We start from the raw sequence: 72,089 nt of genomic DNA on the forward strand, positions 1-72,089 counted from the left end.
GTTGATCAACTCAGACTTTATTATTCTCCAAAAATTCTTCATCTTTATTCCTTTCACAGGTGCATATCAATCGGATGACATGAGCTAAAGGCAATGGACACATGGTTTGTGCTCGCCTTTTCGTCTTCGAGATCGATCATCTTTTGACGAGCCAAATCCATAACTTTGTGCTTGAAGACAAAGCACTTCTCAAGAGGGTGACCTACAAGCCGATGGTATTTGCAGTAATTCGGGTCATTGCTTTTTCCACCTTCATCTGGCCACTTCATCTTTGGCAGCTCAATAAGCTTTAACTCGAGGAGTTCTTCAAATATTACAGGCACATCGGAGTCTAGAAATGGGTACTCCTTTTCTTGCATCTCTTTGAGAGTCAACTTCCGATTTGTATTGTCTCGAGAGAAAGTTGTTTTCATACTCTGTTTCTTGCTCACCTTGGTAGTAAACTTCAAAGGAGAGGCATTGACATTCATGGATTCTTTGCTTTCATTCTTGGGTACAAACTTGCTCCATTTCTTGACTTCTTGCTTATCTCTTCCCTTGCGAGGTTCGTAGATGGGCAACCCTTCATTTCCCACAGAAGCCATGCTCAACTCCATATCATGAGCACTGGTGGAAAGTTCTTCAAATATCCTGGGCTTAATTCCTTGCAAGATGTAACGAAGTCCCCAGTGCATTCCTTGGATGCACATCTCTATGCCAAAAGCTTCGCTTAGTCTATCTTTGCAGTTAAGGCTTGCATTCCTCCATCGGTTGATAAAGTCAATAACTGGTTCATCTTTTCATTGGCGAGTGTTCGTAAGTTCCACCATGCTCACAGTATGCCTCATGCTATAAAAGCGGTTGAGAAACTACTGCTCCAATTGGTCCCAACTATCAATTGATCCAGCCTCGAGGTCGGTGTATCAATCAAAAGCATTCCCCCTTAGTGAGCGGACAAACTGCTTGACAAGGTAATCTCCATAAGTCCCTGCATTGTTACATGTCTCAACAAAGTGCGCGACATGTTGCTTTGGATTTCCCTTGCAGTCGAATTGCTAAAATTTGGGAGGTTAATAGCCGGTAGGCATCTTCAAGCTATTGATTCTTGCAGTATACGACTTTGCGTACGTGAGAGAAGACTTTGAAGCGACCTCATACTTATCTTTGATAGTTCCTACAATGGATTCCTTCAATTATTCGATGGGAATTGATCCTTCGGAGGAGACATGAAGTTCTTTGGCGGATGACACTTGTTTTGTTGGAGGATCAACCTTCTCGTGGACTTCAGGGAGCTTTCCAGGTGCACGACTTGATTCTCCATACATCATGCTTTCAACTATGCCTGTCAATTTTGTGATACGGACATCTTGATCTTGAGCATACTTTGTTAAGCCATCAATCGCCTTTGTCAGATTTGCGAGTTATTCCTCCATTGTCGAAGTGTTAGTCATCATTGCTTCCATGATTATTGTAGATAATGAAGAATAACCGAGACCTTCCCATGGATTGAACACAGTTTGGAACATGTCATGTGGCGAGATTGGCGTAGATCCAACACTTAAAACTTCATCATCAGGTTGGGTAAGCTGACTCTTGGTATTATATAAAGTAAGTTGAGCAAGAGCTTTCTCCACAACTTCTGCAATATTATTTCCTCTCTCTGATTTGCTAGCAGAGAATCTTTCTCCTTCGGATGATGAGAATCTCAAAGCAAGCATTGGTGCAGACGATACTTGGAGTGCTTGTTTTTCCAAGTCGTTCGCCTTGCTTCGGGTGATTGGCCCAAGACTCCCCATAGTAGCATTTAGGATACTTTCAACATCAGAAGAAAACTTGGAGTCAGCAGCTTTTGAGTCGATCTTCTTTGAAGCCATCTTAGTTATCTTGAATGTTGAGAGTTGAGAAGAGATAAGAGGTAGAGATGGTCCCACTAAGCATGCCAAAATTTGTAATAACTAAATTTTGTTCTTGAAAAATAATAATCAAGACAAGAAATATAGCGACAAATATTATATTCAATTTCAAGTGATGGGTTATAATCTCTAGAATATCTCGAATCTAAATAGATATAGTCCTCTGATTCTTCTCCTCATAAACGATGGTTCAAGAGCTTGATCTTGAACTTGACGGATTTCGAATTTTTGGTGTGTCACGAACAATTTGAAGGTCGTCACGAATCAGGATTTGTTGTTGGGTTATTACGAACGGAAGATTTGATGTCGCCCGCTTATGATTTGCGTTCGCCTTTGGGATTTGACCACAGACGAGATTGCAGATGGGGATGGAGACCTTGATGCTATTCTTCAGGGCTTCTTTAGCCTTTCCTTCTGCTTACTTGCTTGTGTCTTAGCCTTCTCCTTTGATCCCTTTATATAGGTGTGGGGTGGAGTAGTCTCCGAGAAAACCCTAGTGGGTCATTGGGCTCGAGGCTTATGGGCTGACCCATTTGATAGAAGACCAATTGACGGGCTAGCCCAATAATACATTGGACTTTTACTTAAATCAATTCATTTTAGATTTAAATAATCGACCCGATTATACTAGACCATAATATCATTGGACTAATATGTATTTAATATATGATAAAATCCAAATTACTTGTGGATTCAAATTTAATATAATTTTAATTATCTACAATATGCACAGGAAATTATTAGAGGAATATGGAGATTTTCGCGAGAAAATTACAAATGAGATACAACACTTTATAGAAGAAAGAGCTGAACTGGGACAAGAGATCGACTAATTTGGCAGTACTATTCGAGACTTGGAGGCTCAATTGAGTGCAAAAGTTGATGCGTATAAATTTAGGTAAGTTCAGAAGCTAGGGAAGAATGCAACTGAACAAGAAAGTTCCCCAGTTAATTTTGACACTGATAACAAATTAAATTTAAAATATGGCACATGTAACACATTAGTGATCATGTACTTCCCTAGTATCTCTGTGCTCCCTGTATTAGCTATGTGTGATCTCCCTCCAGTTGGTACTTGCACTTTACTGTTCTGTAGCTTATCTATGTGTCTAAGTTCTTGTAACAACTCTATGCAAGGTGTAATATGGTGTGAGGAACCTGAATCTACTATCCATTCACAAGTATATGTATTGGATAGCAATGAAACAGTACCTGCCATGTTGCTACTGCATCCATCTTATGGGGATTTATTCAGCAATCCCATCAATTATGAATATTCTTCTTTTGTAAAGAAGTGTTCTTGGACTTGTCTTTACCCTGTTGTGTTGTTGGCATAGGAACTGAACCCACTGTTGCTCTGATTTGCTTCTTTGAGCTGTCCTTGTTTGAAGTTGTTGTTATTTTGCCACACACTACTCTGTTGCCCCAACTTTTTCTTGCTTTTAAAATCTGCTAGATAACCAATAATTTTGTAGCAATTTTTCTTTAGATGCCCTTTATATCCACAATGTTCACACACTAGTCCTGGAGTTTTAGGTCTAACCATTTTTGCCTTTCTTGCCAATAGGTTCAAGGGCTCATTGTTCACGTCAACTACACCCAAATTGCTTTGGCTTTCCTCCTGTGTAACAATAGCACATACCTCATTCACTCTAAAAACAGGTCTCCCTGACAATATATTGCTCCTAATACTGCTATAACTCTCATTCAGTCCCATCAAAAATTGCAGCAACCGTTGAGATTTTAAGTGTTCAATGGAAGGTCTTGCCTCCTCACAGTCACAGCTAGACAGTGGGGCTAATATGTCCAGCTCATCCCAAAAATCTTTTATTTTCGAGAAGTAAGTAGTGACTGTGTCTGTACCCTACCTCATTATTGCAATCTCCATCAACAAATGGTAGATTCTTGTTAGATTCAATCTATCGAACCTCTCCTGGAAATCATTCCATACTTTCTTCGCATCCGAAACAAATACTCTGCTAGGCATCAATTCACTCGATATTGTACCTATCCATGAAAGCACAATAGCGTTACATTTGTTCCACTGTTCAGCTAACTCTCCTCTATATTTACTCTTCACATAATTTCCGTCCACAAATCCTAGTTTTTCTTTACCTCGTATGGCTAATTTCATAGTTCTACTCCATAGGGCATAATTCTCAGGTCCGGTGAGTTTAATTGGAATTAGAACCAAACCTGGTGCATCTCTAGCTTGGAGGAATAGTGGATGGTTGTGATCGAGCATCGTTACCTCATTTCCTGCCATCGTATTTCACGAATTGAGTCAATTGAGATTCTGCACTCGTCGATTTCTCTGATTCTCTTAATCGAATTTTTCCAGCGATAATTACTTAGATCCTTACGTCGGAGCTCCGGTCCTCACGAATGCCGCTCTGATACCATGTCAAATTGACTTGAGATCAACTACGAGAAGAGGCCATTGTAGGCAATGCAACAGTAAAATATTCTAGAGAGAATTTTTGTGTAATGTTTCTGTTATACAAAGACGGAAGAAGACCTTCCTTTTATACAGAGTAGTTAGCGCTTCTTAGCTGGACACCTGTTAGTCATGTGTCCTTGCATTGTATTTTAACTCCACTTGTGACTCACTAACTAACTCTAGTTGTAATACATTTCCAATAGACTGACTGCTCTTTTATTTAACGCATTTATTTTTCCCGTTACGGGAACATTGTAAAGCCGAAAAGGTAATCTAATATCTGGTTTGGCCAAGTTTATAAAATTAACTTATTTTGAAAAGTATTTTTCACTAAAGTTCCTTTAAAAAATATATATATATAGTGAGAAATAATTTATATTTGACTACTTATTTGAAAATTGTTGGCTAACTGTGTTCAAAATCAGAAAATCGGATAAACAAAGAAACGTTAGTTCAATAAACAAAACAAAAAATAATTCCGAGCTCACAAGTTGCTTGTGTGTCATTAAAGAATTTAATACTCTCATTGTTGCTCAAGGTTTTGGATTAATTCCTTACAGAATAGAATGAAATAATTATTTTATGATTGTGGCATTATAAATCACAAAACAACAACGAAGTCAACAAACGGAGCAAATTACACTTTACACTTATGTTTATATGGAAAAATAATGCAACAAAGCAATGTAGAAAGAGGGGAGAAGTTTTCATATTTTTCATGTATGAAAAATGAGGCTAAGTCTCTAAATTTATAAACAATGAAAATGCGAGAAGAAGAGATGCAATCCAAGGGGTGTCTCATCTATTTCACATTCACACCCCTTAAAAACCTAACAAATAGTACTTTTGACCAGCAATTCGTGTTTGACCAAGCTTACTAAAAAAAATACTTTTAAGTGTATTTTTCTCAAAAGTACTTTTAAAAAGTGCTTTCACGGAGAAGCTACTTTTTTGCTTCTCAAAAAGTACTTCTTATTCTACTCAAAAGTATTTTTTTTCCTTTTAAAAACTTAGAGCCTGTTTGGCCAAGCTTCTAGGAAGCCAAAAGTATTTTTTTTTATCAAAAAGTACTTTTTAAAAAATTTAAGGTGTTTGACCAAATTGAAAAAGTGCTTCTGAGCAGCAGCAAAAGCAATTTTTCTACTTTTGGAGAAAAGTTATAAATTTTATTTTCTTCAAAAATGCAGAAGGAGCAAAAATTAAAGTAGAACTTGATTGAGTGGAAATGAGTATGAGGCCACGGAAATTGATTGTGTATCATTTCTTGTGGGACAAACAATTGTCGGCATAGAAATTAACCATGTGAACTAATTGAAATTCAATGGAAGGTCTTGCCTCCTCACAGTCACAGCTAGACAGTGGGGCTAATATGTCCAGCTCATCCCAAAAATCTTTCATTTTCGAGAAGTAAGTAGTGACTGTGTCTGTACCCTGCCTCATTATTGCAATCTCCATCAACAAATGGTAGATTCTTGTTAGATTCAATCTATCGAACCTCTCCTGGAAATCATTCCATACTTTCTTCGCATCCGAAGCAAATACTATGCTAGGCATCAATTCACTCGATATTGTACCTATCCATGAAAGCACAATAGCGTTACATTTGTTCCACTGTTCAGCTAACTTTCCTCTATATTTACTCTTCACACAATTTCTGTCCACAAATCCTAGTTTTTCTTTACCTTGTATGGCTAATTTCATAGTTCTACTCCATAGGGCATAATTCTCAGGTCCGGTGAGTTTAATTGGAATTAGAACCAAACCTGGTGCATCTCTAGCTTGGAGGAATAGTGGATGGTTGTGATCGAGCATCGTTACCTCATTTCCTACCATCGTATTTCACGAATTGAGTCAATTGAGATTCTGCACTCGTCGATTTCTCTGATTCTCTTAATCGAATTTTTCCAGCGATAATTACTTAGATCCTTACGTCGGAGCTCCGGTCCTCACGAATGCCGCTCTGATACCATGTCAAATTGACTTGAGATCAACTACGAGAAGAGGCCATTGTAGGCAATGCAACAGTAAAATATTCTAGAGAGAATTTTTGTGTAATATTTCTGTTATACAAAGACGGAAGAAGACCTTCCTTTTATACAGAGTAGTTAGCACTTCTTAGCTGGACACTTGTTAGTCATGTGTCCTTGCATTGTATTTTAACTCCACTTGTGACTCACTAACTAACTCTAGTTGTAATACATTTCCAATAGACTGACTGCTCTTTTATTTAACGCATTTATTTTTCCCGTTACAGGAACATTGTAAAGCCGAAAAGGTAATCTAATATCTGGTTTGGCCAAGTTTATAAAATTAACTTATTTTGAAAAGTATTTTTCACTAAAGTTCCTTTAAAAAATATATATATAGTGAGAAATAATTTATATTTGACTACTTATTTGAAAATTGTTGGCTAACTGTGTTCAAAATCAGAAAATCGGATAAACAAAGAAACGTTAGTTCAATAAACAAAACAAAAAATAATTCCGAGCTCACAAGTTGCTTGTGTGTCATTAAAGAATTTAATACTCTCATTGTTGCTCAAGGTTTTGGATTAATTCCTTACAAAATAGAATGAAATAATTATTTTATGATTGTGGCATAAACAAATCACAGAACAACAACGAAGTCAACAAACGGAGCAAATTACACTTCACACTTATGTTTATATGGAAAAATAATGCAACAAAGCAATGTAGAAAGAGGGGAGAAGTTTTCATATTTTTCATGTATGAAAAATGAGGCTAAGCCTCTAAATTTATAAACAATGAAAATGCGAGAAGAAGAGGTGCAATCCAAGGGGTGTCTCATCTATTTCACATTCACACCCCTTAAAAACCTAACAAATAGTACTTTTGACCAGCAATTCGTGTTTGACCAAGCTTACTAAAAAAAATACTTCTAAGTGCATTTTTCTCAAAAGTACTTTTAAAAAGTGCTTTCACGGAGAAGCTACTTTTTTGCTTCTCAAAAAGTACTTCTTATTCTACTCAAAAGTATTTTTTTTCCTTTTAAAAACTTAGAGCCTCTTTGGCCAAGCTTCTAGGAAGCCAAAAATATTTTTTTTTTATCAAAAAGTACTTTTTAAAAAATTTAAGGTGTTTGACCAAATTGAAAAAGTGCTTCTGAACAGCAGCATAAGTAATTTTTCTGTTTTTGGAGAAAAGTTACAAATTTTATTTTCTTCAAAAAAGCAGAAGGAGCAAAAATTAAAGTAGAACTTGATTGAGTGGAAATGAGTATGAGGCCACGGAAATTGATTGTGTATCATTTCTTGTGGGACAAACAATTGTCGGCATAGAAATTAACCATGTGAACTAATTGAAATTAATACTTGATTATTCCATCAACAACACTATGTTTTTTTTTTTTTTTATTTCGTAATCCGCGGAAATTGGTGACAATCTCTCTGCAGGAAACTTCTTAAGATATACAATACACCCCACCTAACCCTTTGTCTCCACAATCTTGTTCTATTAGTAACATATATTAAATTATTAAATGGTCGATTGGAGATCAGAGTCTCCATTCACTCGTCACGTCTCTTCTGAACTTTCACTATCGTACTTTTTGAAACTAAATAATTAAACAGCCACTATGCTAAAAAATTTGTCTTGACATGATTTCCCACCTTCCTTCACTATATTAGACAGGAATCTCATCAAATTGATAATGCATATTCCGTTGTTCATTTATCAAGGCCAAACTTGAAAATTAATTTATTTTTTTAATTTTGGTCCAAAATAAGTTTTGATTTATATAATCAAAAAAAAATTCAATTTATTTTTTTAAAATTATCATTGTATACGTATTCCTAAAAAGTCTTTTACTCCTCACATTAACTATACTGCAATATTTAATTAAGTGAACCGAAGTATATTTTAAAAATTTAAGAATTAAAACTATTGGTCTTTGGCAATGGATTTCCCGTGTCTTCCTGGTAATGCGAAAAACAAGAACTAGAGATTAGGGAAAGAATTGCAAACTTAGAGATTAATGTTGAAAAATAGTGTCGATGAGTGGATTTAGTCTTCGAAGTTAACGAAAATTGGACGTGAATTAAAAGAGAGGTATTCAAACACTTAGTTCAAAAGCGCAACATATTAAATTCTTTGGCCTCATTATGCACGTTGAGTAACATATTACGGTTTCGAAATTTAGCAAGGGTAATTAAAATATCCAATCTACTTTCGAAAATGATCCAAGAATACCACTCGTTATACTATTGGGTTATCTATACCCATTCAGTCATACTTTGGGTTCAAATATACCCCTCATTTAAACGGAAGGACACGTGTCATCGTCATATTGGTTAATTCTAAATATCTCCTAATTAATTAAAAAGACTCATTATCCATACTCGAAAAATAATTTTTTCTTTGTAAAAACTGAAAAAAACTAAAAAAAATATTTTTACTAAAAACTGGAAAAAAAATATTTTTTTTTCAGTTTTTACAAAAAACTGCTTTAAAGCAATTTTCTAAAGCAATTAAAAATTGAAAAAACTGAAATATTTTTAGCTAAAAACTGAAGGAAAAAAAATATTTATTTTTTCAGTTTTTACAAAAATACTGCTTTAGAAATTTGCTTTTTAGTTTTTTTTCAAACTTTTACAAAAATATTATTTTAGAAAATATTTTTCAGCTTTTTTAAAGCAGTTTTTTATAAAAACTGGAAAAAAAATATTTTCGTTTTTTTCAGTTTTTAGTAAAAAAAAAATCAGTTTTTACAAAAAAAATTGCTTCAGAAAATTAATTTTCAGCACTTTTTTTTCCAGTTTTTTCAAAAATATTGTTTTAGAAAATATTTTTCAGTTTTTTCTAAAGCAGTTTTTTTTGTAAAAACTGGGAAAAAAATATTTTCGCTTTTTTCAGTTTTTAGTAAAAATAATTTCAGTTTTTTTCAGTTTTTACAAAAAAAAAATTGCTTAAAAAAATTATTTTTCGGGTATGATTAATGAGTCTTTTTAATTAATTAAAAAATATTTAGAACCAACAAGACGATGACACGTGTCCCTCCGTTTAAATGAAGGGTATATTTGAACCCAAAGTATGACTGCAGGGGTATAGATAACCCAATAGTATAACGAGGAGTATTCTTAGACCATTTTCGAAAGTAGAAGGGTGAATATATTTGGCCCTTTGCCGATTAAAGTATGACAAAAAAAAAGAAGACAAAGAGATAGATGTATGACTGGTACATCTATAAATTATATACATGTATAGATTAAAGGTGTGTGCATATGTTTAAGGAGTTGAGATACGATCTTTTGTTCAACTCATTTTAAACCACGGCGTATATGTTATGTCATTGGTAAGATGATATCATGAGTATTTTCTACGTGTTACAAAGTTTATGGGGTTCAAAAATCATATAATTTGGAGCCTATATATGTAGCAAAACCCCATTTTGTCATGTAATTTTTTCCCCCGAAAAAACTTAGCAGATACAGTTGACCTTTTCAAGTATTTTCCTTAATTAGCAAATATAAGTGCATATAAGTACTATATCATTAATACAAAAACAAAAGGAAATAATACATACCGTTTCATTTTAGCTTTTACTCGTGTTATTTCTCATTTTGCAGTTCGTCAAAGTTGACTCAAGCCATATGTTGATTAATTCAGTACTACAATTTACTCTTCTTCTTTTCTTTGGTGTGTCTGGTTCACTTTCTTAATTGTACACCAGAGTAAATACATTTTACTGAGCAGCCTTGATTAGACTAATGTATTCATGTTTTCTTTAGTATGTTTGCATATGGAGTATATGATAATTCTGCTTTATGCATTTCGATCGAATTGTCATTTTTATTTGTCCATCAGTTCAACTACATATTCCGAATTAATATGAGAATATTTTGAACAATGCAATTCTTTTAATCAACCCCCTCCCCCCCCCCCCCCCCAAAAAAAAAAAAAATCAAAATACACACTTTAATTATTTATTTAAGGATTAACTGGGAAAGGGAGTTTGCGTGCTTTGCAGGATTTAAACCCGCATACTCTATAGATTAAGCATAAATATGTTACCCTAATGTTTCAAACTGACGAAAGCAGTAAATAAATTGGAAGATTATGACTAACATCACATTATTCATCATTTCTATTCGCCTTCACTTTGATTTTCTCCTAAATGAATAAGATACTATTTCCATTGAATTAAATGCGTCTAGTGTTAAACGATTCCCTTGCACAGTCATGGTTTAACTTCAAAATTCTTTTTGAATTAGAAATAGATACCTGGAAATGAATAAAATAATATTATTATGAAACCAAATTAAAATGAAGGTGAAAGAAATTTAAAAAATGGAGAAAATGAACTTTCCAAGTGAATCCCCTAGTATAGAGAGTAAAAAGTATTTTTCTTGTCAAACTTTAACTTGAGAATGTTATAACGCTATGAAATAAGAACATTCTGATCGACTCGATTGACTTATTCTAATTTGGCGAAAAGATGAAAAACACATGAGTTCATTGTTAATCTTCTAGTTCTCCTTTAAAAGGGATTGTGGCGGAAAAGCCCTAACCCCTCTACATGCATTGAGCGATAACGGCTCAAACGAAATAAATCATTTCTCATAAGAGCATAGAAAATTGATGGAAAAATTTGATCATAACAACAACAACAACCCAGTATAATCCCATTAGTGGGGTCTGGGGAGGATAGTATGTACGCAGACCTTACCCCTACCCTGGGTAGAGAGGCTGTTTCCGATAGACCCTCTCCCTCCCTCCAAGAACTCCTCACCTTGCTCTTGGGGTGACTCGAACTCACAACCTCTTGGTTGGAAGTGGGGGGTGCTCACCATTAGAGCAGCCCACTCTTGTCAAATTTGATCATAAGTGACTAGAAAAGAGGCAGAAGAAATGTTTGCGAGGTCCTTGAGTCCAATGTCTGCTAGTGCCATGGCCCAAAATCTGGTAAGTCCACTTATAAAAGACCAACGACCTTTTGGAGTAAAAATAGCACGGACTAGCCAGTTTTTGGGTTGGTAATTGAAAACTAGTCAGCATTTGCAAAGTTATTGAAAAATAATCATTATTTTGCTACAACACGGAAAGTTCCAGCATAATATATTGGAGATTGGAGCACCTGTGTATGAACTTCCAGCATATTATATTGGACCAGTATATTATGCTGGAACTCCAGTATATTATGATGGAGTTCCAGTATAAATTATGGAGTTCCAGTATATTATGCTGGAAGTTCACATGTAAAAAATTTGAACTCCAGTATATTATGCTGGAATATTTTCCGAATTTTGAATACTGTTTTCGTTCAGATTTATCTTTACATAAAAATGGCTAAATTTCGATTACTTTTAAAACTGTGTCTATTTTTCAATTACCACTTATAAATCTGGTTATTTTTGAATTTAACCCCCTTTTGGATTTTGTTTGGCCCAGGTTGAGGGCAGCGGATTAGGGGAAAAGTGCACGGTTAGCCATTAATTAGAGATGTTTTTACTCTTTAGCCACCGTTTAAAATGTATTTACTTTTTAGCCAGTGCTTAATAATTTTTTACCCGTCCGGACAAAAATACCCCTGTGCTAATATTAAGGACATCATGTCCTTAACTTCATATGTTCAGTGTAAATGTTAAGGACACGATGTCCTTAACTTCATGTGTGTAATATAAATGTTAAGGACATGATGTCCTTAACTTGTATTTGCACTTTCTGTTGTTAAACTTTAGGACCTCATGTCCTTAATTTCATATGTGTAGTGTAAATATTAAGGACATGGTGTCCTTAACTTCATGTGTGCTGTGCAAATATTAAGGATATAGTGTCCTTAACTTTATGAGTATTGTGTAAATATTAAGGACATGAGATCCTTAACTTCATAAATACTATGTAAATATTAAGGACAAAGTGTCTTGTATTTGCACATTCCGTTGTTAAATTTTAGGACATCATATCCTTAACTTCATATGTTCAGTGTAAATGTTAAGGACACGGCGTCCTTAACTTCATGTGTGTAGTGTAAATATTAAGGACATAATGTCCTTAACTTTTATTTGCACCTTCTGTTGTTAAACTTTAGGATCTCATGTCCTTAACCTCATATGTATAGTATAAATGTTAAGGACATAGTGTCCTTAACTTTATGAGTGCAGTGTAAATATTAAGGACATAGTGTCCTTAACTTCATAAATACTGTATAAATATTAAGGACAAAGTGTCTTGTATTTTCACCTTCCATTGTTAAACTTTAGGACATCATGTCCTTAACTTCATATGTTCAGTGTAAATGTTAAGGACACGATGTCTTTAACTTCATGTGTGTAGTATAAATGTTAAGGACATGATGTCCTTAACTTGTATTTGCACTTTCTGTTGTTAAACTTTAGGACCTCATGTCCTTAATTTCATATGTGTAGTGTAAATATTAAGGACATGGTGTCCTTAACTTCATGTGTGCTGTGTAAATATTAAGGATATAGTGTCCTTAACTTTATGAGTGTTGTGTAAATATTAAGGACATGAGATCCTTAACTTCATAAATACTATGTAAATATTAAGGACAAAGTGTCTTGTATTTGCACATTCCGTTGTTAAATTTTAGGACATCATATCCTTAACTTCATATGTTCAGTGTAAATGTTAAGGACACGGCGTCCTTAACTTCATGTGTGTAGTGTAAATATTAAGGACATAATGTCCTTAACTTTTATTTGCACCTTCTGTTGTTAAACTTTAGGATCTCATGTCCTTAACCTCATATGTATAGTATAAATGTTAAGGACATAGTGTCCTTAACTTTATGAGTGCAGTGTAAATATTAAGGACATAGTGTCCTTAACTTCATAAATACTGTATAAATATTAAGGACAAAGTGTCTTGTATTTTCACCTTCCATTGTTAAACTTTAGGACATCATGTCCTTAACTTCATATGTTCAGTGTAAATGTTAAGGACACGACGTCCTTAACTTCATGTGTGTAGTATAAATGTTAAGGACATAATGTCCTTAACTTGTATTTGCACCTTCTGTTGTAAAACTTTAGGACCTCATGTCCTTAACTTCATATGTGTAGTGTAAATGTTAAGGACATAATGTCCTTAACTTCATGTGTGCAGTGTAAATGTTAAGGACATAATGTCCTTAACTTTATGAGTGCTGTGTAAATATTAAGGACATGATGTCCTTAACTTCATAAATACTATGTAAATATTAAGGACAAAGTATCTTGTATTTGCACATTCCGTTGTTAAACTTTAGGACATCATGTCCTTAACTTCAAATGTTCAGTGTAAATGTTAAGGACACGACGTCCTTAACTTCATGTGTGCAGTGTAAATGTTAAGGACATAATGTCTTTAACTTGTATTTGCACATTCTGTTGTTAAACTTTAGGACCTCATGTCCTTAACTTCATATGTGTAGTGTAAATGTTAAGGATATGGTGTCCTTAACTTTATGTGTGCAGTATAAATGTTAAGGACATAGTGTCCTTAACTTTATGAGTGTTGTGTAAATATTAAGAACATGATGTCCTTAACTTCATAAATACTGTGTAAATATTAAGGGCAAAGTGTCTTGTATTTGCACATTCCGTTGTTAAACTTTAGGACATCATGTCCTTAACTTCATATGTTCAGTGTAAATGTTAAGGACACGACGTCCTTAACTTCATGTGTGCAGTGTAAATATTAGGGAAATAATGTCCTTAACTTGTATTTGCATCTTCTGTTGTTAAATTTTAGGATCTCATATCCTTAACTTTATGAGTGTTGCCTTAACTTGTATTTGCACCTTCTGTTGTTAAATTTTAGGATCTCATGTCCTTAACTTCATATGTATAGTGTAAATGTTAAGGACATAATGTCCTTAACTTTATGAGTGTTGTGTAAATATTAAGGGCATGATGTCCTTAACTTCATATGTGTAGTGTAAATGTTAAGGACACGACGTCCTTAACTTCACGTGTGCAGTGTAAATGTTAAGGACACAATGTCCTTAATATTTACACAACACTCATGAAGAAAGGGTAACAATGTATTTTCGTATTAATTTTAATAGAATAGTAATTATTTGTGCTCAGCATTAAAAATACTGGATAAAAATTAAATATCATATTAAAAAATGGTTATCGCACGCCATATCTTCGCGGATTAGAGCATGTTAGTAAAAAGTTGGTTCAAAGAACCAGAAACTCCATTTGCTTAGGAAAACAAATGGATTATGCTCATCAAGACAACAAATATAAGCAACTTAATACTCTTATCCTGTTAAATATAGATTAAACTGTTTTAAGAACAATATATTAAACTGTTACGTTCCCAAGAAAAATCTTATCCTATAGAAGAACCACACTGAAAACAATTCTTTTTTAGGTTTATAAATTGCAATAAACACGTAATTTGCAAAGTGATGTTCCAGAAAGACCATTGGTCTGTACTCTGTATTAGTTTACCGATTTTATTTAAATACATAAGTACTCTATTTTATACCGTTATAGCAAGTTAATTATTTTTGTTAGGTATAAATTAATATTTTAATAGAAATTTTTACCTATCTATACTACATTATAAACTTATTTACCCCTCGTAGAACGGTTATTACATAATTACATTAGCATATACAATTTACCATTTATATACAAAGTAATATATTAGACTCCAATCTTATCCATTTTGGACTTCATTCTTCTCTATTTTTCTTTTTCGTGTAAATATTTCTCTCTCCATTCCTCTTTGTTTCGGTTTTTGCAAATGAACATGTTTGAAGCTTTGAAGAATAATGAAGAAAAATGATTCAATTGGTTAAAAGCCATAGAATACATACATGAAGCACCGATACATATGGATTACCATAACTTTTTTAGATGAATGACACAAGAAATTATCAACAAGAGTGGTGTTTGGAACTAAACTGAAACTAATTGACAATGTAATTGAAACTAAACTGAAGTTAGTCGTGTATACTTTAGCTTAAACTCCATTGATAGCCATTAGAAAGCTTAGAAGGTTTGAATTCGAAAATCGAAATTTACAATATTATTTTTTGTTTGGAATGGATATTATTGCAAATAATTGGGAATATCTTTTAGAGTTTATATCTCAATTTTGAGAGAATTTGGTAAAGATTGAGGTAGTTTTGGTTGGAATTTCAAATTGAAACTCAAAAAATAAGACATAAACAAATTGTATATACTTTGTATATTGAGTGTAGAAACGGTATACACAATATCTACAACTTACATAATTGTATACAAGTTGTATATAAATTATATGTAAATTGTAGTTTTTGACCAGATTTTGTACAAAATATTTGTATGTAAGTTTTTGATAAATTGTAGATTTTGACCGGATGGTATATATTTTGTATAAAACTTTAGTTACTTTCTGTAAATATGAAAACTTAGACAAACCGGGTAAATAAGTTTAAAATCTAGTATATATCTATACTATATTAAAAGCACGAAGCCCCTTAGCGAAATATCGTTCGCCTTATTTACTTTTCGTAAGTGTATTCTACTTTGGAAAAAATTATAATTATAAACTCTAATAAATTTTTCCTCTGGAATAAAAATAAAAATTACCGTTTGTTCCCGTATGTAACATTTGTTACATACGGCTTTTTCTTTATTTAGGTTTAGGTCTCACTTTAAGTTTAGAATTCTTTTACCAAATATTTACTTAGTTATGTCTTTTAGTTGCTTAGGTTTAGGATACACTTTAGGATCCTTTATCAATATTTTCTTATGCTACAGATCTTTTGTAACAGCTTTGTTTTGGTCTTAATTATTGTATGTAGCTTTATTTTGTTAACAACTTTTATTTTCGTTATAATTATTGTACATATTGTACAATTGATCATTGGATGAAGTTCTCAAAATTGTGGGTTTAGATACGGCGGTAACGACATCTCTAGAGGTAAAATTTGTTTGTATTTGAGGTAAACGTATTAATCTTCAGTGTGTTTTTGAAGTTAAGTAATAATAATGGTTCATGTATTCTTGAAAGACTATTACAAATTGAAGATTTGTGTTTTTTGTTTATAATTTTTCATATATTATCATCATTTTAGTGACTTATTTACATATTTTGTACAAGTTGTTTAGACTTTAGATCATTGCATTCCGTAACAAAAAAAAGGGTTAGGCATTCTAACTCATGATATAAATTCAAATTTTATTAATTCAAGATTATTTTGCCTTATGTTTTATAATTAAAATTACTAATTGTTGTGCTAGCTCAAGTTGCTCATATTTTCTAACTATTTTGATTGATTTTATTATAGACATTACATGATCTAAAAATTATGTTACTTAGAGAATAAATATTAACAATTGGCGCCCCAAGATTTTCGGTTCAAGTAAATAACTCTACTAATTAAGAAAAGCTGAAAATAAACTATACAGAGATAATGGACACTTGCAGTATGATCACAAACTCCTTAAGGTAAAAATAAATAAATGATTTTCTTTACTTTTTGTTCAAGAACTTAAACACATTATTTAATAATACACATAATTATTAAAATAAATATATACTTATTGATATAGGATACACGCGCCAAACATGAAAAAGTCCCAAAAATTTCATGCAAATTTGGGAGCCACAGTTAGGCTTGAAGCCCAAGTTAATTGGGTTTCATACTTCATTAACAGTGTTTAGAGCATAGATTAGGCTGCAAGCTTGCATTTGCTGAAGGCGAATGGGAAGCCGAGAATATGTTAAGATACTTCGATGACATTGTTCTTGTAAAAGACGGAAACCCCAAAGCCAATAATCATTTGAGATGCGTGCAAATCAATCAACCACCCAACAACCTTAAAAAAGTGGGGAAAAAACTTGAGCTTCTGTGTTACGCATCTTGCAGTTTGAACGTTGATATAATCGGCAACAACAAAAGATGATGCTGAGATTCCGATGTTGTCGCTTTTTTATAGTGTCACCTTTTGATACCCCTTTAATTCACTCCTTCAAAGCCAAACCCCATTGGGCTTCTTCTCTCATTCGCGCTCAAATGGGTTCATATTCAACGACGTCGTCTTGTCCTAAACTGGTGTTCCGTCAGCTCTTTGAGAAAGAATCATCTACATATACTTACCTTCTTGCTGATGCTTTGCACCCCCAAAAACCCGCTCTGGTAATCTTTTTTGCTCAATCAATTGCAATTATACTGTTTCTCTCTAATTAGCTAACGAATTTTATGCCATGCTTAAATGTTGTACTATTTATATTTCATGCCTTGTTAAGTTTAGTTTAGTCATACTAACATTTGAAGCTGCTTTTCTGGTCAATATCTGGAATAGACCCAAACTCTGACGAAAAGATTGTACCCTTTTTGTCCTCCTCTGAAATGCAAGGCCACTGGGGTCGTGCAGTATTGAATTGATAAGTTAAACAAGAAAATAGTGAAGGTAGTGCAGCTTATTTATAAACATTTTAAATGTTTTGCTAGGGTGAAATAAAGTCAATTATAGCATAAAATCCACTATGCTGCATCCTTTCCTTTTGTTTCTGTCTACAATTATATAACTCATGATTTTTCGAAGTTGAACTTTTAATTAACACTGCCTCGTCTTGTAAGTTAAATGAACTACCATTGTGTTTAAAAATTTGACTGATATAAGTAATCCAACTGCAGCTGATTGACCCAGTGGACAAAACAGCGGATCGTGATCTTGCACTTATTAAAGAACTGGGTTTGACGCTTATATATGCTATAAACACACATGTGCATGCCGATCATGTCACTGGCTCTGGCTTGATCAAGGTTGGGCTTCATCTTCTTGAATTTGGTAACTGATTAGTTTATTTGTAAATGATTATTTGCTTGGTACTTTTTTTCATTCCCCTGTCGAGTTATGAAGCTTCATTATGATATTCAATCTCGCAGACGAAGCTCCCTGGTGTGAAGTCAATCATTTCCAAAGCAAGCAATGCAAAAGCTGATCTCTTTGTTGAATCTGGTGACAAAATCCACTTCGGTGATATTTTTCTGGAGGTATGTAAACATCAAAAGTCATTTAACTTTTGATTTTTCCAAATGGTTTAGAGGTAGAAAAGTTATAATGGTATGGTTCTAATACATATCCTTTTGCAAGGAAAAGTTAGCTCATCGCTAGGAAAATCACCATGTTCCAAATGTCTGAACACTCGTGCTATCTTTGGGGCTGCGCCTAGAAGGTTTTTAAACAACTCGCAAATTCATGACTATTGCTAACCTTTGCTGATTATGCTCTAGTCATCTGTAATCCTGGAGAAAAGTGATTTTATTTTGAGATAAGATGAATTGTTTTAATATTCCTCCTTATTGTGGGCCTAGTCGCCATCACAATTTTGAATATAGAATGAACTTGAACTTTTTTAATGTAGTTACTTCATAGGCACTTGGTTTGTTAGTAAGTTTTATTTGAAAAGCATCAGTGCTTTAAATGCTAATTCTGTGAAAATTAAGTGTCTGAATTGTGGTTCCCCTTCATTCCAATGATATATGTACCAACTGTATGACTGCTGCGTTTGGAAATCTTTCTGAGAAGGGAAATTGGAATTTTGGTGGGTAATTATTTCAATTCATTGATGAAGATGTTGGGATGTCTATGTTTAACATCGTGAGTGCAACATGGAATTCGAGCATCTTGGCAGATACAATTGCTTTAACATTCATTTGCATTTCACAGTAGATAATTAGGATGCCCAGTTTCAACTCTTGGTACAAATCTGTTTGCAAGAAATGTTCATAATCTTATCAGTTGACTCCTGTTTGGTCTTTAATCACTGATATGCTTCGCTTAGTGAAATGTCATCTTAGTAAGATGTCAATAATACAATTAATACACCCCCTTAGAACTTTCTTCAACTGCATTCTTTTCTAGCTCATCTCAGCGTGTAACTGTCGGATCTCCCTCTTTAAGTATGAACTATCACTATCTCCTTTTCCCCATCTCTGTGCTAGTCATCTCCGACCAAGTAAAAGTGTATAAAGGGAATAAACGCCAAGTAATCAACTAAGCTAGGCTGTGGTGCAAGCATTGTAGCTGGAAGTTACCTGTAGCGTTTGAGATGTATTCTAATGCAATAGTGCTGTCATTGCAGGTTCGTGCAACTCCTGGTCATACACTAGGCTGTGTAACCTATGTTACGGGAAATGGACCCAATCAACCTCATCCAAGGGTGGCCTTTACTGGTGATGCCCTTTTGATACGTGGATGTGGAAGGACAGACTTTCAGGTACACCCTCTCTATGCAGTATGCCATGCTTTTTTCTGACTTTTACTGGACCTTTGAGTAAAGGGAAAAGCTTGATGGTGTGTACAGCTCATTTTATTTCTCTGATAAATGCTAAGATTTAACAATGCAGTTAGATAGATCAAGAATATTCTTTAGCAACAGGGATTGGCCAGAAAAGAAAGGAGAAGAAAATTATAGGAAAATGTCAAATGTCTGTTGATAACGTCATATTTGGTCTTGATAATATCCTTACATGAGCTTTTGGGACAGAGAAAGGTACAATCCAAGATATTATTATTCTTATCTTGGATGCCTTCAGTTCATGATACTGAATTGGAGCAAATTATTTCAGATGCAAATTCGCTCGCTCTATAATTGACTATGGTCCACATAAACTTTTCTCTTTTTTCTTCTAAATAATTTTTCTTGTATATTGCCAAAGTAATATGGGACTAAGATGATCCTAAATGGAGGATCATATAGCTGAATTTAACTTGCTTGGGATTGAGTATTTGTGTTTTTTACTTATTGTATATTGCCAAAGTACAATTTAATTGACCAAACAGTTTTAAGTCTTCTACAGATTGCAATGTAGTGGTTGTTACTGTTGTTGTTAACAGTATTAAGTCTTAATGCATCTAGTTTTACCTTACTTTACTTCTCATCTTGTTTATGTTTAAGGAATATTATTGTGTTGCAGACCTAGAGGTCTTTAATTGCTTGGGTTAGAGGTGACATTGGAAAATGAAGTTTTCTGGCTTTTTAATATTGGTACTTTCTTCTTACTTTATGACAGGGTGGAAGTTCAGACAAATTGTATGATTCAGTTCATTCACAGGCAAGGACATGAAAACTATTCTGTTTTTGTAACTTGAAAAAAGAAATAAAAGTATTATGATGCTTAATGTTCTCTTCTTTTTATTTTTGTACCTTTTCTTTCTGATTTATCATCGGTTTCTGAGAACAGATTTTCACATTGCCCAAAGACACGTTGGTATATCCTGCTCATGACTACAAAGGGTTCACCGTAAGGATACATCATTTACTTTTCACTATTTTTTATTTGCATATTTCTGGTGCTTGTTTACAAGTGTATATTTCATTTTCAGGTCAGTACAGTGGGAGAGGAGATGCAATACAATCCACGTCTATCAAAAGATAAGGTACTTCCTATCCTTTATCAAAGAAAGAAAAGAAAAGAAGAAGATAAGGTACTTCCAAGCAAGAAATTTTTACCCTAGTTTCAAGATTGGGTTAAGTTGAGCTCTTTATAGTTAAGAAGTGGAAATAGTTGCTGAATCTACATCCATCTGTAGTTGAAAACTCTAGAAAGGAAAAGTTTCGTGGGGGGATTTTAATTTTTAAGACACTTCAAAACTTATATCAATTTTTAAGATAAAAGTGTTAAGAATGGGGTAGAAGGGACACTTTTGTGATTAGTGTCAATGACATAATTTTTAAAAACCCCAAAGTTTTCTTATTTACAAAAATGTCCCTCTCCTCCTCTATCCCTATTCCTCCTCCTACTCCTCCCCTCCCCCTCCTCCTCCACCTCCTCCCGCCACTCCTCCTCCTCCCTTTGTTCCTCCATCTCGCAACGCTCCTCTCTATCCTCCCCTTACTCCTCCATCTCGCAACGCTCCTCTCTATCCCCGCCACTCCTAATCCCCAAACATTTAGGAAGATGTTTCAAATATCTAGAGAAATGTTTCAAACATCTACTGAAATGTTTCAAAACATCTGCACATATGTTTCAAACATCTGTGGAGATGTTTGAAATATATGTAGAAAAAAGATCAAACATCAAAAAGAAAGAAGTAGAAGAAACATCCCTGGGGTGTTTCAAACATTTAGGGAGATGTTTGAAACATCCCGGGGGTGTTTTGCATAATACTCATTTATGGGAATGTCTCAAAATATCTCGAGGGTATTTTGCAGAATAATCACTTTGTAAAATTTCATATTTTTCTCTTTCTCTCGTATATTTTAAACCACTAGAAGAAAAAGAAAAAATGAAAAAAGAAAAAGAAGATGAAAATGAGATGAAGAGGGAAAGAAGAAAAAGATGAAAATGAGATGAAGAGGGAAAGAAGAAAAAGACAAGCAAGAAATGAAGAAGAAGAAGATGACATAGACGAACCAGAAGCAACAATGAAAGGTGAAGAGAAAGAAGAAAGTAAGGAAGAAGAATGAGAGAATGAGGAAGTGAAAGAAGAAAGAAAGAGAAGAAGTAAAGAGGAGAAAGAAGAGGGAAATGAAAATTTGAAATAATTTGAATGGGTATGGTTTTTTAAAAATTTTAAAAATTTTAATATTTACCCACAACTTTTGTTATTTTTAATCTGACCCCCGAACCCCTTTAATTACACATTACACAAGACTTCAAAAGTCTTTTTTTACCTCATTCTTCTAGTTTCGTGTGTTTGGCTAATAGTAATCCCAGGGAATACACTTGACCATAGTGTTATTTGTTTCCCCTTATTTGGTGGACGGATCGAGTTTACTTCATTTGTGTAATTGCAAAACTCTGGTCCACCAAGTTTCACATATAAGCTGAAAGAATTTGTTGCTGCTTTATCTTTTCCTTTTGAAACTAGTTAAGTACTCATATTTTTTGTGAAACTTTTCTTTACAGGAAACATTCAAAAACATTATGCAAAGTGAGTAAGCCATTCTACCTCTCCCTTGTTATTTTTTCTCCTTATTTCCCTTTCACTTTTATACTTACTTGCTGATGATAGCATCTTTTATAACAGATTTGAGTTTGTCATATCCAAAAATGATGGACGTTGCAGTACCAGCTAACATGGTTTGCGGATTGCAAGAGACAAAATCTGAAGCATGCTAGTTTTGTTTGATTCTCTAATCAACGCCATGAATGTAAATGGGGAAGCAGGGGCTACACGTCTAAAGTGAAAAGTTGAATAAGATATACCAATATAGTATCGAGAAACTATGTTGTTTTAACCGATATGAATCTTGATTATATGTTATACAGCCATTAGCTACATGAGTCTTGAGTATATGTATGGAACTTGATTTGTGAGGTTACTGATGGGAGTAATGAAAGTAAAATTATCTGCTGTTGCTGTAATATTTGAATTATGGTGGCAAAACGGATCCAGGTTTATGAATGAAAGAGATGTACGTCTGTGTTAAACATAGGGGGGCAGCTGAAAATGACAGATGAGAAAGCAGACCATCTTGGATTAGCAAGTGGTCCTAGCCATTATCTGCTAAGGCAAAAGAAATTAAAGACATGAAGTCCCCCTTTTTCAATTTTTTTCTTTTATTGGTTGGAATTGAGAAAGTGGTGCCAAATACTCATTTTTGTTTTTTTGAGCAGCATTGACTGTACTTAAATGCAAGGAGAATCTGGAGGACAAAAAAGAGCCGGTAAATGGCGTGGTATAGCCACTTTTAAGTGGTATTTACTTTTTAGTCAGTGTTTTTAATGTTGAGCAAAAATAGCCACTACTTTATTAAAATTGATACGAAAAGTCTTTTTTACCCTTTCTTCATGAGTGATGTGTAAATATTAAGGACATGGTGTCCTTAACTTCATGAGTGATGTGTAAAATATTAAGGACACTATGTCTTTAACATTTACATTGCACACATGAAGTTAAGGACACCATGTCCTTAATATTTACAATGCATATATGAAGTTAAGGACATGATGTCCTAAAGTATAACAGCAGAAGTTGCAAATACAAGTTAATGATATTATGTCCTTAACATTTACATTGCACACATGAAGTTAAGGACACCATGTCCTTAACATTTACAATGCACATATGAAGTTAAGGACATGATGTCCTAAAGTATAACAACAGAAGTTGCAAATACAAGTTAATGATATTATGTCCTTAAAATTTACACATCACTCATGAAGTTAAGGACACTATGTCTTTAACATTTACATTGCACACGTAAAGTTAAGGACACCATGTCCTTAACATTTAAACTATACATATGAAGTTAAGGACATGATGTCCTAAAGTTTAACAACAGAAGTTGCAAATACAAGTTAATGATATTATGTCCTTAACATTTACATTACACACATGAAGTTTAGGACACCATGTCCTTAACATTTACACTGCACATATGAAGTTAAGGACATGATGTCCTAAAGTTTATCAGCAGAAGGTGCAAATATAGGACACTTTGTCCTTGTTATTTACACATTACTCATGAAATTAAGGACACTATGTCCTTAACATTTACAATGAACACATGAAGTTAAGGACACCACGTCCTTAACATTTACACTGCACATATGAAGTTAAGGACATGATGTCCTAAAGTTTAACAACAAGAGGTGCAAATACAAGTTAAGGACATTATATCTTTAACATTTACATTGTATACATGAAGTTAATGACACCATGTCCTTAACATTTACACTATATATATGAAGTTAAGGACATGAAGTCCTAAAGTTTAACAACAGAAGTTGCAAATACAAGTTAATGATATTATGTCCTTAATATTTACATTGCACACATGAAGTTAATGACACCATGTCCTTAACATTTACACTGCATATATGAAGTTAAGGACATGATATCCTAAAGTTTAGCAGCACAAGGTGCAAATACATGACACTTTGTCCTAAATATTTACACAACATTCATGAAGTTAAGGACACCATGTCCTTAATATTTACACAACACCTATGTCTAGCACAGGGGTATTTTTGTCCGGCGGGTAAAAATTTATTAAGCACTGGCTAAAGAGTAAATACATTTAAAACAGTGGTTAAAAAGTAAAAACATCTCTAATGAGTGGCTATTTATGCACTTCTCAACATGTCCGAGACTATATCACATGAAACAAGATAGTTATGTGGGGGACAAAAACACCACGCGGGAGCTGATAATTAGTCAAACAAGATGATAACCAGGAGCCAATGAGTAAATAGTACTTACTCCACAAGTAAGCAAACAATAAACACAGTCAATAGTTCTTCTTTCTTCTCTAACAAAGATTTCAACTTAGTACTTAATTTTGTTGAAAACTCCAAGATCAATCATGAGTGAAGAAGGCAAGGATAGTCATCATCATCACCATGGCCATCACCACCACCATCATCACCATGAGGACGACCAACCACCACCACCACCACCACCACCAGCTGAATATGGTACTTTTCAAGCACCTCCTCAACCGGTAGTCGGTTTCCCGCAGCCAGTACCTCCACCTGGGGCATTTGAACCTTCCCCTGAATACTATGCTCGTGCCTATCAGGTTGTTCCAGGTACCCTTTTGCTCCTCTTAATTCAACATCAATATCTGCACCGGTTAATTTCTTGAAATACTTCAACTTTATTTGGTTTTTGGGTGAAAAGTTTGTGTCTTTTGCAACATTCACTTGAACTCTGTTAAAGTAAATAAGTCTAAAAGAGCTATCTGGTTTTAGATTTAGTTGGAAAAGTTGGATTACTTACTTGTTCTATGACTTCAAATTTCAGAATTCTGTTGGATAATATTGGTGACACTCTGTGCACTGCTTCACATTTGTGGATTCTTTGCTTACTTTCTCTCTCTTTCTTCTATAGTTAATAAATACAAAGGCGGACCCGTGATTTAAACTTGATAAGATTAACCTTTACATCTTCACCATGAACACAATGCACTTTTTCAACTATGATGGTTGATATTTTAATATTTCTTGAAATATTAGTTATTTTTCACATGTACATTTATGCTCCGTGTAATAGGTGTTGGTTGAGTTCAAGCCGTTGATTGTACATTACATCCGTCGCTGAGTAAATACAATTGCCCCCCTACGTTACAGTTTATTTTATCATTTTTGTCACTAAAAATGTTTATGATGAACTAAGTGTAACTTGTAAAGAGGTTTAGTTTTCAGGATTGTAATTGTTCTTTGGACATTTACTGAGTTCTGGCATTTGGGTCATAAACTGTTGTTTGTTAAGTATGAAAGAACTGTTGGCACTTTAATTTTGTTGCCTCATTTCCTTGTATATTAGGCTATGTGGTTGATGAGAGGGGACCTGTGAGAGAGCCTCGCCTTCCTTGCTGTGGTATTGGTCTTGGCTGGTTCTTGTAAGTTCCCTGCTTCCTTTATCCTCAAAGACATAATAACAGCGCATTCCAAGTCCAATGTCCATTTTTGGTAACACTAGTTGTTAGTCTTGCTCAATTGGGAGGTTGAGGCCATGTCATGGTCTTTCTTACATGTTTCTCGGATCCTATAGTTCTGTCATCTTTCTGGCACAAGACGGATATAGCATGTTGTGCTTCTCATCAGGTAGATATGTGGTGCCACTTTAGTTAGAGGAGTCTATCAAGTAGATAACTGCTCAAAAGTCAAAAAATAGGAGAAAAGAAAGGAACATTCTGTTTGCTCTTTGAGAGATGGAATGCTGGAAAATTTTCTTCTTGATCTTTCATATTCCCCTCCTGAATAGTAACATGATTTCGGGGAGCATTAGTTCCAGTTTGAATTTCATCACAAACTGTATGTGGCTTGAAATTATCTAGTGGTAGAAGGCTTCTATGGGGCTTGACATGCTCCTTTGCATATGAGTTTCTTCTTTCTTCTATTTTCTCTAATGCCTCACTAATCAGTAATGACGTAAACTTGAAGTTCTTTGAATTAAGCCACCTTTGTGTGGGACCCATTCAAATAAAAATAAATAAAAGAAAAAGCAAAACAAAAGCTGGAAACAAGTTGTAATGCAACAAGTTGAAATGGACGGTAATAAGATGGCAATTTGCAACTAATGAATTTGATTGGCTGAATTGGACAACTCCTTTCCTTATAAATAGAGCCATTCAGTTTAAGTTTAAACACACCAAATCGAGAGAAGCAACAGAGAATTAGAGAGAGTAATTCACAGATAGTAGTCTGTGAGATAAATAGTGAGTGAGAGTAATATCGTAGTGAACTGCTTAAAATAAAGAGTGTTATTTCTTTTGAAGTTGTAGTAGTCTCTTGACACTATCAAGTTGTAATATTATAGTGATATTATATTGCTCTGCTCGGGTATTGTATTTTACCCCGTTAAAAGAGTTGGTCTCGTTGTTACTCTCTTGTGTTATTGTTATTTGCCGTGGATACTATTCTTGGGTGGGATATTATTTCCCAACAATGTGGTATCAGAGCCATGGCGAATAATGACCTGCTGTCTTTTCAGTACCCCCATCTCATAAAAGATAATTATGAGAAATTGTGTCTACGTATGAAAGTCATTCTTGATTCCCAGGATGTGGGGGAAATTGGAGACAAAGAGTATGCAATACCCGCTAATGAGGAAGCTCTGCCTCAAAATAAAAAAGATGTCTTGCCAAAGACAAGAAAGAAGGATCAACAAACTCTCACGCTCATTCACCAATGTTTGGATGACGCCATGTTTGAGAAGGTGGCAGATGCTACTACCTCAAAGGAAGCTTGGGAGATTTTACGAAATTCTCTCCAAGGAGTTGACAAGGTAAAAAAGGTAAAACATCAAACTCTAAAGGCTAAATTTGAAGTTTTAAAAATGAAAGAATCCAAATGCATTTCAGATTATTGTTCAAAAGTTAAGGCTGTTGTGAATCAATTAAGAAGATACGGGGAGGACATAAAAGATGTTCGTGTGGTAGAAAAAATCCTTCGCTCTTTAACACCTAAATTCGATTTTGTGGTGTGTACTATTGAGGAGTCTAAAGATTTATAATCTATGATGATGGAGCAATTGGAGGGTTCTTTACATGCCCATGAAGAAAAGAACAAGAGAGACAAAAAGTGTCACTGGAGCAACTTCTTAAAACTCAGGCATCCTTTAAGAATTATGGAGGTGAAAAAAGCTATCGAGGGAATGGACGAGTACGAGGCCGTGGCAGTCATGGGAGAGGAAGAAGTAATGGTAACAACTTCAACAATGAAGTTAAAATTCACCAAACATTCAGAGGTCGTGGTCGTGGTCGTGGACAAAGAGGAGGGAGAGGACGTGGCTACTATCAAGTATCAACTATCAAGTAGGGGTGGGCATAAAATCCGAAAAACCGAATTTGTTTGGTATTTCGGTATCGGTTTTTTCGGTATTCTTCGGTATAGATTTTCGGTATTTCGGTACGGTACTCGGTATTGAGTTTTTGATATTTTGGTATACCGAAATATTTTAAGTCCAAGCCCACCTCTATTTCTATTTTCAGCCCAATAAGCCTAACCCAACACCCCAAGTCCCCTAATTTCCTAATTCCTTAGGCCTTAATTAGTCCCTTAGGGCTTAGAGACTTAAAGTTATATGGCACTAACTTAGACTCTTCTTCATCCGTGCGGAGATGCCGCTTAATATTCTTCTTCAATTGCTTGGTTCCACATATTTCACACACAATACTGATATGTGAAATGCTTCATACAGTCAGCTAGCTTAGCACAACGTGTCCACTGTCCACTCTCCATTTATATCATCTATTCACGTTTGTTAATGATTTCCTTTTAAAAGACACGACTCCGTTAATGTATCGAACCAAAATAAGAAATACCGAACTACTTTGATACGGTATTTGGTATACATAATTGATAGACCGTATACCGAAATACCGAACCGAAGTTCTTAAATACCGAACTGAAGTACCGAATGCCCACCCCTACTATTAAGAAAATAATAGACAAAGATATGACAAATCAAAAATTGAGTGTTATAATTGTCATAAATTTGGACATTACTCTTGGAATTTCGTAGTAATGTTGAAGAGAAAGCTAACCTTGTTGACGACAAGAAAGAAGAAGATGAGTCAACATTGTTGCTGTCACTCAAGGAAGAAGACGTGGATGATTGTAGCTCGTGGTATTTGGACAATGGAGCAAGCAATCATATGTGTGGATCCAAAGACATGTTGGTGGAGATAAATAAAACGGTGAGAGGTAATGTGTTCTTCGAAAATACCTCAAAGATTCAAATCGAAGGGATATGTATGATTCTGATCTCCTGTAAAAATGGTGGCCATAAGTTAATTCAAGGTGTTTATTATGTGCCAAAATTAAATAGTAATATTCTAGTTTGGGCCAACTTCTTGAAAAGGGATATGATATCCACATGAAAAATATGCATTTTTGGCTTAAAGATTCAAGTGGAATTCTAATTGCTAAAGTGCATACGGCAAAGAATAGATTATTTTCTCTGAATCTTAAGACAATTGATGCAAAGTGTTTGAAGGCTAATGTGTAAGATAAATCATGGCTTTGGCACATGCGATTTGGGCACTTAAATTTTGAAGCGCTCAAATTAATGGGAGAAAGAACATGGTGCATGGGATACCATCAATCAACCATCCAAATCAATTGTCTGAAGCTTGTCTTCTTGGAAAACATGCAAGGAGGAGTTTTCCAAAGGAGACCATGTCAAGATCACCCAAGTCGCTCCAGCTTGTTCACACTGATGTGTGTGGACCAATCAATCCACCTACCTTTGGTAAAAGTAAATACTTTCTGCTCTTCATTGATGACTTTAGTAAAAAGACTTTAGATTATTTCTTGAACCAAAAATCTGAAACTTTTGCTGTTTTTAAAATTTTCAAAGTACTTGTGGAAAAAGAAAGTGGTTATGAAATAAAAGCTTTAAGGTCTGATAGAGGAGACGAATTCACTTCAAAAGAATTTAATGACTTTTGTCAGTCTTATGGAATTCGTCGTCCTTTAACGGTACCTTATTCACCCCAACAGAATGGAGTTGCGGAGAGAAAGAATCGAACGATTTTTAATATGGCTAGATGTATGTTGAAAGCTAAAAGTATGCCCAAGGAATTTTTGGCCGAAGCTGTTTCTTGTGCAATTTATTTGAACAACAGGTCTCCAACAAGTAATGTTAGAGATCAAACCCCTCAAGAAGCATGGAGTGGAAGAAAACCAAGTGTCAGGCACTTGAGAATCTTTGGGAGCATAGCCTATGCTCATGTGCCACAGCAAGGGAGAGCGAAGCTTGACGATCGAAGTGTCAAGCATGTGTTTGTTGGCTATGATACGAGTTCAAAAGGCTACAAGTTATATAACCCAAGCAGCGGCAAGGTGGTGGTGAGTCGTGATGTTGAATTTGATGAAGAATTGGCTTCAGGAAGAAACTTCATTTTTTTTTTGATAAGATAAATTGTATTAATCAAAATGGAGAAAAAACTCCCGTATACAAGAAGTATACCAAAATGGTTAGGTCTTCGCTTTCTCTCTCTCGAAGATGCTCTCATCTCTCTCTAAAATATCATATGAAACCTTTCAAATGACCCCTAATAGTGTTTTATAAGAATAAGGTTGAGTTTATAAAACCAGAAAAATGATGCTCCGAAACACACTGTGCGGTTGCATATGCGACCGCATAATGGGTCGCAAAAAGGCTCTCCGGAACTTGGCATCACTGCTTCAGTCTGCGGTCATTATGCGGCCCGCATACCTGTTCTGCGGTCGCATAATGCACCGCAAAGCTGGTATGCAGTCGCATAATGTGCCGCAAACCTGATCTCCAAACTTGCCCCACTTCTGATTCACTCTGCGGCCATTATGCGGTCCGCATAGTGGGCCGCAGAAATGATCTTTTTCCGGCAAAATTTTTCCTTTACTTCCCAATGCATTGTTCAACCCAAAAAGTCCGAGCCGCAAAAAATTTCTACAACCTTGTACTAATTGATCTACCTCGGCACCACAAAACCTTAATTTCCTTAGCAAAAATTCTCCGGGGTCATTACACGTAAGTCAACATCCAGTCAACATTTTCAACTCAAGTTCTAAACCTTGGAACTAAGTGTTCCAAATCATTCCAAAACCTCACCGGACCCGAACTAATCACCCCGGCAAGTTACATAACAACTGTAAAGCATAAATTGAGCAGTAAATGGGAGAACGGGGTTGTAACTCTCTACAAAAGACACCCAATCTTTTACACAAGTAGGGGCTATATGAGTGCACCAAAAAGCGATCAAAGATAAAAGACTATTCTTAAGATGTGAAAAAGGAGACTCAATCCCCTCAAAAGCTCTCCTATTTCTCTCCCCTAAACTATCCACATGAGAGCTAACAGGGCGAACTTCCACGCCTTTTGCTTGCTTCTTCTACGGAAACCGGCCCAGCTATATAACATTTCCTTTACAGTGCTTGGCATCACCCATTGAATATCAAAAAGATTCAGGATTGCCCTCCACAAACCCGAGGACACAGGGCAATGCAACAAAAGATGATCAACTTTTTTCCCTGAGCTTTTACACATGTAGGACCGACTAACAAGTGTAATTCCTCTCTTTCGCAGATTTTCAGCAGTCAAGATCACTCCCCTTGCCGCTAGCCATGCAAAAAAGCACACCTTCGTGGGCGCATTAGGGATCCAGATCGAGGAGTATGGAAAAGTAGCCTCCTCTCTCACCAGCATACTCTGGTAAAAGGACTTTACGGTGAACAAACCATCGCCACGCAACCCCCATCTCCAAGAATCACAAGATGGCTGGGGCCTGTCTTGCCCATATAGCAGTGCCAACAAATCTTGGAGCTCCGCAATCTCCCAATCTTGCATGTTTCTTCTAAATGAGAGGTCCCATACTACCCCCTTCACGCTCCTTGCGAATCTGTTGGACCATCAATTCCTTCTGGTTTGAAACTCTGAAGACGTGGGGGAAAGAGACCCTCAGAGTATCCTCTCCACACCACCTGTGATTCCAAAAGCTGATTATCCTTCCATCTCCCATCCTGTAAGTGATGTTGCCATTGAAGGCTTCCCAATTCTTCATGATGCTCCTCCACATGCCACACCCGAAAGGTGTTGTGATTGCCTTGGTCCTCCAACCCCCTCCCGTGGAATCGTACTTTTCTACTATGACCTCACTCCATAGAGCATGCTCTTCTACCCCAAATCTCCACAGCTACTTCCCCAACAAAGCTCTGTTGAATACCCTAAAATCTTTTACTCCAAGTCCACCCCACTTCTTTGGGGAGGTGACTGTCTGCCAATTCACTAGATGAAACTTTCTAGTTCCATTCGTTGCATCCCAAAGAAAATTCCTTTGAAGCCGCTCCAGTTTATCTGTGATGCTCACAGGAGCTTGCAACAGGGACAAGTAATAGGTGGGCATACTCGATAAAGTGCTTTTAATAAGCACTTCCTTACCGTCTTTTGACAAGTACCGTTTCTGCCAGCCTGCTAATCTTTTTTCAGCCCTTTCGATCACTGGATTCCAAACCGTAGTATCCTTATGCGAAGCGCCCAATGGGAGACCCAGGTAAGTAGTGGGAAGAAAGCCCACCTTACATCTGTGAACATGAGACAAAGCATCAATGTTAGCAACCTTACTCACCAGGAAAATCTCACACTTGTCGAAGTTGATTTTGAGCCCTGATACTATCTGAAACCACTGCAGAACCTGCTTCAGGTAGGTTAACTGATCCATATCGGCATCACAGAAAACCGAGGTGTCTTCCGCAAAAAGCAAATGAGAGACTCTTCGGGCACTGAGCACCCCGATCGAAGCTGAGAATCCTCTCAAGAAGCCTCCGCCCGCCGCACGATCCATCATTTTACTCAGAGCATCCATCACTAGAATGAATAGCATGGGGGATAGGGGGTCATCTTGCCTGAGACCCCTGGAGCTGCCAAAGAAACCACACGGGCTACCATTAACCAGGACAGAGAATCTGACTGAGGAAATGCAGAATTTGATCCATCCCCTCCATCTTACCCCAAACCCCGTTCGCATCATAATGAAATCCAGCAACTCCCAATTGACATAGTCGAAAGTCTTCTCAAGGTCCAACTTGCACAGTAAGCCGGGTTTTCTATTTTTCCTTTTGGAGTCTACAAGTTCATTTGCCACCAAAGCAGCGTCCAGGATCTGCCTAACTTCCACAAACACATTCTGGGAGGACGAAACAGACACGTCAAGAACCTTCTTGAGTTTGTTGGAGAACACTTTAGAAATAATCTTGCAAATGCTCCCCACGAGACTAATAGGCATGTAGTCTCTAATACAAGATGCACCTTCTTTTTTAGGCACAATAGTAATAAAAGAAGCATTGATACTTCTCTCGAAACACCATTCACGTGGAAGTATTCAATGGCTTCCATCAACTCCCCCTTAATGGTGTCCCAACAGAGCTGGAAGAAGGTAAAGGAGAAACCATCAGGCCCGGGGACCTTATCACCAACACAACTCGACACAGGCTCGTGCACCTCCTCCTCCTCGAAAGCCCTTTCTAGCCACTCACTGTCTCCCTCCCCTATGTGGTTGAACTCTATTCCCCCAAAAGTAGGCCTCCAACTAACTTCCTTTTTGTATAAGTTCTCATAAAACCCTACTATCGCCCCTTTTTACCTCCTCTTCTCCCTCAATCCTCACCCCATCCACAACTAAGGACTCTATGAAGTTTCTCTTTCGATTTGCGACCGCAACCCTGTGGAAAAACTTGGTATTCTAATCCATCTCCTTTAACCAGAGCGTCCTCGATTTTTGCCGCCAACTAGTCTCCTGAGCTATTGCTAACTCGACTATTTCCCTCTTAACCTCTCCCAATCTCGCTTTCTCAGATACATCTAGCTCACTCGCCCCTTCCCCTTTATCTAATTCCCCCAATTCATGCATAAGCTCCCTCATTTTAACCTCCACCCTCCCAAAAACTTCCTTATTCCACCTAATAATATCTCCCTTGAGCAATTTAAGTTTCTTCGAAAGGCGGAATGAAGGTGATCCTGATACCTCGTAGCTTGTCCACCACTCTTTCACTTTGTCACCAAATCTTGGCACTTTCAACTACATGTTCTCGAATTGGAAAGGAGCACGCACCCCCTCCCTCTGCATCTATCTAGTTAGATAGGCAAATGATCCGAAATCAGCCTAGGCAAAGGAATCTGCAGAACATTCGGCACCAGCTCATCCTACCAGCCCAGCACATTCGACACCTTCTTTATCTCCTTTACCTCCAAGCTTCTATCATCCCACATAAGAAGAATACCCCCGGCACTTCCCGCTGCTGGGACCTAGTCATATTTCACCCAACTACCTCCCCAGACACTACTCACAATCGCATCCACAAAACTTCCATTTCGGTCTCCTGAAAACAAACTAGGTTGGCACCCCACTCTCTAACTCCCACTTTGATGATGACCCTTTTGTTTTGTTCATTCATCCCCTCACATTCCATGAAAGAATCTTAACTTCCATAAGTAACAATAACCCCCTTTCCCCACCCCCTAGCCGAGCTCCCTTCCTCCATGTCACACACTTGGCCCCTTCTCTGGTACACCACTACATCCCCTAAATTATTTTGCTTAACACCTTGACCCAACTCCCTCCCTGCACCATCATAAAAAGACTGTTGCTCAATCTCCCTCAACAGTTCTAGCACCCTATCTTCCTTCCCTTCAAAATAAACACCTAAGAACTTCCCAAAGTTTAATAGTTTATCCTCTATCCAGAAGGACATATTCCCTCCTCCAATCCGTGACGAAATTGGACAGGCATCTTCTGTATGTACTCTTTCCTTGCTCCTACTGGAGGAATACAAGACCATAGCATTGCTAGCAATAGGAACTTTAGCTGCCGGAAGGATCTCACCATTTCCTTGAGAGGCACCAACCTCTGAAATTAACACCCCACTGCTATAGGAATGACCATAAACGCCAGCAGGGTAGCGGGAAGGAAGAAAGCATGGAACCCTTTGCGGCATATTAATTGGAATTACTGGTCCGATACTAACATCAATTGGGACATGCACAACAATCTCCCCAGAAGAAGAAGGAGCTTGAAGTGTAACCTCAGCACAACTAAGCACAGGAGAATATGAGGGGGCGATGGAGTTGGGTCCATCAGAGGCGGGAAGTCGTGGAATAACACCACCAGCTTTAGCCGGTGCTGCCCTTGAAGCAGCGGCCATCGAAGAGGGGCGCAAGTCACTAGAGCTCGGTGAAGAAATACCACCGTGTGAAGCAGCATTGGCAGAAGAAGAAGGAGCGACTGTTCCCATATGCTTAGGAGTCTTATCATATGCAACTTGAAATAATCTGGGCCCCTTAGGATCAATTCTAATTGAATTGGGAAAAGTTGCTGGGTCCATGTGTGGAGGCCCAGGCCTATACTTGCTGAAAACTTGTCCGACCCTATGATAATTAAAAGAGGACCGGCCCATTCTGCCTTTCCAGCCCGCATCACTAACCCAGGGGCATTCACGTCTTTTCCTCCTCGATAAAATTGTTTTCTTCTCCCAAATTCAAATCCCCCGTCTCTTCTCGATCTAATGTCTGATTTCGGCTTAGTCCACTGATTCGGCGAGCCCTCTCCTCCCTTCAGAGACTGATTTCCCCTCCCCTCCCTTTTATTTGACCTTCCATTTTCTCCTGCCACTACCACAGACATAAAGATAGAGCGAAATTCAGGGTTCAACCAAAAATGTCAAACTCTCAGTATGCTTACTTGAATGTTGATGCTGAATTTGGCCATCACGGCGAAAACAACAATATAGTGCCTAGCAACGAGGTGCCCCCTTACTAATCTCAACAGAGTCCCAGTTGCAGACCCAGTCGACGCCAACTCACATGTGGCCATCGATGCCAAGCTGCCGACCGACCCTGAGAAAAATGTTCGTGGAGGAGCCCGTCCAGCGACTCAGGTTATTCCTGAAGGTGAAGGCGACATGATCAATCTGCGGGCGATCTTCGAAATGTTACAGGCCTAATAGGCGGCGATAGCACAACTGCAGAATCAAAGTCGCGCCCCCAGCAGGGTTGAGTCTGAACCATCCCAGGAAAACACCGAAAAAAATGAGCAAGCCACAGAAAGGCCAGTTGAAGTTGACCCCGATACCAACCCTGAAATAATAAAAATACTTGAGGAACTGACAAAGCGGTTGGAATCGGGGGAGAAGAAAATTGAGGACAACGACAAAAAAGCGGAGACCTATAATTTTAGAGTTGATCAAATCCCGGAGCGCCCCTGATATTGAAAGGTTTGGACTCCAATTAATTTGTCCAAAAGTCTTTCCCTACGAGCGCGGCACCGAAGACAATCCCGAAGAAGTTCTGTATGCCCGAATTCTGAATTATAATGGAATCACGGATCCAAATGAGCATATGACCTCCTACATGTGTTCCATCAAGGGAAATGACTTAGAAGATAAATAAATCGAGTCGGTTTTACTGAAAACGTTCGGAGAAACCGTATCAAAAGAAGCAATGATATTGTATCACAAATTACCCCCGAATTCTATCGATTCTTTTTCTATGCTTGCAGATGCCTTTGTAAAAGCGTTTGCTAGGGTGATCAAGGTCGAGACCATAAAATCAGATCTTTTCATGGTAAAACAAAGAGACAACGAGATGCTCAGGGAGTTCGTATCGAGGTTTCAAATGGAACAGATGGACTTGCCTCCGGTTGCCGATAATTGGGCCGTTCAGGAACTCACTCATAGACTTAACCCCCAAAGCTCCTTGGCTCCGCAGTAGCTGAAATAAAATTTGATAGAGTATCCGGCGATAACTTGGGTCGACGTCCATAACAAGCACTAGTAAAAAATTAGAGTCAAGGACGATTAACTCGGGGGCCCCTCCGGGTCCGTTTATCCTATCAGCGCTAATGACAGGTCTAAGAGAGTCGTCGACCATGAACCAAGACCGAACAGAGACCGGTATCAACCGTATAACAGAGATCGAAGGAGTAACGGATTTGGATGTAACCCTACAAAAAATGAGAAGAGGAGCAATCGAGGCCACAATAGCCGGGGACTCATGAGTAAAAACGGTTTTGATAGGCCACTCGGGGTCAGGAAGGCACCGATATTATCGGAATATAACTTCAATGTCGATGCTGTTAGCATCGTATCTTCCATCGGACGTATCAAGGATACCAAGTGGCCTCGACCATTACAGTCCGACCCTACCCAGAGAGACCCTAACCTGGTGTGTAAGTATCATGGCACTCATGACCACAAGACCGAGGATTGCCGAATATTAAGAGAAGAATTGGCCTGGTTATTCAATAACGGGCATCTCCGGGAATTTCTTAGTGATCGAGCCAAAAATCACTTCCAGAACAGGACTCCAACAAACATACCGAACAAGAAGAACCTTAACACGTCATCAACATGATCATTGGATGATTCGATGTTCCCCAAGGACCAATGCTAAAGCGCACTAAGGTGTCCATCACAAGGAAAAAACGAGCCCGAGATTATATCCCGGAGGGAACCATTTCGTTCAATGATGAGGACGCCGAAGGCATCGTACAACAGCATAATGATTCCCTGGTAATATCTGTACTTATAAATAAATCTCGAGTTAAGCGCATGGTTGATTGATCCAGGTAGCTCGACCAACATCATTAGATCAAGGGTCGTAGAGCAGTTGGGTCTACAAGACCAAATAGTGCCAGCAGCTCGGGTTTTAAACGGATTCAACATGGCATGCGAAACTACCACAAGAGAAATAACCTTGCCAGTAAATAACGCTGGGACAATTCAGGATACCAAATTCTACGTGATCGAGGGGTACATGAGGTATAACGCCTTATTCAAAAGGCCTTGGGTTCACAACATAAAGGCAGTATCCTTGACACTACACCAGGCACTAAATTTCCCCATACCGGGAGGAATCAAGACGGTTTACGGAGAGCAGCCGACTATAAAAGAAATGTCCGTAGTCGATGAGGTGATCCCGACGTCCGCACTCTCGACATCAAATAACACGGAGCCGGTTAGGAAGGAAGAAACTAAATAGCAATCACCGATACCGACTCTGACTGAACCGGAGAAGCAAGGAGCAGGCGAGGATGATGATTACTGTCATGACCCAAAATTCCACTAGTCGTGATGGCACCTAACCCAACCCGTTAGATAAGCCAATTTCCATCTATCCAATTCCAATAAAATTAATTAAAAAAATATATCTAAAACCAATACATCTTCCCAAGAATTGGTAGTATAAATCATGAGCTTCTAAGAATAGAGTGTACAAAGCGGAAATGAAATAATTACATAGTTTGTTTGAATAATACATAAACAGAGCTTTTATAAATCTAAGGCTATCTCGATGGTTGCGGGATCTCCATAGCATTGCTAGCAATAGGAACTTTAGCTGCCGGAAGGATCTCACCATTTCCTTGAGAGGCACCAACCTCTGAAATTAACACCCCACTGCTATAGGAATGACCAGAAACGCCAGCAGGGTAGCGGGAAGGAAGAAAGCATGGAACCCTTTGCGGCATATTAATTGGAATTACTGGTCCGATACTAACATCAATTGGGACATGCACAACAATCTCCCCAGAAGAAGAAGGAGCTTGAAGTGTAACCTCAGCACAACTAAGCACAGGAGAATATGAGGGGGCGATGGAGTTGGGTCCATCAGAGGCGGGAGGTCGTGGAATAACACCACCAGCTTTAGCCGGTGCTGCCCTTGAAGCAGCGACCATCGAAGAGGGGCGCAAGTCACTAGAGCTCGGTGAAGAAATACCACCGTGTGAAGCAGCATTGGCAGAAGAAGAAGGAGCGACTGTTCCCATATGCTTAGGAGTCTTATCATATGCAACTTGAAATAATCTGGGCCCCTTAGGATCAATTCTAATTGAATTGGGAAAAGTTGCTGGGTCCATGTGTGGAGGCCCAGGCCTATACTTGCTGAAAACTTGCCCGACCCTATGATAATTAAAAGAGGACCAGCCCATTCTGCCTTTCCAGCCCGCATCACTAACCCAGGGGCATTCACGTCTTTTCCTCCTCGATAAAATTGTTTTCTTCTCCCAAATTCAAATCCCCCGTCTCTTCTCGATCTAACGTCTGATTTCGGCTTAGTCCACTGATTCGGTGAGCCCTCTCCTCCCTTCAGAGACTGATTTCCCCTCCCCTCCCTTTTATTTGACCTTCCATTTTCTCCTGCCACTACCACAGACATAAAGATAAAGCGAAATTCAGGGTTCAACCAAACCCTATAACTCAAGTAGCCATCCTCCACCACAGTGGAGACAGGGATTCTGCCCCTTTTCCTCACCACAATCCTCACTCGCGAGAGATCGTGTAGGCTGCAAGTGACATCAATAAACCCCCCACAGATTTTCCCAATCTTCTTGAATAGGTCAAGACACTAAAGATGCAGCGGGGGACCCACCATGTTGACCACCAATGTTTTGCCGGAGAAACGAGGGTCGAGACACCCATCACGCTTAACCCATCTGTCTAGGTTTAAGAAGTTCCCATCGAACCACCTGTTTCCTCTGACAAGAATTTCTGAAGCTTGAGACTCGTCGACAAATCGAAAGAGATATTGCGTGTCCCCCAGTTGCGATATTTTCAGCTCATCCTTGACGTTCCATACCTCTGCTGCCCAGTTCCTAACAGCTCTGGAGAACCAACCTATTTGGAGAAAGACCCAATCAAACAAGATTCCAAGAAACCCTTGCGCCTGAGAGTGTGCTCCTCAGACAGCGAGAAGTGCGGCTCTTGCCCTACGTCGTGCTTTCAAAGGCATCTTCCCCTAAGTTCTAGGTCTGACCAAGAGGCAGCTTTAATGAAAGACATGTTTTCCAGTTTTCTAGATTCTAGAGAGAAGTAGGAGCTTCTCTCTGTGGAATCCATCATATCTAAATTCGGCTGTCCCAAAAGCCTCGCGAAGAGGTTGACTGAAGAAGAAGAAGTGAGATCTGGTCGGGAAAAGCCTCACCCGTCGCCGGAAAATAGTTTCAGACATCGGATTTTGGAGATTCTTGGATGGGTAGGCTCAGAACAGCCTCGCGATGAGGCTGTCTGAAGAAGAAACAGTGAGATCTGGCCGGAAAAAGCCACATGCGTCGCCGGAAAAAGAAAAAGTCTTCGGATTTTGTTGAAACTGGGATGGGTAGGCTTGGAAAAGCCTTGCGAAGAGGCTGTCAGAAGAAGAAAAAGTGAGATCTGGCCGGAAAAAGCCGCACGCGTCGGCGCGTGGCTGAGATCTCGCTGGAGCTAGGCCGCGCGTGGGAGGTCGTACGTCGGAGAACTTTACTGGATTTTGGTTGCGGGAAGCTTGGCTCTTGGTGGGTTGTGATGCAATCCTAGGAAGCATGAAGGAGAAGTGTCTTTGGGAAAGTGCCTGAGAGCATTTTCTATTTCAGTTCAATACAAGTACCATATATATATTTTATATATGAAAGAAGGAAGATACGGACAAGATAGAGCTCAAGTGTCTCCCACTGTCTACTGCCTTTAGATTCATGGAAGAAATTTCATATGATTTTCTTCCATACTTTGTGATGAAGAAGAACTAGAGATGGAGGATGAAATTTTCATCTCTCACGAAAGCTATACGAAAGAGATATTGAAGAAGTTCAACATGATCGATTACAACCCCGTGAACGCACCGATGGAGAGTCGGGACAAAATTGTCCAAGTTTGATAAAGGAGAAAAAGTGGATCCCACGTTTTTCAAAAGTCTTGTGGGAAGTTTGAGGTACTTGACTTGTACCAGGCCAGATATATTCTTTGCAGTTGGAGTAGTAAGCCGCTTCATGAAAGCTCCTACCTCCACTCATTTGAAAGTTGCTAGAAGAATTCTTTGTTACCTCCACTCATGGAAGCTCCTCGCCGGAGTTGGGCCGCGCAAGCTAGCCCGAACACCACGGTTATCAAAAAAAAAAGAAGGTACGATTGACTTTGGGCTATTTTATTCTTCTTCTAGTGATTTCAACCTTATGGGATTTTGTGATAGTGATTATGCGGGAGATATTGATGATAGAAAAAGCACGACTGGTTTTGTGTTTTTCTTGGGTGATTCTATTATTTCTTGGAGTTCAAAGAAATAACCAATTGCTACTCTCTCGGCTTGTGAAGCAGAATATGTAGCAGCAACATCTTGTACCTGTCATGCTGTTTGGCTGAGAAGATTATTGAAGGAGCTCAATTTTCCACAAATTGAAACTACAGAGATTTATATTGACAACAAATCCGCACAAGCACTTGCGAAGAATCCGGTGTATCATGATCGAAGCAAACATATAGACACAAGGTATCACTTCATTAGAGAATACATTGCCAAGAAGGAAGTCGAGCTCAAATATGTGAAGTCTCATGATCAAATTGCAGATATCTTCACAAAGCCTCTCAAATTTGAAGATTTCCAGAGATTGAGATCCTGTCTTGGAATGGAGGAAAAAATCAAAATTAAGGGAGAGATTTGTGGGACCCATTCAAATAAAAATAAATAAAAGAAAAAGCAAAACAAAAGCTGGAAACAAGTTGCAATGCAACAAGTTGAAATGGACGGTAACAAGATGGCAATTTGCGAATTTGTAAATTGCAACCAATGAATTTGATTGGCTGAATTGGACGACTCCTTTCCTTATAAATAGAGCCATTCAGTTTCAATTTAAACACACCAAATCGAGAGAAGCAACAGAGAGTTAGAGAGAGTAATCCACAAATAGTAGTCTATGAGATAAATAGTGAGTGAGAGTAATATCGTAGTAAGGTGCTTAAAATAAATAGTGTTGTTTATTTTGAAGTTGTAGTAGTATCTTGGCACTACCAAGTTGTAATATTATAGTGGTATTATATTGCTTCGCTCAGGTATTGTGTTTTACCCCGTTAAAAGAGTTGATCTCGTTGTTACTCTCTTGTGTTATTGTTATTTGCATGGATATTATTTTCTCAACACTTTGTACCTGCTTCGCTCAGGTATTGTGTTTTACCCCGTTAAAAGAGTTGATCTCGTTGTTACTCTCTTGTGTTATTGTTATTTGCATGGATATTATTTTCTCAACACTTTGTACCCCACCAGCCATAAGAAAAAAGAACCTTGAAACTATGTTACTCGGACTCTTCAAAAATAATGTTGGGTGCGTGTCAGATCCTCCAAATTTAGTGCATTTTTGGAGAATCCGACAAGGGTGCGGCAGCACTTTTGAAGAGTCCGAGCAACATAGCCTTGAACTAAGATTGTGTTGGAAGCTGCTTATTCTCTGGGAAGGACCAAAAGAGATATTTTCTCAAGTATATTATTGCTGACACCTGTTAATATTAGAGATAAAGGTAGTGGGATCTGATATCATGGAATGAATGACTGAAAGGCTTCTATTGAACTTCTTGGTTGAAAGTGTAGTTTAGCAAACAGTATTCGATATGGAGGTTAGGGCAAAGGTCTGTCTTTCAGGTGTTACTTTTAGGAGTATTATTTTATGGTACCATGTAATGCTGCAGTTTGACCTTATACATTTTAAAGGATGTCTGGAATACAATGAAGTGAGATTTCTATTTTTGTTTGGGGTTTTATTTTTGAAGGTTCATTACTGGTTTCTTTCTTGTTGCCATCCCTTGGTATGTTGCTGCATTTATCCTGCTCTGCACCAGATCAGTTGATCATCGAGAGAAACCAGGATATGTTACATGCACCATTGCTGTAAGCGATCTGTTTCTTTTATTGTTATTTTTTTGGTGATACCTTCAACTTGTCTTTCATTTCTAACGAGTTTTCCTTCATGGTATCAGCAGGCCTATAAGGTCATGGTTTATAACATAACTTTGCAAGTTATTATAGAAACGGTCTGTGCACTAATTTTTCACTGTTATGGTTATCCTGATTAACTAACATTAGATTATGAAGAGAAAAACTATGATTCATAGGTTAGTAAATGTAGAGATATTATTTGAAAAGAATCTTCATTTTCTTGTAGAGTTCCATAGCAGGAGGGAAACAGGTTCAATTACAGTAGACATGATGTAGGTGCAGAATTTCAAGAATACTTTCAAAAGAAAGACCATTACACTCTTAGCAAGTCCAAGCTTAATGAAATATGATCACTGCATGAGAGTGAAAATAAGTGCGCATTAATTCAAGATTCATTTAAGAATTTTGTCAATGAAATGGCACACAACTGGTTAATCAGATCAGAAGTTCGTCTATTATGCTAAACTAGCTATTTGAGATGTAGAGTGATAGTAGTTGACAATATAATATGTTCTTCCTAGCTTAATTTAATATCTCCATCTGATACTGTTGCGTGTTGCAGGCTGTTCTTGCTACTATTGCCATCGTATTTGGTTTAACAAGGATATAATTGAAAACTGGTGATCAACTTGTGTGGAGTCATATGTGTGCTAGGTAGTTTGATTAATGTGCGTGTAATCAGAAGATGTCTGTAAAGAATTGCATGTTTTAGATATATGATGAAACCATCCAAAACTGCCATGTTTGTGTAAGACGATGTTGTAATTATGAGACTGACTGCTTTAAACATGGTGCAAGAGTATGCATTTGTGCTCGGGGAAATAAAGTAAAAGTTTGTTGTATGTTGAGCGAAGACACTAAAGTCTCTATTAATCTCTCTTGGCTGCAACTCTAGGAATGAAAACAACTTGTACCAATTGTTAGATTCTAAATTAAATTCTACTCGGATAAGATAAAAGTTATATATGGCCGTGTGCTTTGATCGTGTCAATGAAACACATGCAGTTGAATGTATATATCATGAACGTGACGTGCCCTAAGGCTAAAACAAAGGATTCTTGAGACTAACAGGAGCAGTGGCAGCAGTGAAATATGCTAATAAAAAAATACAACAAAAATAGCAAGGCGATCGAGTAAGAATAAGAGAGACTAGGTTATAGCAAGTAGCAACACAATGGGGTAATGATCACAATGAAAAGATTGTCCTCTCGGTAAGGAAGACTGAGAAAATGTGTTTCATTCAGTTTGAAAACAATGAAGTAAAATCATTCTAGAGAAATTAATTTAAATAGCCGCCCGCCCCAAAAAGAAAGCTGAAATATGTATATATTGTACACAATTAATGTATAACATATGTATATTGACTAGAAAATGTAATTATTTTTGATTGAGTGGCCAAATGTGCTAAAAGCCGTAAATTTTACCTCTGCAATAGATGTTTGAGTTTGGGTTGAGTACTACAAGATCTGATCAGTTCAGCTTGAGTCGTAAACTAGGCTTAAAGCAAGCTCGAATATCAAGCTTAACTGATAATTTATTGAACTTTGATTAGGCGCGATAAAACAAAGACGAACTCAATTTTAAGGACTATTATGGCTTAAAATTAAAAATAATAATTGTTTGAGAGATGATCAGGTAGGTGGATTCCAATTTTTGTTACCCCCTTCCTCATAAAGAGAAGAATAGTTGCAGTATATTTTTTCTGTCCATTTGTTAGCCTTAGGTAGTAATTGGGGAACCCGTTTATCCAGCATAGCTTTAGCCTTTAGGTACCAGCATGCAGCTATACAATCATTTTGTTTTGCAGTAGGATACCAGAATTATTTAAAATTTGATATTTTAATTTATATTTAATTAGAATTTATAGTCGGAGTTATAAAAGAATAATTACATTTTTCAGTTTCTAGTTAAGATAAGTTTCGTATTATTATAAATAGAAATATTACTAGTTATTTTTAAGCGTAAAGAACCGTAGAGATCATTAAGAGATATATACTAAAATATTTTCCTTCATCCTTCTATGTTTGCTTTGGACGTACTATCGAGGACAAATTAAAGTAGGAACTTTTTATAATACTAAAATAATTAGGGATATGAGTATTTTGAACAATGTTAACGTGGGTACGAGTGCTTCTTGCTATGCCTCTTGTTTGAACTCTAGCAGTGCTTCTAATAGCACTTTTGTCCGTAATGATGTCTAACTACTATTTATAATATTTCCTTTTACTACAACAAAAGGGTAGTAATTGGTGCAACCACGTTATACAACTACATTTAATTTGTTCCAAGATACCTAGACATCCCTTGGATCTTTCTATAGTTACAATCCGAGGAGGCATCCTTAAAAACATAGAGCCCCAAAAAACATTTAAAAAAGCTTAAATAAAGAAATACATATGATCGATCAGCTCACCTTACAATATTATTTTTAATGTACTATTCTACAGTTTTTACTGCATGGTCCAGCTGCACAGTGATAGTACAAACTTTTATTTATTTCCCCACCAATTGTGTTATTTCGAACCCTCTTCCAACAACAAAACCACAATTCTTGCACATTTCTTAAACTCCGAAATCTGTGGTATAGGTGAGAATTCCACATTAATTAAGTGTAGTAAAATTAAATAAGAATGGTCCCCCTCCTATTGGCCTTAGGCATAACATGATGCTTTAACGTTGTTGCATTAATTAACTGAAAGCATATTCTAAATATAAGTATAGCTATGAAATAATGGTGATAGTGATAATATATTTTTTAGGAATAGGATGCTAAACGTTAAATTAAGGTAAAGAATAATATTATCTTTCTTTATATGTGACCATATTTATACTCTTATGTTTTTGTAAAAGAAAAAAAAGTAAACAACTATTAGATGGAACTGTATTCTCATGGCATTATATTCCCCTTTTTTTCTTTCCATTGTCCTCATTTTGTGGTCGAAATTAAAAGGAAGGAATATGTATAAATAATACCATTAAGTTTAATTAGTTGCAAACTTCTATATAGAGATGGAAAGAATATAATTACACATTGAAGATAATCGAAGCCTTCTCCTTTTCACTTTAATTGAGAAGGGGAAGAAGGAAACAAAAAGAAAAGGACGGAGCAATTTGTTTTAATTATTTGACAAAGTGAAAATTCACGGATGTACAGAATAAGTAGCGTTTCTGGTGGTCTAATCTGCTGGAATATCTCAAGAGCTTTTTTGTATGTAGACATTTTGAAGTTTAGGATTCTTTCAAGATCAAAGAGGTTAATTGGAATTTACTCTAATATAATAAAGAATAATGTCACAATGGAAAATATTGGCTTGGATTGATCTCGCCCGCTGCCCTCACCTAGTGAAGATAAATTAAGGATATAAAGATACTATTAGACCAAATAGAAGAAAAGATTTAAAGAAAAGTCAAACTCATAAAGTAACGGGGGAGGAGGAGAATCACATTCTTCCCCTTATTGCAAAATCGACCTTTCTTATCTCTCAATAGTCAATTGTCCCTTATGCTAATTGGGTAGCTTCACTAGAGTACCTCACCGTGAATAAAACGTCCATATCTATCGGCTAAATGAATTTAACTTATAAAATTAGTTATCTATTTTCTACATTTGTAAACTATTTTAACCATGTCACCTGTCTTGTTTTTGGGGTTAATAACTCCCCGTGTAATTATCTTTTAAACAATTTGATAGCGTAAAATTTTTATTACACTATCATTATATTGAAGTTAGTTAAATCCCAAATAGTACTAATCTAGAGATGGTGCTAACTAGAATGGATGCATAATGCTAGAGCCGTCAATATGGGCTTGACCCGTTATGCCAGCTCAGTCCAACCCGTGTTTAGCTGGGCTGGACTAGAATTTTTGGAGCCCATTTAAAAACCTGGCTTTTAAGCCCGACCGAGTAAGGCCGTGAGGTTTGACTGAGGTTGGGCTGGGCCGGCCCGTGGACCTAATAAAAATACGTATTTAAAATATATAAAATATAAAAAGTATATGACACAAAAAATAAGAAGAAAAGTATCCCAAGCTTAAAGTTTATTAAGCTCATCATATTAAAAGATCAAAGTCTTAAAACGTTAATTAGTTTTAAAAATTTAATTATTCTTAATATTTAACTAATTAATATTGCATATGTATTGTAGATGTAGATGAAAGTGAAAATATTAAGACAAACTTCTCACAAGCGGATTCAAATGTGTTTGATGGGATTCAAATGTGTTTGATGAAGATGATATGTTGGATATCCCATAAGTGTCATGGACGTTCTCTTGAATAATTTGTTTTGAGTTTTGACTTTTAGTGAATGAAATAAAGTATTGTCTTTTACTTATTTAGTATTTATTGTGATATATTGGAACAATATAAAAAGTTATTAAGTTTTGTGAAATTTTTCCAATAAGATTTTTTTAACTTTTAAATATTTATCTTTTTTAGGTTAGAACTTAAATAAAAAATATAAAATTATATTTTTAAAAAATGATGGGCCGGTCCGTGGGGGCCGGCAACCCACATAGGGCTGGGGTGGGCTGGCCATTATAAGGCCCATCAAAATGGCGGGCTAGCCCAGCCCAACCCATCAATCGCTAAAGCTTGCGTGGGCTAGGCTAGCCCGGCCCCGCCCATAATGACATCTCTACATAGTGCATTGCATGTTGTATGCGGGTAAAACCGAGGATAACGAGCATCCCGATTTTTCGGTGGGGCAAACGAAGCAAGGACCTAACTACAAGGAATCGAAATCGAAGGTGGGAGCCTCTCGTATCAAGGCCCGAAGACAACACCTGCCCTCACAGCTATCGAGACCACACCCTCCGGATCCGGTTCGAGTTCCAAGACCTCGGAAAGCATTATCAAACGCCCGCGCACGATTAAAAAAGGGCCATGATATCCGTGCCCGACTGGATATCACGGCGTGGATCTCGGCCCGTATCAGCATCAGATCAGTGATTAGCGAAAAAGGAAAATTTTTACCTTTTTTAGAATTGTACTTGGGGTAAAACTCCCCTACTATATAAGGGGGAAGTTTATTATTCAATAAGCACATTGTAACACACATATCAAGACAAATATAAATTTGTTCCTCTGTTTCTAAGCTATTCAAAGGTTCTATTCTTGTTCATAGATGTTCATATATATATTTTGGCTATGAGTCGAAGGCAGATTAATTGTTAAGCCCACATCTGAGCCCGGATTCAAAACTACTACTGCTTTGGCTATTTATTCTATCTTTCGTTTGCTTATCTAACATTATTGCTCACTTGTATTAGATTAGTCCACATATCTTTAAAATCACGTATAAATTTAATTATTATCCATTTTAAGAGTAAATAGTTTGGGGGCCACTGTGGGGCTAAGGATATTAGTGGTAATTTGAAACAAATTTCCATAACACACTCTGTTTTACGCTTGTTCTTTGAGATTTTAATTTCAGGTCAACCTAAAAATGTCAAACTCTCAGTATGCTTACTTGAATGTTGATGCTGAATTTGGCCATCACGGCGAAAACAACAATATAGTGCGTAGCAACGAGGTGCCCCCTTACTAATCTCAACAGAGTCCCAGTTGCAGACCCAGTCGACGCCAACTCACATGTGGCCATCGATGCCAAGCTGCCGACCGACCCTGAGAAAAATGTTCGTGGAGGAGCCCGTCCAGCGACTCAGGTTATTCCTGAAGGTGAAGGCGACATGATCAATCTGCGGGCGATCTTCGAAATGTTACAGGCCTAATAGGCGGCGATAGCACAACTGCAGAATCAAAGTCGCGCCCCCAGCAGGGTTGAGTCTGAACCATCCCAGGAAAACACCGAAAAAAATGAGCAAGCCACAGAAAGGCCAGGTGAAGCTGACCCCGATACCAACCCTGAAATAATAAAAAAACTTGAGGAACTGACAAAGCGGTTGGAATCGGGGGAGAAGAAAATTGAGGACAACGACAAAAAAGCGGAGACCTATAATTTTAGAGTTGATCAAATCCCGGAGCGCCCCTGATATTGAAAGGTTTGGACTCCAATTAATTTGTCCAAAAGTCTTTCCCTACGAGCGCGGCACCGAAGACAATCCCGAAGAAGTTCTGTATGCCCGAAATTCTGAATTATAATGGAATCACGGATCCAAATGAGCATATGACCTCCTACATGTGTTCCATCAAGGGAAATGACTTAGAAGATAAATAAATCGAGTCGGTTTTACTGAAAACGTTCGGAGAAACCGTATCAAAAGAAGCAATGATATTGTATCACAAATTACCCCCGAATTCTATCGATTCTTTTTCTATGCTTGCAGATGCCTTTGTAAAAGCGTTTGCTAGGGTAATCAAGGTCGAGACCATAAAATCAGATCTTTTCATGGTAAAACAAAGAGACAACGAGATGCTCAGGGAGTTCGTATCGAGGTTTCAAATGGAACAGATGGACTTGCCTCCGGTTGCCGATAATTGGGCCGTTCAGGAACTCACTCATAGACTTAACCCCCAAAGCTCCTTGGCTCCGCAGTAGCTGAAATAAAATTTGATAGAGTATCCAGCGATAACTTGGGTCGACGTCCATAACAAGCACTAGTAAAAAATTAGAGTCAAGGACGATTAACTCGGGGGCCCCTCCGGGTCCGTTTATCCTATCAGCGCTAATGACAGGTCTAAGAGAGTCGTCGACCATGAACCAAGACCGAACAGAGACCGGTATCAACCGTATAACAGAGATCGAAGGAGTAACGGATTTGGATGTAACCCTACAAAAAATGAGAAGAGGAGCAATCGAGGCCACAATAGCCGGGGACTCATGAGTAAAAACGGTTTTGATAGGCCACTCGGGGTCAGGAAGGCACCAATATTATCGGAATATAACTTCAATGTCGATGCTGTTAGCATCGTATCTTCCATCGGACGCATCAAGGATACCAAGTGGCCTCGACCATTACAGTCCGACCCTACCCAGAGAGACCCTAACCTGGTGTGTAAGTATCATGGCACTCATGACCACAAGACCGAGGATTGCCGAATATTAAGAGAAGAATTGGCCTGGTTATTCAATAACGGGCATCTCCGGGAATTTCTTAGTGATCGAGCCAAAAATCACTTCCAGAACAGGACTCCAACAAACATACCGAACAAGAAGAACCTTAACACGTCATCAACATGATCATTGGATGATTCGATGTTCCCCAAGGACCAATGCTAAAGCGCACTAAGGTGTCCATCACAAGGAAAAAATGAGCCCGAGATTATATCTCGGAGGGAACCATTTCCTTCAATGATGAGGACGCCGAAGGCATCGTACAACAGCATAATGATTCCCTGGTAATATCTGTACTTATAAATAAATCTCGAGTTAAGCGCATGGTTGATTGATCCAGGTAGCTCGACCAACATCATTAGATCAAGGGTCGTAGAGCAGTTGGGTCTACAAGACCAAATAGTGCCAGCAGCTCGGGTTTTAAACGGATTCAACATGGCATGCGAAACTACCACAAGAGAAATAACCTTGCCAGTAAATAACGCTGGGACAATTCAGGATACCAAATTCTACGTGATCGAGGGGTACATGAGGTATAACGCCTTATTCAAAAGGCCTTGGGTTCACAACATAAAGGCAGTATCCTTGACACTACACCAGGCACTAAATTTCCCCATACCGGGAGGAATCAAGACGGTTTACGGAGAGCAGCCGACTGTAAAAGAAATGTCCGTAGTCGATGAGGTGATCCCGACGTCCGCACTCTCGACATCAAATAACACGGAGCCGGTTAGGAAGGAAGAAACTAAATAGCAATCACCGATACCGACTCTGACTGAACCGGAGAAGCAAGGAGCAGGCGAGGATGATGATTACTGTCATGACCCAAAATTCCACTAGTCGTGATGGCACCTAACCCAACCCGTTAGATAAGCCAATTTCCATCTATCCAATTCCAATAAAATTAATTAAAAAAATATATCTAAAACCAATACATCTTCCCAAGAATTGGTAGTATAAATTATGAGCTTCTAAGAATAGAGTGTACAAAGCGGAAATAAAATAATTACATAGTTTGTTTGAATAATACATAAACAGAGCTTTTATAAATCTAAGGCTACCTTGAACAAGAGGCAGCTACAACAGGAATGCAGGTACATCTTCAGATCCCGCAACCATCGAGCACAGCAACAATAGTAGCTAACATCTGCACGAAATGTGCAGAAGTATAATATCAGTACAACCGACCCCATGTACTGGGTAAGTAACAAACCTAGCCGTAGGTTGAAAGTAGTGACGAGCTTCTACCAAGGTCGGGTCCAAAACTACTAGGCCACAACAGTCCATAACAACATATAGCAAATAGTACCAGAAGAAACACAGAGATAAAAATGCTCAGCCGAATCATGATTTCAAAAATAATAGTTCTTCCTTTCAAATACATCAGTGAAAACCCAAATCATTTGCCAAAGTTGCCAAAAATATGAATAATTTGAGAACAATAATTCTTCCAAAAATTATTTCAATAGTAAATAAAATATCTCATTTTCTTTCCCAGATAACCAGTGTAAAACAAATGCATCACTATGCCCATCTATCAACATGTGTGAAAAATCATGAATAATGTGATACCGGACAACATGAGGAAAACACGTCTCTATGCATATATGTGATGTGTGCATGTCAATGCAATGTATCTCAGAGATTGCACTCATGTACTCACAGTCTCATAGTACTCAATCTTATTGTCTCGCATTCTCTCTCACTGTGCTCAGCACACTCAATCACTCAGCGCTATATAATACCTGCTGCGACGTGTAGCCCGATCCCTGTTTATAGTCGACTGCGCTCACTGGGGTGTACAGACTCATGAGGGGCTCCTACAGCCCAAGCGCTATAAGCACGGACAACTCACGTGCTGCACGGATAACTCACGTGCTATAATATCATATCTGGATCTGCACGGATAACTCATGTGCTGCACGGACAACTCACATGCTATAATAATATCTGGATCCACACGGCCAACTCACGTGCTATAATAATATCTGGATCCGCATGGCCAACTCACGTGCTGCACAACCAACTCACGTGCAATAGTATAACATATAGATCCGCACGACCAACTCACATGCAATAGTATAATATATAGATCCGCACGGCCAACTCACGTGCAATAGTATAATATATATAAAGCCAACGTGGCCTGCTGCGGCGTGCAGCCCGATCCCAAAAATATCCTCACAATCAGGCCCTCGGCCTCCCTCAGTCATCAATCTCTCCAGTCTCTCTTTCATGGGCTCACAATGTCATGAGAATAGCCCAAAAATAATGATATGATGTATCAATAAATAACAACAGAGACTGAGATATGATATGCAATTAAATGAATATGACTGAGTATAAATTTTTATTTTAAAATAAATATTTCACAACAATATGACCTCTATGGGTCCCAATAATACTGGCACATAGCATGTGCGTCACCTCCCAACAATTTACAACAATTATGTCACAATTTCTATAGTGCACACCCACACGCCCGTCACCTAGCATGTGCGTCACCTCCCAACAATTTACGAAATACATATATTTAGGGTTCATACCCTCAACATCAAGATTAGAAGAGTTACTTACCTCGAACAAGCCAAATCCAATGCCGAGCAAGCTAAAAAATGCTCCAGAAATCCCATTATGCGCGTATCAACTTCTAAATGGCTCGAATCTAGTCAAAATAATTTGATTCAGCCCACAAAAATTATAGGAATTAATTCCATATCAAAATACTAATATTTTCCAAAAATCCGAAATTGCGCCCCAAAAATCACCCGTAGAGCCCATATCTCGGAATCCAGTAAAAATCACAAAATTCGAACCCCCATTCAACCACGAGTCCAACCATACCAAAATTACTCAAATCCGACCACAACTCGGCCTTCAAATCCTCAATTTAAACTAAGAAGGTTTTCAAACTTTTCCAACTCAATTCACCAATTAAATGATAAAAATAACCATGGATTCGGGTAATTTAACCAATAATGAGTTAAGAACACTAAACCCATTGTTTTCTCTGAAAATTGCCCCAATATCACCTCAATCCGAGCTCCAAATCGTTAAAAATGAAAAATGGGAAAGTCCCATTTTCTGAACTTAAACTTTCTATCCAGGCCTCTCTTCTTCGCGAACGCGACAGGTCCCTCACGTTCGCGAAGCACAACTCGACTGCCCACAAATTTAACTCTTCGCGAACGCGATCGTGGCTTCGCGAACGCGAAGCTTTGCAAATATTACCCTTCGTGAACGCGACCACGGTTTCGCGAACGCAAAGCTTTACCAGCTCAGACATTCGCGAACGTGACCGCCACCTCACGAACGCGTAGAACAAGAACCCGGGGACCCAATCACCTCACTCCTCTTCGCGAACGCGACACCTCTCACGCGTTCGCGATGCACACATAGACCATACCTTTGCATTCGCGTCCTCCCCTACGCGAACGCGAAGAACAAAACCTCACACTCAGAAAACACTTTTTGCGAACGCGAGGGGCCCACTCGCGAACATGAAAGAGAAAATCATAAAAATGCAGCAACAGATATCAGCAATCTCACCAAGGCCAAAAATGATCCGTTAACTCCCCGGAACTCACCCGAGCCCCTCGGGACCTCAACCAAATATACCATCAAGTCCTAAAACGTCATACGGACTTAGTCGAACCCTCAAATCACCTCAAACAACTTTAAAACCATGAATTACACCCCAATTCAAGCCTAATGAACTTTAAAATTTCTAGTTTCTACAAACGACTCCGGAACCTATCAATTCACGTTCGATTAACCTCAAATTTTACACACAAGCCATAAATGACATAACAGAGGTATTCAAATTTTTAGAATCGAATTCCGACCTCGATATCAAAAAGTCAACCCCCGATCAAACTTCCCAAAAATTCAACTTTCGGCATTTTAAGCCTAACTCCACTACGGACCTTCAAATAATTTTCTGGACACGCTCCTAAGTCCAAAATTACCATACGGAGCTATTGAAATTATCAAAATTAAATTTCGAGGTCGTTTACACATAAGTCGACATCATGCCACTATTTAACTTAAGCTTTAAACCTTGGAACCAAGTGTTCCAATTCATTCCAAAACCTTACCGGACCCAAACCAATTGCCCCGGCAAGTCACACAACAACTATAAAGCCCAATTTGAGCAGTAAATAGGGAAACGGGATTGTAATACTCAAAATGACCGGTCGGATCATTACAATTACGAAGTCCCTATGTCATTCATTGCCTCTGATGATTCTGATGCCACCAATTTAACAATCGAGGAGCTGGAGCAAGTCATATTGATCGAACATTTGCCTAATCGAAAGGTATACCTGGGTATGGGCTTAACTCCCAAGCTCAGGAAAAAACTCATTAAATTCCTTATAGCTAACATAGATTATTTCGCTTGGTCCCATCTTGATATGACATGGATCTCGCTAGAGATAACCACTCATAAGCTAAGCTTAGATTCGAAGTTCTACCTGGTTAAACAGAAGATGAGGCCTCAGTCCGAATTCAAGAATGCATTCATCAAAGAAGAGGTATCCAAACTCCTTAAAATAGGTTCCATTCGGGAAGTTAAGTACCCGGATTGGTTAGCTAATATAGTGGTAGTGCCTAAAGAGGAAAATAAATTAAGAATGTGCATAGATTATAAAGACTTGAACAAGGCATGCCCTAAGGACCCTTTTCCTTTACCTAACATCGATCGTATGATCGATGCGGCGGCCAGGCACGAGATACTCATCTTTCTCGATGCCTATTCCGGGTACAACCAAATCCGGATGGACTCGGGTGATCAAGAAAAAATTTCCTTTATCACTAAATTCGGCATCTATTGTTATAACGTAATGTCGTTCGGACTAAAGAACGTTGGTGCCACTTATCAATGCCTAGTAAATCGGATGTTCGAAGAACATATAGGAAAATCAATGAAAGTTTATATTGGCAACATGTTAGTTAAGTCCCTGCGAGCAGAGGACCATTTGAAATATTTACAGGAAACCTTTGACATATTAAAGAGATACAATATGAAGCTGAACTCGAAAAATGCGCATTCGGGGTCGGATCCAGAAAATTCATTAGATTCATGGTGTCCAACTGAGGGATTGAGATCAATCCCGATAAAATCAAAGCTATATAAGATAGCACTGTGGTGGACAGTGTCAAGGCCGTTCAGAGGCTAACCGGGCGTATTGCCGCCCAGGGCCGGTTCATATCGAGGTCCTCAGACAAAAGCCATCGATTCTTCTCATTATTGAAGAAGAAGAATAGCTTTTCTTGGACCCCGGGGTGCCAACAAGCTTTGGAAGAACTCAAACGGTACCTTCGAGTCCACCCTTTCTCTAGACTCCGAAGGCAGACGAGCAGATGTACATTTACTTGGTGGTATTTGTTGTATTGGTAAGTGAAGTCGCAATTTCCTATTTACTATGTTAGTAGAACTCTAGTCGAGGCCGAAACAAGGTATCCTCACTTGGAAAAATTGGCGCTCACTTTGTTAAACGCCTCTAGAAAGTTAAAACTGTATTTTCAATGCCACCCCATATGTGTCATAACCTCTTACCCACTAAGGAATATTATGCACAAACCCGAGCTCTCGGACCGGTTGGCCAAATGGGCCATAGAAATTAGCGGGTACGATATCAAATATCGACCCCGAATAGCCATTAAATCACAAATTTTGGCAGACTTCGTAGCCGACTTTGAACCGGCCTTAATACCCGAAGTCGAAAAGGAATTGTTGTTAACCTCGGGGACTTCCTCGGGAATTTGGACCCTCTTTATGGACGATGCCTCGAATGCAAAGGGGTTCGGACTAGGCATCGTATTGAAGCCGCCTACGGGTAACGTAGTTAGGCAGTCTATTAGAATTGTGAAATTGACTAACAATGAGACCGAGTATGAGGCCATGATTGCATGTCTCGAATTGGCTAAAAGCCTTGTGGCCTAGGTGGTCGAAGCTAAGTGCGATTCCTTTCCTGTGGTAAATCAATTCAATGTGATGTTCGAAGTAAAAGAGGAACGAATGAGAAGGTATTTAGACAAATTGCAGGTAACGTTGCATCAATTCAAGGAATGGACCCTACAACACGTGCCCCGAGATCAAAATACTGAGGTCGATGCTCTGGCTAACTTGGGGTCATCGGTTGATGACAATGAATTCAGCTCAGGAATAGTCGTACAACTCATGAAATTGGTAGTGGAAGAAGGCCATTCCGAAATAAACTTAGCAAGTTTAACTTGGGATTGGAGAAACAAATACATAGATTATTTGAAGACTGAGAAGTTGCCCTAAGATCCTAACGAATCAAGAGCTCTACGCACGAAGGCGGTCAGGCTTAGCCTGTCCGAAGGGACTCTGTTCAGAAGAACATTCGACGACATGCTCACCATATGCTTAGGGCCGGGAGATACCGAATATGTCTTGAGAGAAGTTCACGAAGGCACATACGGAAACCATTCAGGGGCAGAATCTTTGGTTCGAAAGATAATTAGGGTCGTCTATTACTGGATCGACTTGGTGAAAGACGCAAATGACTTTGTATGAAGATGTGACAACTGTCGAACACACGCACCGATGATCCATCAACTTGGAGAGCTAAATCATTCGGTCTTGTCCCCCTGGCCATTCATAAAATGGGGAATGGACATCATCGGTCCCCTGTCGTGGGCACCTGGTAAGGCTCAATTCATACTGTTTATGACCGATTATTTTTATAAATGGGTCAAAGATCAAACGTTTGAGAAAGTCCGAGAAAAAGAAGTCATTGACTTTATTTGGGATCACATAATATGCCAGTTCATGATACTGGCTGAGATCGTGTATGATAAGGGAAGCAATTCATCGGCAACAAGGTAAATAGGTTTTTCGAAGACCACGAGATTAAAAAGATACTATCCACACCCTATCACCCTAGTGGGAACCGACAAACAGAATCTACAAACAAGACCATACTCCAAAACTTGAAAAAGAGGTTGACCGATGCCAAAGGGAAATGGAAGGAAATTCTGCCCGAAGTTTTGTGGGCATACCATACAACTTCGAAATCTAGGATCGGGGCCACCCATTTTCATTGGTCTACGGTGCCGAAACATTAATACCGGTCAAAGTGGGAGAACTGAGCCTTAGGTTTTGATATGTGACCGAAGAATCGAACGATGAGGCCATGAGTACGATCTTGGAACTATTGGATGAAAGACGAGAGGCCACCCTAGTCCGGTGGGCCACCCAGAAATAGCGGATAGAAAGATATTACAACCGAAGAGCCAACCTCCGACATTACAATATCAGGGACTTGGTGTTAAGAAAAGTAACACTATATACCCAAAACCCAAACGAGGAAAAGTTGGGACCAAATTGGGAAGGACCATATTGAGTCGTCGAAATTACCAGCAAGGGCTCGTACAAACTCGAAGCGGGAAACAGTGCACAACTACCGAACAACTCAAACGTGATGCACTTAAAGCGGTACTACTACTAAGGTATGATCTCATTTACTTTTAAATAATATTATGAATCGGGCTAACACTTGCAGGCAACAATCGAAGGATACTGTGACCATTAGGTCTGAAAGCATGCATTGCACTCTTTTTTCCTTGAACCAGTTTTGTCCCAAATGGGTTTTCCGACAAGGTTATTAACGAGGCAACAATAAATCATGCTAACTTAGATTCAAAGAACAGTTTTAAATCGGTGTCAATGTGCGCATCAATAGTATCCAAGCCCTCTCAAGATCGACCTTGAATACTGGGGGCCATCACCCTCGAGTTAAGGTTCTTAGCAATGAAAGAAGGAAATTTGTACTTGAACATCTTAGTCTCGGTGGTTAGGATTTATTGTAAGGGCCAAACAGTTAAATGAACACCTTAGCCATAATACAACCTTTTTCACACTTTCGATCATGTACTTTACACACATAAATGAAAGAAAGTTTCCACTTTGCTATTACGTATTTTTGCCTCTTCGAACATAGAGCCTAAGGGTTACCCCTATTTGGGGACTATCAAGTCTAAGGGCTACCTCTATTCAGGGATTATTGAGCCTAAGGGCTATCCCTATTCGGGGACTATCGAGCCCAAGTGCTACCCCTACTCGAGGACTGTCGTCCGAAATAAGTTTGGTCAACTCGGGCTACCAAATCTCGGAGGCACAAAACCTATTAGGTAGTGCCTAAACACTAAAGGCTACGGCCACACCAAAAAACTACTCGGATACGTCCAAAGCTCGTAATCAAAACATAAGGCCTTTATAAAATTTCAAAACCTGCTAAAAGGTTACCCTCGGCAAAAGCATCATCTAAAATCACTTAAGAATCTTGGAAAAACTACCGGTCACACCGAGTTTTCAAGGCCTCAAGCAAATAAAGTTGTATCGAAGTCGGAATCTGTTTGGACATATGAAAAATGAATGATTTATTACTACATTTGATTCTATGCTAAGGCATCATAAATATTTACAAGAATAAAGATTATGAAAAGATGCTAAAACGTAGAGACTTGAAATTGACAGAAAAACATTTTATATATATTCCGGAATGTATTTAAAAAGGCCCAACAAAAACGGCCTCAAAATAAACAAAAAATATACACAAGACAAAAATTAAAAGAGTTCTAAGGTATTCATGCATGATCTTCACCGGGGCTCGACTCGTCGCCAGAACCGTCGGAGCCGTCGGACCCCCCAGAACCCTTGGAGCCTTCAGCACCTTCAGGCTCGGAAAGTTTCTTCGCCTCGGCCTCAAGATTTATTTCTTCCTTGATCTCGACCGACATGTCGAAACCTTAGGCGTTAATTTCTTCTAGGGTCTCCCTTTAAGACAGACGCCTCATATATTCAGCATTGGTCTTCAGGCGGGTCTCGGCTCCTTCGACATCGGCCTTGTATTGGGCCACTATCTCCTTGGCATTGGCAGAGATTGTCTCCAGCTTGGACTTCATTGCCTCGTACTCTCTGCCGAGGGCATCCCGTTCTACGATAGCCGAGCTCAGATGTGCTCAGAGGTCTTCATTCAGCTAAGCCCGCTTGTCAGCTTTCTCCTTCGCCACCTGAAGTTGAACCTTTACTGATGTCAGCTTTTCCTGGGCGGTTTCCTTTTTCGAAGCCATCATATCCATCTTGCTCTTCCACCCATCGACCATGGCTTGGATCTCGTTTATCTCCTTTCGGAGTTGGTCGACCTGGTCAATCTTCTGTTGGACATGCGAGGTTTTTTTGTTAGCCACCACGACTAGTTCCTCGTTTATAACTTCAAAGACCTTTACCTTTTTGACCAAGTCAGCATATTCCCGCCTCAGGGACGATGCTTCCTTCTGATCCCTATCCAGCTGGGCCTGAAGGTCCTGTCTTGTTGCTTGCTGAGGAGCTTGTACATATCCTTCTTTCAAGCCTGCTCCTTGAGGTCGAGCTCGAGCTGAATGACACGATACGGTACTGGAGGAAGCTCTCGTGGTGAAGTACCGAGGCGTGCAAAATATCGAAGGTCCTGAGAAATATCAAAACTTAAGTAAAATACGAGAAGACATAATGATACCTTACCCGGTTCAGCGCATGTTGTGCCTCATTAAAAAGACACGACACGTCCATTTCGTTCACTTTTGTCTGGTCATCCTCGGTCACCAGGCATCGGAGGTAGCTGGCTATGCCCACGAGAGCAAATAGAACCTGGGCATCCTCCAAGATAGTAAAAATAATTGATTTCTTGCAACCAGGGTCCACACTTGTAGAGGGAAACTGATAATCAATTTTGGGCTCGAACTCGGACCACCAGCTTCCAAAGATATATCCTTATTCGGGACTTCCAGGTCACTCAGCCCAAAAAACATCTTCCAAAGTGGACGAGCCCACATCATCGAAGAAAGAACAAAGGGGATCATCCGCGCCATGAACCCCTTCATTGGACTTCTCTTTTCCTGGTTGGGCCTCCTCAAGCATGGACTCGGTGTAGGAGGGCGTCTCCATAATGTCTATTACACCAGGTGCTTAATTCAGAGTGGAGCCGGTGTATCGGGGGGTCCCAGCCCCATCTTCTTATCGGCCTCCCGAGTCTGAGGGAGGTCGGCCACGCGAATCTCTCCCTCGGTTGCCGCCTGCTTTCCCGGAGAGGTCGATCCATGGGCAATAAAATGTTGTCTTCTTTCGACTCATTCCTGAGCCAGAGAAGCGATTCAGAATCTGGCACCGGGGAGCTGGACCTCTTTTTGAGCTTGCGAGCCACCCTCTTCTTTGGCTTTACCTCGGGACCGGGGGAGCCCGAAAGTTTTCTTTTCCTCTTCTTCTTTTCCCCTGCGGCAGCCCCGTCTGTCCCGTAATAGAGGGATCAACGGACAAGGATTCGTCCTCGTCCCTTTACAAAGGCCTAAGCTCGATGGTCTTAGGCAAACCTATAAAAGAAAGAAGAAAGGTTAGTATGATGTGAGTTAAGAACACGACATAGCTATTCGAAGCAGAACCTTACCATGAGAATGGGCCACCAATCGGCCCTTCGAAAGCTTGCGCCATGAGCACACGAATATGACATCCTTTTGCAGATGTCTTCAATCCACTCCTTAAGCCAGGGGACCGCATTTGGAAATCGAGCAACAGCTGCACAGCCACAAATACGAATGATGAGAAAAAAAATGGAGAAAAATTGACACTTAAGAGAAGGCTGCACTTATGAGATGCATTCCATTTCTTAGGGAATGGCATAAACTCGAGAGGGATCAGATCTTCGATCTTCACCCGAACGAAGCGTCCTTGCCAGCCTCAGCCTCGGTCTTCGTCAATACTCGAAAAGGGGGCCTTGCCCGACTAGTACTTTTGATTAGTCCCACTCAAAAAATTTGGTGACTGTACAGGCAAAGCAGGTGGTCGAGGGTAAACCGACAAGACTCGGTGATATTCATAAAATAGTGGAGGAGGATTACGATCCTCCAAAGAGACAGGTGGATTTTCTCAAGGCACGCCTCGTATCTCTTGCAAAAATCAAATACAACTGGGTCTATCGGCCCAGTGTAAAGGGATAAGTGTAAATACTTAAATACCCCTCCACGTGTGTAGTAATAGCATCCTCAGGCCCGGAGACTACTACGTCCTTGCCTTCCCATTTACAGTACTCTCAGAGCGCGGGAAGGACGTCTTCGATAATAGAGCATATATACCTTGATGCTCCCTTACCCCCGGTCCTGTTTGGATGAGGGTTTCTCGACCTTGAAGTCATTCGCAATTAAACAGTCCCTAGGAATAAATATTTTCAAGGGGGGCTCGGGGGTCGGTTCGGTGTCAGTCAACTCGGTAGTAGACACTTCAGGAACAACCGTCTCGAGGATAACTATTTTGAGAGCGACCACCTCAGTACCGGCGGTCAGATGAGAAGATGAAGAGGCAGCATGTTGAGGAACTGATTTAGACGTTTTAGCAATGATTATCCGGAAAAGTTTGAAAATTTAAAGAAAGAATACGAAGGTTTGAAGGAACAAGTCTAAAGGCTGAAGAATAGAGTATGAAGATTTGAAGAAAATCTGGGTAAGAACCCAAGAACAACTATGAGAATTTAAAGATCAAGGATGAAGATATGGAGGTTTGAAAGGAAGTAGGTGATAGTTAGAGAATTCCAAGGTAAAAGCTTGATCGGAAAGTGAAAAAAGAACAAGAGATAAAAGCTATTATATGGGAAGTACATGACCCTTCGCATTCGGAGGCAACCAGCCGATGGTTGACAAGTGTCCGAAGTCAGAACGATGCGGCTGATGGGACGTTTCGACTTCTTCGTCGTTTCGGTTGTAACGTACGGAGGAAGGAGTCGGAGACATCTATCGTTTCGGCAAACCTATTCTCTGAGAAACGAGGGGACTATCTGTATACGGGTAAAATCGAGGCTAACAAACATCCCGATTTCCCGGTAGGGCAAACGAAGCAAGGATGTAACTACAAGGAATCAAAATCGAAGATGGGAGCTTCTCGTATCAAGTCCCGAACAAAACACCTCCCCTCGGAGTCATCAAGACCACGCCCTCCGGATCCGATTCGAGTTCCAAGACCTTAGAAGCATTACCAAACGCCCGTGCATGATTAACAAAGGGCCGTGATATACGTGCCCGACCGGATATCACGGCGTGAATCTCATCCCGTATCGGCAGCAGATCAGTGATTAGCGAAAATGAAGATTTTTACCTTTCTTAGAATTGTACTTAGGGTAAAACTCCTATACTATATAAAGGGAAATTTTATTATTCAATAAACACACTGTAACACGCATATCAAGGCAATATAAATTTATTTCCTCTGTTTTTAAGTTATTTAAAGGTTTTATTCTTGTTCATCGTTGTTCATATATATTTTTTGGCTACGAGTCAAAGGGAGATTAATTGTTACGCCCACAACCGAGCCCGGATTCAATATTACTGTTGGTTTGGCTATTTATTCTATTTTTCGTTTGCTTATCTAACATTTTTGATCACTTATATTGAATTAATCTACATATCCTTAAAATCACGTATAAATTTAATTGTTATGCATTTTAAGGGTAAACACATGCAATCCGGTTTAATTCTTAAAACGTCTAACTTATTTAAATAATTTTAAATCATTTGCGGTGGCTCTCAACAACCAGCAGATCTAAACTAGGCAAAACACTAGGGAGAAAATCAAACGCATGTGAGTGATTTGTTACATTTTCTCTTAGTCAACTTTACAATGTTAATATTGACCACGTGCGCCTCATTGCCCAAACACAAGGTATAAAGGCCTATAGGCGGATCCAAGATTTTGAAAGAATAGGTGTACTATTAAGAAAAGATGAATCCAGAATATAAATTTTACGGGTTCAACCTTTAGTTCTTACGATTGCGTATCCATTGCACTTTTAGAATTTTAAGTTCAATTTTTTTAAATAGTAATTTTCTTACATATATATCTATTTTCCATGTTGAAAATATTAAGATCAGTTGAACCCATTGACTATATGCTACACCATACATGGTTACTAGTTTTAATATACACATTTTGTTTAATCATATAAGATTTTACAGCGACAAAAAAAGAATAAGAATTACAATGTGTAAAATTTTTGAAAGAATAAACCAAACAAAAAAAGAAATAAAAAGAAAAAGTACTTAATTAATATGTAAAAAATAACACCAGATACGCCCATCTCCCGTGGGCGTCTACTTTTAGAACAAAAACGGAAAAAATAAAAAAATTGACATAAGATTTGAATTCACAACCTCACATAGAGAGATACATTTAATAATCATCACATCATATAATACTTTGAGCATGAGTGCACACACATATATTTAAATATTTTTGAAAAAATATACTCCCTCCGTTTCAATTTAGATGAGGCAGTTTGACTCGGCACGAAGTTTAAGGAAAAAAAAAGACTTTTAAAATTTGTGGTCTTAAAAGCTTAAGGGGTAAAAGTTTTGTGGGGTCATGACATTTGTGTAGTTATAAAAACTTCTCATTAAGGGTAAAATGAAAAGTTTAAAGTTGAATTATTTCCAAATTTAGAAATGTATCATTTATTTTGAAACAAACTAAAAAAAAAAGTATCTCATATAATTTGATACAGAAGGAATAATTTTATTATACACGATTTAGGACGATGAACATGAGTTTACGTATCCTTTGGAACACCCCTAGATACCCCCTAAAGCTTTGTAATATTGTGATGCTAAAAAACTCATCAACTTGAACTCGTTATTGATAGACAACCATGCACATTAGTTGATTGACAGCAAAAAATTAAATGAACAACTTGAAAATTGAAGTACGGAATTTATTAGAAAAAACAAGTCAACCACAAAAAAAAAAGGCTACAGGAAAACAGCAGGACATAAAACCACTATAGCTTTTATTTTAACTATTGCACCGCGGTTTTGCAGGAGCCAAGCATATAAATGTATCTAATGTTGTAGCTCTCATTCTCTCTCTATACACACACATATACATGTAGATATATTCCATCCGCATGAGTATATGTTACTAGTCTGTCTAAAAAAGATTGTTATATTTTATATTTGAAAACAATCTAATCTTAAATGGCTCTCTAAGCTTTCTTTCTTACAGAAAATGTAACTACCTAAACTCTTTCAACTTGTCATGTCTTTGGATAAATATTGTGCCTAAGTTAACAAGATGCTGAGAGTTGAAAAATTAATAAGAAATATCAAGTGATTCTTGAATGCTTCAACTTATGCAGGTGGAATTTAGTACGCTACTATATATATTCTCATTTTTTCCTTAGTGACATAACTTGCAGAGACAAATCTCATATAAAAGTTCACATTATTAAAGAGATGTAAATATCATAATAAGTATGTAAATCTCATAATAAGTATTTTGAAGCAGAGTACATGGCAATCTCAGAAGCTGGAAAAGAGATGATTTGACTCAAGAATTTTTTTAAAGAGCTAGGTAAAGAGCAGGACAATTGTGAGCATTTCAGCCATGCAATATCAAAGCACATCCAGTTGAGGTATCATCATATCCGAGAGTTGATAAGTGAAGGAACTCTTTCCCTGCAGAAAATACCAGGATCGAAGAACCCGTCAGACATGCTAACCAAAGTTGTCGGTGTTGACAAACTGAGGATGTGCTCTGCCTCAGTTAGCCTTCAGGACTGATAGTATAAAGGCGCCACTAGAGAATAGCAAATCTTTTTTTAATTTCTTTCTTGACGTAACATAGGTTTGAAGGGGAGATTGATAGGAGCAAACCTGTTGTTGTATGTGAAAGGAAAAAAAGTAAAAAAAAAGAAGAAGATAAAAATATGATGTAAGCGCTTACGTCAGCATTCTTATGATGTAAGCGCTTACATCGGCAGGGCATTCAAATGCCTATAAAAGGGGTATACATTTTCATTTGCATATCATCTCTCAACTTCTTCTTTCTCTCTTCAATTAATAAAGAGTTATTCTTTGTGTGGCCGAATGCGTTAGAAAATTATCGAACCACGTAAATTTTGTCTTGTCTTGTCTAGTGTAATTTGTTGTTTTTCTCTTTAAATATATTTTTCCCTTCCTTTTAGCCTGACACGTTTCCCAACATTAACTAATGCACCACAGTTTTGCAGGCGCCAAGCATACAAATGTATGTAATGTTGTACTGCCAAGTTCTCATTCTCTCTCTATACACACACATATACATGTAGATATACTCCATCCGCATGAGTTTATGTTACTACTAGCCTGTCTCAAAAAGATTGTTATATTTTATATCTGAAAACTATCTAATCTTAAATGGCACTCTAAGCTTTCTTTCTTATAAAAAATGTAACTACCGAAACTCTTTCAACTTGTCGTGTCTTTTGAATAAATATTGTACCTAAGTAAGTTAACAAGATGCATGAGATTTGAAAAATTAATAAGAAATATCAAGTGATACTTAAATGCTTCTACTTATGTAGGTGAAGTCTAGTACGCTACTATATATATTCACATTTTTTCCTTAGTGACATAACTTGCCGAGACAAATCTCATATAAAAGTTCACATTATTATGAGAGAAAAATAGAAAAAGATATGCGGAATTCTTACCAGTGTACTATTCATTTAATTGTTGATAGAAGGAGCAGTTTTAACACTTTACATGTATGTATTTGGCTTTTTGTTTCAAAGTCTTTCTTTGTTTTACGAACGTCGTGTCCGATCAAAGAGGAAGAATTAATTTATAGCGACAAAATGCGCTGTAATGGAGAAGACTCAGAATAGGACTATAGAGTGGAGGATTAATCACGGTTAATTACTACCTAGTAGTACTGATAATAATTTTGTGATAAAGGGCTAGGTAGGTAGGTAGCTACAAGCATATAAACCATTAATTTTTCTAAAGATTAGTGGTCCAAAGAGTGAAAGATATTCCCAGAGAATCACTACAGTGCAAGCAATAAAACATGGTCATAGACTAATTGAAACTTGCCCTCTTCCTTCTCCCCTATATATAAATGTTATCAATAACATGGCTTATAATTGACACATAAACTCACCCTCTCCTTCTCAATTAGATTTTTCTTTTCTTTTGTCTTAAACAACATTTGCCCCATTTCTTCATAAATGAAAATAGTTGCAATCTTGTTTTCGGCGATTGTCATTGCGTTAGTGATATGGGTGTGGAGAATGGTGAATTGGGTATGGCTGAGACCAAGAAAACTAGAGAAGTGTTTTAGGAAGCAAGGAATGAATGGACATCCTTATAGAACACTATATGGAGACACAAAGGAGATGGCTGAGATGACCAAAGAAGCCAAGTTTAAACCCATTAAACTCACTGATGATATTCTCCCTCGGATCTTCCCTTTCTACCATCATACTTTCAACAAATATGGTAAGTCACGTTGCTTTTACATCTTCATACATATTCCCATCGTACTTTGCAATTCAAAGTGGTAATTTGATTTTGTGGGATTGTTTGGAAAGTTTTAGTTCTATTCACTCACGTTGTAAAGTCATATTACTTATTTAAGGTAATTATATATAAATCTCATAATAGGTGAAAATGATTTTTAAAAAAATCTTTACATTGTGAATGTATATTACTTACATCCTTAATTATTTTAGAAATAAAAAGTGACAATATCAGATTTGTTATAAAATATAAAAATGTTGGGGCAAAATACAAAACTGGCCGGTCAGCTGAAAATAAAGTAATTGAATTTAATTCACATATCTAGAAAAAAATATACATTTTATCGGCTATTATTTTTGGAAACAACTAAAAACTTACGTTTCTCAAAATTTTCTTTCTCTTCAAATGGGATCTATGCAATAAGGTGGAAAACAATAAGAGGGTTTCATTTGAAAAATCAGTATGATTTTGAGAAATGACATAGTGATGTTAAGATGGTGATTAATGATTATATTCTTGTGATGTAAAATAGTTGCGTAACCCTTACTACTTGAGCATGAAAATGACCGGTCAATGAATTTTAACCATATATGTCATCAATATACGAGGTTAATCGATCGATCAGCTAATAAGGACTGGCCCGATATGGTTTGTGTGCATTGAGGTCCTAATTTTCTTCTAAATCACTTTAATTAAGACCACTCATTTAGTTTAGGATTCATAAAGTTAAATTTGCACTTGTACTAATTTGTACAGTATCTTTTATTTGGTGAATAAATTTATTTGTCGAGTAAAAACTTGTTTTATTTACACCTTTTTTTAACACCTTTGTTCCTCAACTCAGTGTATCTTTTATTTGGGAAAAAATTCATTTATTAAGTTTTTTGGGTTAATGGAAGTTTACATGGTTAAAAAAATAAAAATATTATTTGGTGAACTTGGGACGGATTATAGTTCAGAAACAAAAGAAGACTTTGCAAATCTTCATAAGTTGAATGATTATTTGAGAAATTCGAAAGTTTAGTGGGTGATATGGCATGTCACGTCATCTTTTCGGCACCGAAAAGTAGCTATTTGTTCGGCTAAAATGACTTTTTTTTGGAAGATTGGGTTAGTGTTTGAATGATTTTGTTGTTACAAAAAATATAAAAATAACTTAATTGTGGTATATTCATAAGTTGGAAGACCATTTAAGTAATTAATTCTCGAAATGATAAGATGAATTTTGACCATAGATGACTAGCCGATAAAGATTGGACGAAAGCAGATCGTTGAAAAATTGGCCCAATGGTCTGTGTACATTGAGGTCCTAATCTTCTTCTAAATCACTTTAATTAGGAGCATTCATTTAGTTCAAAGTAGCTGGATGACTAATTTGTAGAGAGTATAAAATATAATGGTTAATTATAATATAAAAAAAACGAGGAGAAAATAAAGGACCAATTTCCATGTATTAATGCAAAAATAAAGGGACAATTTTCCTTTGGAGCGTTATTTATATTCACTTTTTTGTTCCGACTGTGAATGAGGAACACTTCTATATCAAATGATAAAAAACTTTATTTGCTCGAGAACAAACATGCATGTACTGTAGGATGAATTGCATTATTCTGTAATGAAAATAGGGAACTTGCTGTGTAATTTGTTATTTCTGAATTAAATCGAATAGATAATTTGTTATTTCTGCGTGTTTCCCGGTAGGTAGATGGATTTTAGCTCGAAATCAGATCTGTGTCTGTGATCTGTGGTCCTTTAAATTTCATCGAATCATTGATCATCTTTGTTTGTGGTCCATTTAATTTAATTACTGTTTTTATATATATCGTTAGGGTTCAACTCATGATTCTTAACCTAGTGCTGTAGCAAAAATCTAGGACCGCCAAATGGCTGACTTATGCTTTTTAACTTAGAATTTACTATGTTGTATGTACTAACGTTGTATTAGCAGTGTAAAATATGTATAATTTAAATCATTTTACTTGTATATGACGGGCATAGTTTTTTTTTCTCTTTTTAAAATGATTCCCATATTGAAAAATGATTATTTTCTACAAATTAAAAATGAGGTAAAGAAGGGAACTACCGTGCACAAGGTTCCCACACTGAAATAATTTGAAAATATTTTGTAGAAAAGAAGAAGAGAAAGTAGTAAAAGGAATAATATAAAGGGTTTTGATATTCTCAAATGAAGATTTATCGTAAAGGAAAAAACAAGAAGATTCAGCACTATTTTAGGTTGTAAGAGAAAGTACAAGGCTCTTTTCTTCTAATTAATTTAGTTTTGAATACGAAGTTGAATTATACATTTCATTTCCAAATCTTTCTCACATGTGAATAAGCTAAACTGTACTGGCTCTGACTGTACATTGTTTGATTATAGTCAATTTGATCCAGCTTCAAATTATCAATGATTTATGAAATAGAGGAAAAAAGGGAATAATTCTCGGAGTTACTATGTATTTATGTTTATTCATTACGCAGCACTAATATTAAAGTGGCTGAATTACAGGTAACCATTGTTTCGCATGGATAGGCCCAGAACCCAGGATTTTCGTAATGAAACCAGAATTGATAAAGGAAATAGTAACGAACAACACCATCTTCAAAAAACCAAAACCAGCCCCACTTGTCCAGCTTCTTGTTAGTGGCATCTCAAGTTATGAGGACGACAAATGGGCTAAGCACAGAAAAATTCTTAACACTGCATTTTACGCCGAGAAGTTGAAGGTAACCATTTCTTTTTACTATTTCCTCCAAATCAATTAAATTACATTGTAACCATTAAAGGTTGCATGTCGTCATGGCTGGTAAGTACCCGTCATCCTTAATCAGATGTTTCAAGATTGAGTCCCGGGAATGGAGCTTTTAGGAGACAATTTACTAACCAAAATGAGACTTTCCGACATGAATACAGATTAGTCGGCCCCAAAGCGAGTACCATACCCACACATGGAATGAGAAACAAAAAGATTAGTTACATTAATGTGGATATATTTATAGTAAGTTCGTAATCATTATTACAAAGACATAGTGAATGGAGCAGTACGACGTACTCCAACTAGCTAGATATATACTACGCATTTATTAATCCAAATTTTAAATCTCCCCTGCTATATGTTTCGATGGGAATAAATCCTCTAATTACCTTTTTTCTGAAATTAATGGTGTTTGAAAATAGTGTATGCTGCCGGCAATGCACACAAGCTGTGAAGATATGATCAACAAGTGGGAAATTCTACTCTCCGAAAACAAATCCTGCGAATTGGACGTGCATCCATATTTTGAAGATTTTACCAGTGATGTGATTTCAAGAACAGCATTTGGAAGTAGTTATGCAGAAGGAACAAGAATATTTCATCTTCAAAAAGAACTAGCTGAACTCACACGCCAAGCTTTCCAGTCTGTTTATATTCCTGGGTGGAGGTATATATAAGGATTTAATTATACTTACTCTATTTTCACACTACCAATATATTTTAACATGTGGTAGCAGATTATCTGCATCTCTTTTCAAGTTATTGATCTCATTTGTTAGAGTTTAACTTCAATATCAGGTCGACTAAAAGATAACGCATGTAACTCGGATAATAAGTGGAACGAATTACCTGTAAAATATGAAGACATGTAACATATTACAACAATTAAATTGTACACCCTCCGTTTAAATTTTTGTGAACTTATTTGACTGGGCACAAAGTTTAAGAAAAAAGAGAAGACTTTTGAATTTGTGGTGTAAAATGAGGCACATATATTTTGTATGACTATAAATCATTGCATAAAGGTATTTTTTTTCAAATATCTAAAAAGGTCATTCTTTTTTGCACGAACTAACAAGAAAATAGGTTCACATAAATTGAAACGGAGGGAGTATATGCTGTCAGTATAAATATTGTTTAACAGTGTCGATATACAACATTGTCTGTAATATCTGTCGTTTTTATGTAATTTAAATGACGTTATAGCGTAAAAATTCTTTTGTAGTGTGAGTATATATGCAGAAGTTAAACTCATGCTAAACAAGAAGTAACAGAAATATTTGGTGATTTTCTCCAAATAATTCCGCTACTTAGCTGATGTGAATTGCACAGGTATTTACCAACAAGAACAAATAGAAGAATGAAAGCAATTGACAATGAACTTAGAGATATTTTAAGGAAGATTGTGAGCAAGAGAGAAAGAGCAATGGTGGGAGAAGCAAGTGATCAAGAGGACTTGTTGGGTATTTTACTAAAGTCCAATTTGAAGGAAATACAAGAACGTGGAAGCAAGTTTGGTATGACAACTGATGAGGTGATAGAAGAATGCAAAGTTTTCTATTTTGCTGGCCAAGAGAGTTCTTCAAATTTACTCGTTTGGACTATGGTTTTATTAAGTGTGCACCAAACTTGGCAAGCTCGTGCAAGAGAAGAGGTTCAACAAGTGTTCCAGAACAATAAACCAGATTTCGAAGGGTTAAGCCGTCTCAAAATTGTGAGTAATTAACAACTAACAACGAGTTTTAGAGCTTGTTTCCTAATTTCCCGTTGAAAACAAAATTAAGTAGGTAATAAAAGTGTGTTTTCTTTAACATCTTAAACTTTTAGATAATAAAGCAGAATGATTCATGAAAAAAAGAATCAGGTCAGCACATGACGTAACAGGTGTATTCAAGATTGAATTAAATTTATAAATGGGATGATTATACACAATACACACTTCGACATTTCTGAGTTATTCTTTTAGGGGTTAGAGGTGGTTGAAGAATAAGAAAGACCAAGATTTAAGCTATCAAAATGTGATGTGCAGGTCAAAATGGCAATAACATAGGAAATGATTTAAGTAACTTGTGTACATACTAAAAGAATTTTTGCATTATTACTATATTTTAACCCTACATTTTTAGGTTACCAAATTTGGATTTTTAATAGAATGTTACTTGTTGTTATAAGCCACCTTAACCTGATGGTGAAAAAATATTATATTTCTGCAGTTAATGCACAGAAGTTAAATTCTATTGGAAAATTTACTTTTAACTGTCCAATAGTTGGATATAATTAACAAGAATTCTCGAAGTCATGATTAATATATATAATCTACATTTTCTGTATTGAGAATATGCAAATATTTACACCATAATATTAAGTTGACCTATAATAACAGCTAACTGCTAAATTTTGTTATGTAAAATAAAGCGGATAACTTATTATAATATTTTAAGTATGATGATAGCTAGCTATCATCAATTTCTTTTACACACTCATTATTTATGGACTTAACTAACTACACCGTTAATTACTAGTATACATTTCCATTAGGCTATATATTGAAGTATAACATACTTCATTTCTTATTGATAAACAGGTGACTATGATCCTGAATGAGGTTTTAAGGTTATATCCACCTGCACCATATTTCGTACGAAAGGTATACAAAGAGACAAAGCTAGGAAATATGAGTATCCCTCCTGAAGTGATCCTGGTAATACCAACAATATTTGTTCATCATAATCCAGAATTATGGGGTGAAGATGTTAAGGAATTCAAGCCAGAGAGATTTGCTGAGGGAATTGCAACAGCAACAAAGAACAGACTTTGTTTCTTGCCTTTCAGTTGGGGTCCTCGTATTTGCATTGGTAATAATTTTGCAATGTTGGAAACTAAGATTGCCTTAGCAATGATCCTACAGCGTTTTGCTTTCGAGCTTTCTCCATCTTACGCTCATGCACCTACTTATGTCGTCACTCTTCGACCTCAGTGTGGTGCTCACTTAATCTTGCAAAAATTATAGGTCCTTAATCTGGATTTCCCATTATTGAGTAGTGCCTAATAAATCTTCTCTATCACTATTTTTCCATCTTTCATGTTGTAATCTTCGTTTAATTTCTTTTTTCTTTATTTCTTTATTTATCTTTTCTTTTGGGATGTCTTTTTTGCTGTCCAGTTTGAACAGTGCTAAGTAATTAAAACGACTTCCTGAGCTGTGCTTACAATTATTGGTTCTTTTTTGCCGCCTAAAAAATGTCTAGTTTACTTAGGTAGGTTACTAATGCCACCTTCATTCAAATGTATAATTTTCAACACTTCTGAAGGGTACAGTGCACCAGATAATGCGTAGAAAGCACGAACACTTAATTATTTAGTTTCCCACCATTACCTTTACCTTATACATATTACGCACTCTATCCGGTTAAAATTATTTATATCTTCCAACTTTGCTTTATAAATTACACTGCTCCTTCAGTTTTAAACATTTCACCTTCTCCTCCTCCTATTTTAATTGAGTTTTTAAAAATACCTTTTGTTACCCTTTTAATTTGTATACGGGTAAAATCGAGGCTAATGAGCACCCCGATTTTCCGGTGGGGCAAACGAAGTAAGGACATAACTACAAGGAATCAATATCGAAGGTGGGAGCCTCTCGTAATAAGGCCCGGACAAAACACCTGCTCTCGGAGCCATCGAGACCACACCCCAGGATCCGGTTCGAGTTGCAAGACCTCGGAAAGCATTACCAAATGCCCGCGCACGATTAACAAAGGGCCATGATATCCGTGCCCGGCCGGATATCACCGCGTGGATCTCGGCCCGCAGCAGATCAGTGATTAGCGGAAAGGAAGATTTTTACCTTTTAGAATTGTACTTAGGGTAAAACTCTCCTACTATATAAAAGAGAAGTTTATTATTCAATAAGCACACTGTAACACGCATATCAAGGCAATATAAATTTGTTTCCTCTGTTTCTAAGCTATTCAAAAGTTCTATTCTTGTTCATAGCTTTTCATATATATATTTTGGCTACAAGTCGAAGGCAGATTAATTGTTAAGCCCATAACTGAGCCCGGATTCAATACTACTGCTGGTTTGGCTA

At 37.6% G+C, this 72,089-nt stretch overlaps 5 protein-coding genes across 10 annotated transcripts; 3 read left to right on the forward strand and 2 right to left on the reverse strand.

The window, feature by feature from the left end:
- Positions 1-3,204: 3,204 nt before the first annotated feature.
- LOC142167287 (uncharacterized) lies at positions 3,205-4,158 on the reverse strand. Its single transcript, XM_075227452.1, has 2 exons — positions 3,844-4,158; positions 3,205-3,756 (listed from the first exon to the last, which is right to left on the reverse strand). The coding sequence occupies exons 1-2, from the start codon at positions 4,156-4,158 to the stop codon at positions 3,205-3,207; spliced, it is 867 nt and encodes a 288-aa protein (XP_075083553.1).
- A 1,431-nt stretch (positions 4,159-5,589) lies between these two features.
- LOC142167292 (uncharacterized) lies at positions 5,590-6,165 on the reverse strand. Its single transcript, XM_075227456.1, has one exon. The coding sequence runs from the start codon at positions 6,163-6,165 to the stop codon at positions 5,590-5,592; it is 576 nt and encodes a 191-aa protein (XP_075083557.1).
- A 10,810-nt stretch (positions 6,166-16,975) lies between these two features.
- LOC107770044 (persulfide dioxygenase ETHE1 homolog, mitochondrial-like) lies at positions 16,976-22,614 on the forward strand. Its single transcript, XM_016589304.2, has 9 exons — positions 16,976-17,433; positions 17,935-18,063; positions 18,187-18,294; positions 19,386-19,520; positions 20,317-20,358; positions 20,488-20,547; positions 20,630-20,683; positions 22,156-22,180; positions 22,277-22,614. The coding sequence occupies exons 1-9, from the start codon at positions 17,197-17,199 to the stop codon at positions 22,366-22,368; spliced, it is 882 nt and encodes a 293-aa protein (XP_016444790.1). The 5' UTR covers positions 16,976-17,196; the 3' UTR covers positions 22,369-22,614.
- Positions 22,615-24,322: 1,708 nt separating this feature from the next.
- Positions 24,323-42,747, forward strand: LOC107764390 (large ribosomal subunit protein eL20z). Of its 6 annotated transcripts, none has more exons than XM_075236080.1 (5): positions 24,468-24,783; positions 25,520-25,595; positions 41,740-41,857; positions 41,947-42,000; positions 42,468-42,747. In XM_075236080.1, the coding sequence occupies exons 1-5, from the start codon at positions 24,558-24,560 to the stop codon at positions 42,513-42,515; spliced, it is 522 nt and encodes a 173-aa protein (XP_075092181.1). In that variant the 5' UTR covers positions 24,468-24,557; the 3' UTR covers positions 42,516-42,747. The 6 variants fall into 6 exon arrangements, with proteins under 6 accessions (XP_075092177.1, XP_075092181.1, XP_075092183.1 ...); XM_075236082.1 differs by lacking the exon at positions 42,468-42,747 and adding an exon at positions 42,132-42,454; XM_075236076.1 differs by lacking the exons at positions 41,740-41,857; positions 41,947-42,000; positions 42,468-42,747 and adding exons at positions 24,323-24,461; positions 26,759-28,019 and having other exon boundaries at positions 24,551-24,783.
- A 21,021-nt stretch (positions 42,748-63,768) lies between these two features.
- On the forward strand, positions 63,769-71,211 carry LOC107765962 (cytochrome P450 CYP72A219). Its single transcript, XM_016584662.2, has 5 exons — positions 63,769-65,222; positions 67,753-67,970; positions 68,422-68,666; positions 69,332-69,713; positions 70,584-71,211. The coding sequence occupies exons 1-5, from the start codon at positions 64,952-64,954 to the stop codon at positions 71,007-71,009; spliced, it is 1,542 nt and encodes a 513-aa protein (XP_016440148.1). The 5' UTR covers positions 63,769-64,951; the 3' UTR covers positions 71,010-71,211.
- Positions 71,212-72,089: the final 878 nt, after the last annotated feature.

This window comes from Nicotiana tabacum, chromosome 2 (genome assembly GCF_000715075.1).
Source record: "Nicotiana tabacum cultivar K326 chromosome 2, ASM71507v2, whole genome shotgun sequence".
NCBI lineage: Eukaryota > Viridiplantae > Streptophyta > Magnoliopsida > Solanales > Solanaceae > Nicotiana > Nicotiana tabacum.

Bases quoted from the DNA above. Each gene is read 5' to 3' on its own strand.
- LOC142167287 (XM_075227452.1), bottom strand. From the start codon at position 4,158: ATGGCAGGAAATGAGGTAACGATGCTCGATCACAACCATCCACTATTC. The intron at 3,757-3,843 runs GTATGGAATGAT...ATAATGAGGTAG, and splicing joins TTGTTTCGGATGCGAAGAAA to GGTACAGACACAGTCACTAC.
- LOC142167292 (XM_075227456.1), bottom strand. From the start codon at position 6,165: ATGGTAGGAAATGAGGTAACGATGCTCGATCACAACCATCCACTATTC.
- LOC107770044 (XM_016589304.2), top strand. From the start codon at position 17,197: ATGATGCTGAGATTCCGATGTTGTCGCTTTTTTATAGTGTCACCTTTT. The intron at 18,295-19,385 runs GTATGTAAACAT...CTGTCATTGCAG, and splicing joins TCGGTGATATTTTTCTGGAG to GTTCGTGCAACTCCTGGTCA. The intron at 20,684-22,155 runs GTACTTCCTATC...TTTTCTTTACAG, and splicing joins CACGTCTATCAAAAGATAAG to GAAACATTCAAAAACATTAT.
- LOC107764390 (XM_075236076.1), top strand. From the start codon at position 24,558: ATGAGTGAAGAAGGCAAGGATAGTCATCATCATCACCATGGCCATCAC. The intron at 24,784-25,519 runs GTACCCTTTTGC...CTTGTATATTAG, and splicing joins TGCCTATCAGGTTGTTCCAG to GCTATGTGGTTGATGAGAGG. The intron at 25,596-26,758 runs GTAAGTTCCCTG...CTTGATTCCCAG, and splicing joins ATTGGTCTTGGCTGGTTCTT to GATGTGGGGGAAATTGGAGA.
- LOC107765962 (XM_016584662.2), top strand. From the start codon at position 64,952: ATGAAAATAGTTGCAATCTTGTTTTCGGCGATTGTCATTGCGTTAGTG. The intron at 65,223-67,752 runs GTAAGTCACGTT...GCTGAATTACAG, and splicing joins TCATACTTTCAACAAATATG to GTAACCATTGTTTCGCATGG. The intron at 68,667-69,331 runs GTATATATAAGG...TGAATTGCACAG, and splicing joins GTTTATATTCCTGGGTGGAG to GTATTTACCAACAAGAACAA.